We start from the raw sequence: 71,723 nt of genomic DNA on the forward strand, positions 1-71,723 counted from the left end.
AGAAAAGAAACAGCTGTTTCCCCAGTGCTGGGCCAGCAAGGCAGGGGGATTAATTTAAGCCTCAAAAATGCAGGTAGCCCTGTTAAAGCAGTCTGAGCTTTCTTACACACTTGTAACAAAGGTCACCCCAAAGAACTGACTGATTCCAGGCCTCATGCACAGTTGTTATGAGCAGTTACAGAATGCAAGAAAACAGGAGAAAGAAAGGAATCGTGCTTCTGTGTTTTCCTCGATTTAGCTGATATTTAAATTTTCCGACCAGCTACCAGTGAGCCACAACTGAACATGCTTCACACAACAGAATCAAGGTTAAAACTGTTCAATACCCCCCCACTGAAGGCACAGCACTGTGTGTACTTCATCACTCCCTAAGCATTACCTGGCAGTTAGACAGCAAAACAGAGAACCCCTTAGAAGGCTGCTGCAAAGAGAAATGTAATAAAGGTGTTTCTATACCTATGCCTGAGATATCACAGCTGGTGCTGGGCTTGTGTTGCAGTGAAGGACCTGGCATTAGGAAGAGCATTTCAACTAAAGGGGAGTTTAGTTTCAGGGCAGACTGTCCAAAAAGATTTTGGGATCTCCACCACAGGCTGATTTGAAGAAGTAAGAAAAACAAAACTCAGATATGATTTAAGTACAGCTGATCCTGCCTGGGACTGAAGGATGAACAGCATTTCTTGAGGTCCTAGTCTTTCCACTCTTACACCAGGCTTAAACATTAAAATGCTAGAGTATACATTACAACATAACATTTTTGACATAGTAATTATTTTCATCATCATTCAGCCAGAACTGTCATGCTAAACGTTGTGGTTTCCTCACATTAACCCAACCAGAATGAATCAATGTTTTATTATGGTATTTAAAAACAATTTATAACATTTCATTGCCCTCTGCAGTACCTTTTTTGCCAGCAGAACATTGCCATTGCCAACATTACACTGTGTCAGTCCTTGCCAAGCAAGAACTGATTACCCAAGCCAGGTTTTCATCCAAGAACAAGGACCACCTTGTCACTAACAGACACCAGAAAAACTGTACTCCTTCACCCCAAATGCAGCTGTCAGTTTACAAACCCAGCCAGTTCTTTGTTCTTTTTCCCAGAGTATTTCATTCTTGCCACATTGTCAGACTGTTCTTTCAGAGCTGTTATGCAGCATAATACTCACCTAGGACCACATGCAAGCCCTCTTGAGAAATAAAAAACCCCATATTCTTTCACCTGAAACTTCTGTGAATATGTTCCTCTGTGATTTGTCATTGTTGGCTCTGCTCAGCTAAGGCTGACTCCTCACTGTTTGCTTCCAGAAGGACTTTGAATCACGATTTCCATGAGGTAGGGATACTTACACAGCTGCTGACAATTTATTCATGCAACATGATCCAGGTCCAGAGAGCAGCTGAAATCCACAGCAAGCTGTAATGAATTTGTCACCCTGTGTAACTAGGTATTCTATATTCAGCATTGGTTTTTTACAACAGACACATCAAATTCACCTTTGCAGGAAAAAACCATCAGCAATCTATTCTCCATTGCAGAATCTGGTGTGTAATAATACATATTGGGTTTGGAGCAGGAAGCTCCAGAAGAGAGGAGAATTCTCAGTGGAATTTTAAAAGGAGATGACAGAAGGGTAAACTTTAAGATACCTTCTGTATGTTCCCCCTGTCAAGTTTCCTTTCAGCATTAGAAAGCAGCAACCTTGCCACATTGATAAACAGGGGTAACCAGATTTTTTCATATGGATATGTACACAGAAACGTTCCCTACCTCATATACCTAGACTGTCTTTAAAATGTACAACTATGACCAAAGGCAAAAATCCTCAGCTAAACTGCTAACTATCCCCAGGCTTACTGGGGCATTCCATACCAGCCACAAGTTTGTTCTCAGTGTGTCCCTTCCATAAAAGTTGGACAAATTTTGTAGTGTACTGGCAGAAGAATGCTATTTATTTCTAGATGACCAAATAATTAGCTTGGAACTATTTCATAGCATTCTTTGTATGAATGTGGTTACAAGAGCTGTTAAGTAAATAAAAAGACAACAGAACTTGAAATAACTATAATTTATGATAATGTGCATTGCTGGTCTTCCTTAGGGTTTGCTGAAGAATAACTTCAAGAATCGCTTCTTCCCTTCCCTTAGCCTGGGTCTCATTAGTCATGTTCCAAGGCAACAGGTTTCCATGACAGCAAACATTAAGTCTGCAGCACAGCCTGTTATTTCTGCTATAAACGCTTTCACTACTATACTTCAGCCTAGACTAGCTATCTTCATGAAAAAAAATCCCTGAACAATCCTAATAGACATTTAAACCAACAGCAGCATTTTATTTGTACTATGATCTTGCTAAGGAACACGCAGGCTATCGAATTCAGTAGGAATGTCGTCAAATTCCCCAGAATGATGCTTTTACCTGGTCTGAGCTCACAAGTTCTTGGCAGCCGTCTAAAACAAAAATATAATGATGTAAGATGATGATGCAGACTTCATGCTCAGAAAGGCATCAGATAAAGTTAATGAAAATCGCACCATAGGGATTAACTGCAGAATTGAGACCTTTTGAGAGCAACATCCCCCTCACCTGGAGCTAACAAAGATTTTCAAACGCATTTTCAGTGGAGTAGATCATGGACAGGCATGGATAGGAGTTTTCTCTCTCTGTGAAATGTACTGAGCCTTGTTATTTTGAGGGGACTGTTGATTGAACATCTCTGGGTATCTTTGAAAGCCTCACTCACACTGTTAAAACACTTCTAATGTTACCTTATAAAGCAATCCCTCCCGACCCCTGATGTACTGTTACTGCATGCTGTGTTACTCCAACACAGCACAGTGCTAAGCAGAGGATAAGAAATGTGTTATCTATTGAAAGGACTGTAAAATAAATGAAAAAATAGTAATTCACCCTTCCGTAAGTACAGCGTTACTCTGTTAAACATAAATTCAGACACAGAACCACACCTAAACTTAACAGTAAGTTTCCCACCTGGATTTCTAAAAGCACAGTTGTTTTGGATTTTTTTTGTAGGAGCAGCTAGGGGAAGGTGTTGAAGATTCACTTTCAGTGGGTTTTTGTTAAACAAAAGCTTTTAGGGGTAACCTAAATGTCCATTTTCCTACAGTTATTTGTAAGAGTTGGCACCTTTTAATGAACCACAACACTCAGAAATGCATAATGTAAAAAGAAACAGAAATTATAAGAATTCATTAATCCTGTGAGATCCTGCCACTCTTACCTCTCACTCATGATTATTTGTCATACTTTTATAGTATTCCTTTTGACATTATTATACTTATTTTTATCCCAGTCTAATGTCTGTCTCTTTTTAATTGCTATGATACGTTCAAAGATGTCACAACTAATGAGCTGCAAATAATGGCATGACAGAGAACCAGCCCTGTCAGAACTGGTAAGCAGTAGGATCACTGTAAGATCCTCCAGGCAGAGATGCTAGTAAGAAAATCAAGAAGCTTTCTGTTAGATGCAGCTGGCAAAAGCAAGGAAGGGAATCTAGGCTAGCAAAATGACCATGATTAACGGTCATTTTAGTAAATGCAGTTCTGCAAACTAGAACATATGGTGCTTGAGACTTGTCAGCACGGTGAGAGTTGAGATTGGGAAAACTGTTAAGGAACCTGCTTTCTAATACTTTCTTTGATAATAAATTCATAAATTAATCTCAGAAAACATTAAGCATTTCCTAGAATAGGCAGATTGGAAAGACAAACATCAACAGTTAACAAATGAAAAGTGCAACACTTCAGAGAGGTTTGTGCATATATGCAATATGTATCTCCTGTTTTAAGAAAAATCAAAGAAATAAGATATTGAGAGACATAAGTCTTCTGATGAGCTATACTCCACAGTGCACTAATCTATGTAGAGTCCTGTTGATGGTAGTGGAGTTCCACAAAGATGGAGGCACAGGCATTTTGAAACAGCGACCTAAAGGCAACCCGACAGTAACTGGGTTTCATTTGGGCTTGGAGAAAGAGTCGGGTTGAACTGAAAGGTATTATAACACCACTCAGGTGAGTGACCCCTTTCTCAGTGAAGGCTGTAAAAATTATAAATACAAGTTTTATGTCTCAAACCAACGTGTTCTTAAGTATGCAATACACACAGACTGACACTTGCAAAAGTCAGGTTAAGTAATGCTCATCTGCCTACTCTGAGCAGCCCATCTTATAGGCAAAGCAACAGCAATCTGTAGATGTTTCTTAGAGAGCAAAAACAATTTAGCAGTTCTTTAGAGTGCTTAACACACACCTTCCATCCAACTCTGTAGCACAAAGGCAGTTGGGCACACCATATTCCAATGACCCTTTGCACTAGGGCAAAGAAACCATACTAACTCCTTCACACTTCTCAAGTTGACACTGGATACATCTGTTTGGCAATGCTATTTATTTCAGATGCTGTATTTATATGGCTGGCATAAGCACCCCTAGCTAATGTATTATTCTTTCCATAAGGAATTATTCTTCATTTGAAATGAGAAAGAAGTCCTACAGCTCTTCTTAGAATGACTGAAAAAACAGGCTTATGATACCCTTATTCATACCAAGAAACCTTTTTGGAACTCCTGTTTTGATATACTCTAGAATTCAAGCAACATGACAGTTACAAGAGTCAGAGAATCACAGCATGGCTCCAAAAAAAGAGTAAAAGCAAATGAAACTACTGATGATTTCACTGAATAGAAGTCACTTGTAAAAGTAAAGAGCGGAAAGAGCCTCTTTGCACATTCTGAAGTGGCTTCTTAATCAATTAAACACTCTACTTTAAAAAACTTCATTTCAAACCATGAGAAAATAATATACAACTCATACAATTTCATTAATTTACTATTAAATTGAATGTCTTCAGAGCTATTAAAAGCCCTTCAGCAATTTCACTATTTTTCCAATGCTTAAAGTATGCCTTTGACATCAATACAGAGAAAACAGATGGATAAAGTAATTATAAAAAGAGCAGCATGACGCTATGAACCAGCTTGTCACAGTTTTACTAACAGACTAGATAACACAAGCAGAAAAGTGGGTTGACAATTAGCAAAGTTGTCATGTTGTGTCAAAGTGCTCCCACCCTCCAAAAAAAAAAACCAAACCCAAATCCCTCCCCAGGAAGATACAAACAGACTGGGAAAGAAGGAGAAATGAAAAAAACACTAGGCATGCAGGCATTTAAAGATTAGAAAAATCCCTGAAGGAAAATACTGGCCATACATTCCAAAAATCAAAGAAAATATACGTTGAAGGGAAATGCGAATGAATGTTCAGATCATTCTGGCATATTTGTCTGATAACTTACCTAATTTTTTGTATACGATAATGTCATGATTTGACAGACACGAAACATCTAGCTATGAGTTATGGGCTAAGATAAAGAGAATTTCTCTGAGCTCTGAATTCTGTTAGAAGAGTAAATAATCTAAGGAAGCCAGTTCAATCAGTTTATAGAGTCCAAATTGCTCTGACAAGAAAGACAGGCAAGCTAACACACCTTGCTCCCCACACACAGCTACAATGTTTTATGACACACAGTAAGATGCACAGGCCCAGCTGATTCTTCTCCTTTCTTCTATTTCACCCTTTTCCCCTTTGTGCAGCTTGCAAAGTTATAAAGGTTAAATTGTCCCATTTTCACAAAAATAGGCCATGTTCAACTACCAGGAAGCTGATCATTCCAGTAAGTCTGTGAATTTGGGACTGGAAAACTCTACTGGGAAAGGCAGTCACTGGTGGATACCAGAAGATATACAAGATGATCTTCACCCCAAAATCCTAAAGATTAATTTCCTCTCCTTAGGATATCTCCTGCTCTCAAGCTGCACACTTCCTTGTAGCTTTTATCCAGGTCCAGGAGATCTAGGAAGGGCATAGGAAAATGAGGAGAAAGACAGAAACAGGCCATCCCTATGCAGCAGCAAAAAAGATTCATTAAACCTGGGAGAAGTCTACCTTGAGTCAGAACAGTCTTCCAGATTAAACGGAGGTGTGGAGCAGTCTTATCAGCAGACCAGAGGGGAAAATAGGAGGAAGATAGTAAAAGAAAGGGGCTGGTCCAAGAGGAGCATATTTCTTCCTATACTAGATAGGTTAATCTTTTCAAGAAAACAACCTTGTGAAATCAGGGCCCACAAAAATTTGGCTTTTAGAAAAAAGATTATTATTAGAGCAGAATAATCATTACATTCAAAATAATGGACATTTGTACAAAAGTAGAGTCATACGGTCAGCAGTGGACCAAAACTAGTAAAAAATACCTCTTCAAAGTACTGTTAGAGTAACATTTTATGATGACAAAACCCGTAGCTAAAAGACATGGTACAAAACAAGTGTTTAGTCCAGCAAGAAGAGAAACTTGATCAAGGGTAATAACAACTCTGAGAAACTCATATGCAGAGTAATGCGAGTACAGAATTGTTAAACCCTGTGCTACATTAGCTGACCTTCATCTTCACCATTATACAAACAAACCCCTTTAGTTATTGTTTTTTGGTATCTCTCTGAGGATCTGGCACATTGGGAAGCAATTTCAGGAAGCGCATTTTACAGGTGCATACAGCAGTTCTCTCTCCAGGTAGTTTTAACATTAAAATGCAGGCTTGTTCATGTACTCTTCCACTGTCTGGAAGAAAAAATAAAAAGAGAGAAACAACTGATGCATTACGGAGTGGTACAGTGATATTCAAACAAACCCTCTTGTCCTCTTTGAAGACCCTTGTAGGTACACATGGAATTAGATCGCATTAATTAAAATGTAGAAATAATTCTGCTTTAAAAACCTTTAACAGCATTTTAGAATCTGATCTTCAAATCACGACATACCCCTGTTGTGGCTAAACTCATCATATCTAGCTGGTCTTTTTACATAGCTGGCTTAGTTTCATGCGCAAATGCCAGACAACTGTGAAAAACTGTTCGACTTGCACAGTGTGTCCCTAACTAGTTCTACCAGTGTGCTGTTTCCTTCAGTATTACAATGGATCCTTCACCACCTAGAAAAAAAATGAAGTAAATCCATCACATTCAACTGCTTTTGCCATTCCTGGCTCAGTGGTACAAGTTACAGGACAGAATTCCTGCAGGGCTCTGAATAAAGGTTACATATCTGTGCCCTCCAGAAAAACTACACAGGTGTTTATGAATGAATGTGGAGTTCGCCATCACATACTCTTTCCAATTTTAAATGTTAATAGTAGGTCATCTGTTTCTAATGCATTAGTGAAAGAGGGTTTTTTCTGTATTTATATATATACATGTATACATAAAATTTTAGATCATGTTCTTATATTATATAAATATCTTAGATATGTCTTAAACTATTTCTTAACATAATATCCAAGAAACTCTAGCATGTGACTGCTACCTTAACTGCACTGTTGTACCTGTGGAAACTGAACATAAGACACATTTCGATAATTAAGTACCAGAAGTGCTTAGCTGTATTTTAAGCTCCTGTCCTGCAAGAAACATGTAGGAAGATGAGGTGTTTACCTCTTGTCTTCTTCTGCCTTACCTCCTGCAACATGTCAGAGTCTTCTATGGCTTTCACTGCAGACCTCTTTGAAGTTTCTTGTACTTCTCCACCAATTATAAACTCATCAAGAATAAAATAAGCTTTTTCAAAATTAAAGATAATATCCAGCTCGCACACCTGCCAGAAGAAAAGGACACCCCACATTTAAATAACACCTACAGCATTATAAGCACTACTGGGCCAAATTTGTGAAGATGATCAAATGCATTCAATATATGCACTCTTGTGGCAGGTAGCAGGGTGAAGAAAGATACTGCATATTATGTAATATCGCAACTTCTGCACATACTCTGTTCACATATATAGCCTAAACTTACAACCTGTTTTATCTAATACACTACATTCATACTGGTTCTCAGATAACAAAGCTGACTTCCTAGCCTACTAACTTTACAATAGTCTTATACAGCACTTGTATTATGAGTTACATACATTCGTGCAGTTTCACTGAGCAAGACAAATTCCTTGTCCTAGTGACCTTACAGTCACCAACTGCTTTTTAGTTTTGAGGCAGTACAAACATGAGTCATGGCACAGTGATTTAAATAAGACATTAATTAAGATGGGGGTAATAATTTCAAAAATATTCATAGAAAAGATGGGTCTCTCGCAGTCTTTAAACACTTACTGAAAGACTTATTTGGACCTTCTTCAGGTCTTTTTTTCAAAAAAACACTACCATCTTTTTCCTCTTTATATTATATTATTATTCTTAATTATTACACAATATTATGAAACAAACAAAACCAGTGTATCTGAAGATAATCAGGAGAGAGAATTAAATTACTGTCACCCAGGGTTTTCCTAAGTAGTTTTCCTCAAGCTTTCCCCTCAAATTCTATTCCAAGACAGACATACAAAGCATCAAGATTAATTGGGGGGCGGTGGGAAGAAAGGATGGAAAAATAATCTTATGATATTTTCGGCACTATTCTATAAAATACTAAAAAAAATAATTTCACTCTGGATTGAGAGAGTCTACAGGGTAAGTAGTGCAAATGAAAACATGAAGCAAAACAGCTTCAGATAACTGATTATCAAATAGCCAGGAACGTGGTTCATGGAAGAAAGTGAAACCTACATTTCCAAAGTATCTGTCCAGAAGCTCTACATATCGATGGACGACCTCTAGTGTCAGGAGTTCGTTATCCTGGTCGTCTATTGCACAACAGAAATACAAACTAGCATACCTAGGGAAACAAAGGCAAAAACATAAGAGTGACCAGCTGGATCCTCAGTGCTCTGCTTGTCTCTTATAAATTATGCAAATGACAGTTAATGTCTATCTGGTCTCTAAAATAATTTTTTTTTTCATTCTTACAGTGTCCCAGAGAACACTTAAAAGATAGGTAATTTAAACAAATCATTAATTTAGTTAGAAAAACAAACTCTACCCTTGGCAAAGTGGGATACCTCCAACACTGGTCTTAAAACAGTAAATCAGTAGTACTTTAAGGTCTCACTCACCTGCTGCAATAACACTACAGTAAGTGGGGTTAAGTAAACTATAGAATGAGTTACCGCTCTTTATTAAAAAAAATAAAGGCAAAAATAAAGGTGGAAGGAGTTACAACTCAGCAAGCCTACTGGTTATCAAATGACAGTGTTTTACATAGGTCCAGAAAGCATGAAACTGCTTGGGACCAAACAGTCTTCATAACTAACTTTCAGCAAAACTTCGTGTTTAAATCAACCCAAGATGGGTGTAATGATCTACCTCAATTCTCTGGTGCTGTAGCTAGAGGCCCAACATGTCACATCTAGTCAGATGTTTACATCCATCCCTTCACAGCACGGAACTCAATTTTTGCTATATGGGAGATGCTGCTTAATTTGTACAGTATGCTCTACCTTAAGGCTACTTTTGTTTGCCACAACTTTACAAGAATTAACAGGCAGTTAATGCTAAGCATAGTGTAATTGGGGACCAGTGATTTGTTTAGAAAAGGAAATGGGAATGAAAACTTTCCAGAGCAACAAATATTTCAAAGACAAAATTCGACAAAATGTTGAACATGCCCCAGAACAGTTCCTGCAACCTCCTGAAGAGCCTGATAAAGCCCAGCACACATCTCAGCAGGCTACCTTGGGGAATTAGAAGGAGCAGTGAAGCCTAAAGCTTTCTAACAGAATTTCAGCCACTAATACTTATTAGGTTACTCCCATTTTTCTCATTTGACAGACTGCAAAAGTATTTTTCACCCATAATTTACCCTGCCAATTTATCCAGGGACACTGTGCTGTTATACACAGTCAGACTGCGGATGTGGCAATCCTACTAGCTTAGTCTAGCACTTAGGGTTTTGTTTGCTATTTTTCTTACAGTGAGCCTTTATTTTTCCTCTTCTAGCACGTGTTACTTATATGAATAGTAATTACATGTTCTAATAAAATTACTCACACCTTTTGTAAACAAGCTTGAGGTCTTTCCAGTCAACAAAACTACTTGTTTTTTGATTGCGAGATAAAATAATCTGAACAATTTCTCGAATGATCTTTTTCTTCTCTTTATCAGGTAGCGTCGTATACCATTTCTGAAGCCTTAATTTCCCCTGCCGACTGAACAGCAGTATAAAGTGTATCTAAAGTAAACAAAACAACATGGTTAACACCAGAGAAAAGCATTCCCCTGCCTGATGCTGGAAATCCGTGAGCTGTTAGGGAAGGCATCTCCAGCCCTGGTATGACGTTTGGATGCAGCATCAGTGAGGTATGGGGGAAGATGAGCACGGGAGCAGAGATCCCTTCCCCCTCTTGTTTCATCCCCTGGCAGCTCTCCCCTCCCTGTGGGACTTCCCCCTGTGCAACCCCTTTGCATCCTTCCCCACCCATCCTCCTTTACCTTCTGCAAACAGCAGACTTGCTTCCTATTCTGCCACTTCCCTGAGGAACAGGAGGAGCATCACCACTTTGCAGTGGTGAGAAGAGGGCCCCAGCCCCTCCTTCAGCAAGGTTAAGACACCTTAGTGAAGGTAATAAAGACTTACATACAACAGGGCTAGGGAGATCAAGGATGCAGTGTGGCACAAATATGAATACCTAGATAGCAATCATAACCATTAACAATTCTGATGTTGCAGTATTTTCAGGTCACAAACAAAGCAGAATGTTCCTTATAAGGGGCTATGAGGAGCAGAGAAACCAACTACTTTGGAAAGGGAGCTTGACTAGTTTTACTAAAGAAATCACCAGATTTTAAAACACAGATAACCTTGATGACAAAGGACAGACCTCAGTGACCAAGGATACTATGTTACATAAAGCACAATACCTACACTCTTTTAAAATTTCAATTTTAAAGCCGGTCATAATTTTACATAGGTTGACCTGTGATTTTTTCATCATTATTATTATTATTTATTACTGAAATACAGAAGTACCAGCTTCTAAATGCCAGTAGGCCTTAGAGAAAAGTATTAATTCACATATATACAAATACTTTTATTAGCAGATTAAAATAACTGACCATATTAAGTCTTTAAGCAGTACAGCAAGTCATCTACCCACAGCACAGAAATGGTTTTAAGAATGCAGGAAATCTATATGAGGATGACATCTCAGTGGGATGTCTTCTGCTAAATGGAAAAAATCCCCAAACCTAGCAGACATAGAGATGCTTCCAGTGGCGGAAGACACTGTGAAGTGCCCTGTTCTTGACAGACATCGCCACTGCTTTTCTCACCAGTGCCAACGCTCAGAGGCCAGGCAGAAGGATGTCTAACCATAGTCACAGCCACGTGTATGATGACAGGCACCCTGTCACTTGCCCATGCAGAGATAAGGCTTCCCCTGACGCTGGGAGGACCAGACAGAAGCACAGGAGCCTCATTTCCCTCACTTGCTCCAATCCTTGCAAACTCCCAACAGAAGAGCTGTCAGGTCCCTTGCCACACCCCGTTCCCATTAGCCTAGCCTTATCCTTCCCTATAGCTTCTCAATCTACAGCCTAGTTCCTTCTCCTTCTTGCTTTCCATTCCAGCTTATTGCTGTACCTTTACTTCCCCATCATGCCATCTCCACAGTCAGGATGAAAGTTAATGTTCACAATTACTATCAAGATCACAATGCAGATTTCTTTGAAGACAAAATTATTCTACAAAACCTCTGGTGAAGTCCAAGCAGAGAAGTGCACCAGGGAAGCTTCTATGTTAAAAAAAAAAAAAAAGCCACTAAATTTTAAACAAAACATTCATTCATCATTCAGAACCATTCTCTAGCTATTAAGTCACATAGCTGTTGAGTAATCCAGAGATAAGAGTTCTGACTATATTGAGAAAGACTTCAAATGTGGGATCATTTTAGGAAAAGGTGGACTGTTTTATTCATATGTGCCTGTGGCAGGATCTACTGCTGGAAATAATGGCTTTTGCCATCATTAGTCTAATGTGCTTGATAAAATTAAAGGATTTTGTAGCTGCCTTGTGCTGAGTTCTGTAATACTCTCCAGATGAGCTTGCTAAATAAAAACAATTATGCTGCTGGCAGTATACATGGACTGATTATAGTGAAGATCAAAGCACCATGTTCTTGCTTTTCTATGTTCATATTACCAACCAGGTTTTGACATGGTAATATTCCAGCTGTCAGGGTTACTCCTCAGCAGGTGAGGGGACAGTACTGCCTGGCCATAAACTTGTCCACTGAGACGAGCTGGATGAATGCAAGACTATTTTGCTTGCTGCACAGCACATAAACTCCAAAGCCTTTGTAAAGATGAGTGCACTTCAAAAAGCAAAGCGTAGAGCTTCTGAAGGTAAGAGCTGCAGGTCAGCGGGTGTCCATTTAAAAGCAATCAGGCACAGGTAGCAGCTATCTGATAAACAAATTTCTAAAAATACGATGAATCAGATAGGAGAGGATGATCAGATTCGATTGAGAAGCAGGGAATTAGTCAATGAATCTCTATCAAAAGCTGACAGCATGTTCAGCATAACAAGATCATGCTGGAGACATCCTCTGGAATATATTTGCCTGCAGTGCTTCAATAGGGAAAGATAATGAAAGAGTATTCTGGTTTAGGTTTAGCTGTTGGACCCAATAGACCTTAAATCTGAGTGCCATGGATCTCCAGGAGGGCAACCTCTAAAAGGTTAAACACCAGCAACCCAGGGAATTACTGTGAATATTACCACTATTTTCTGCTGATTAGTTTACTTCAGGATGTTATGCTTCACCCATAGGGAAGTGTGCTGCTCTCCATTTAAAAGCTTTGAAAACTGCACTGTTTCTTATAAAGATGTAGTTGATGTTTCAACACCACTTTCATGAGCTGAGGCAACATTCTTTGCAGTCAGAAAATATCCATTAATGCTCTTAAACACATCAAGGCTCATACACAATCTTCAAAAATCTTATCTTTTGGGTCTTCCATCCCACGCTGTTTCATATATAGAATGTAACTCCATACCTCATAAGGAAATTTTACTATTATAGAAATAAATACAGCTAGAAAATAGATAAGAGCCTTTACTGTAGTCTATTTCTAATTTTACAGTCTGCAGCAAAACAGTGTACCCTCAAGCCTAGGTATGTATGACTGGCCAGCTGAGAGCTCCCAGAACAAAATAACATGTCAGAAAGTTGCAGGAATTTAGAAAATACTGCAGGGTTTTCTTTTTCTCTTTTGACTCTTCTTCCTTTTTCTAATTTCTAAAGTCCAATCTGGTGAACTCTCTAGGAGGTAAATACTACTACAGATTCATTAAGTTAAATGGCTTAATTCTTGTACACGTAAGCATCCAATTGCTACAGACCTTGCCTTGTTCAGTTGAGCTTTGCTCTGCCCAGCTACACTGACATGATACAACACATTCCTCGGTCTCATAGTTCTGTTCATACAGCTCACTAGAAAGATTTTGATGCATCAATAAACATGGAAATGTTGAAGTACTGCACAAACACAAACCTAGCAGCTCATCTGTTCCTTGCTCCTTAACTGTGAAAACATAGCTGCTTTCCTATAGTGCTAATGGCAAGACAGATGTTGATTAAGGAATTTTGGGTTGGTTTTCAGCAGCCAAACTACAAACAGAGGTAGATTATCCTGCATCTTCATAAATTCTAATTCCAGAGGAAAACAAAGGCAAATTACGTGCTTCAAGAAAAATACCACTGGAACAGGGTGCTTGATTCCCTTCTCCTACCATTCTGGGGTGCTGGCTCTGACTAACAATCACCAGACCCAAAGGCAACACCAGAGGGAATTTTTAGGTCCAAGCCTGAGTGGGTCGGGATGAGGAGTACAGTTCCCATGAGAGCACTGGCTGCCTTCACATGTGGAATCTGTAGGAGACAAGCTTTGGTCTGGGAGCCGAGTGTAATTTTATTAGCTTGTTTTACTGAATCATACCCAACCACCTCAAGCACTGTGCAAAATGATCTCCATAAACGTCAGTAAGTAGCCTAAATGACTGCATTTTATATTTGTAGGCCATTATTTTCTAGTTGGAAAAATAGTTGTGTTTTTTAAATCAAGCATTTAAACCAGATTTCTAAACCTGAACTCTATCCCTTCTCATGCATCTCTGAATCAACTGCAGCTGTAAGTTACATAACTGGACAGAAAGTTACAGGGCCTTCTGTTTTATTGAGATCTACAAAACTGTACCAGGATAACAAACAACACCCTTAACAACAAAAAATGTTAGATTTTGATATGAAATAATTTAACAATAAATAGAACAGACATCGAAAATGCAAAATACTGAAGGTTTACATGTTCACAAACAGTAAATGTTAAGAGAAATACATAAAACTAATGCACACTGATTTTTTTCCACCTTCCTTGGGAGACCTTTCCGTCCTTTTGCTAATGGGCTGTCATGATCTGATAAGCAGCTCACCCAAGCTTGTCTCCTGAACTGTTCCCTGCCAAGACTGAAGGTCCCCTTTGGTGCAGCCTTCCCCAGTGTTTGGCCATTTCACACTCCAGACTGATCAAACACTTCACAGCTGGCTCACTGGTTTCAAACTCAGAGCATTTGTTGTTTTTACAAAGTTTTGAAAACCTAACATAATCTGTACTGCAATGTTTACTATGACTGCCTAAAGGACTCCAGACTATATTCTGTTACATACAGAACAAACCACCTGTATGGATATCAAATAAAGATGACAATACAGGCAGACAAAGTGGCTTTCCTGACTCCCAGGGTCATTTCTCCAATTTACTGTCCAATGACATAAACATGTATAAGATGACACATTTCTTCCTGCGAGGTGAACTCTAGAGGTCAATGCTCTAATTCACTCCACTGTGAGAAGAATGTGCACTAGAAATGCTTCTCCTCCTCCTGTAATTCAACCTGTGTCAAGTTTGCCAACTTGTTTCAAACCTGTTCTGTGACAATCTGGCTGCTCCAGTCCCTCGGTGGGAGAGGACAGGGAAACGGGAGGACTCCAAGGAGCCTAAGGGGAGGGAATGAAGAAGAGGAGATGGCGGCTGGAAGGCTACAAAAAGCAAGCATCCTTCTCTTTCCTGGGTGCTTGGTTTGGGCAAGGATTTGCTCAGCTAAGCAGCTGAGCCACTCCAGCAGCACTGGGTTACTGCTTCAGCTGTAACCTTCGCAAATCCGGTTAAGAGCCCTCCCAAAACAAAGTCACCTTTATAAAACAGAAAGATTCCTGAAATTAACCGGTTAACTAAAATTTGTAATTTAGGAACTACTATCCTAAACCAGACAGCTTGGCAGAACTCAGAAACTCTTAACTTTTCCTTAAAAACTTTCCATTTAAGCCTACTGCTGCCAGTAGCACAACAGGCAATATATGGCATGCTAATAAAGAAAAACTCATGGACCACATAAAAAGGGAAGTGGGATGAAAAAAGCCACACCTTGGCTGTTGAGATGGCAACAGCTGCTGACAGGAGCCTGGGGAAAACCAGACTGACTGGCTGTACCTGGTGGAGAGGAAGCGACTTTTTATCATAAAGTTCTCTTTTACTTATTCTGACTCCCTTGAAGTCGGTCTTGGTCTTCTGACACTGTTTTAGTCTAGTTGAATCAATATTCTGCTTATCTTTCACAATCTTTCATTCTTTCCTCTGATATGAAAGAATGTATTTCTGTACATAGCTGTCCAGAATTTTTTTATTAGTATTTATTTTTACATCACATCTGAAAATGAACAAAACCTACTTTCATTAAATTGTTTCTTTTAAAAAGCATGAGCATCCAAATTATTTCAGCCATTAGCCGATTTTTTTTTTCCTCCAAAACATTTTAAGAATAAAAAATTATTTTTACTATTTGCTTTGTTTAGTGTTTTTTTTGGAGGGAGAGAAGTAAATACTGAAATTTTTACAAAGCAAATGAACAGCTATACTGTGAGCACACAGATGATTTGGGATGCCAGGCATTTAGGATGAAATGAGAAAGACATACTGAATGGACAACTACTGACCTAACGTATTAATAATCTAGCCAGATCAAAAAGAGACAGATTAATAACACAAGTATATGTATTTTGGCATTCTGCTGCTGCACGAAGTCCCCATCTGGCTACTGACCTTTAATACATACACTCTGGGGTTTTAGGGACTTTTAAACCAGTAAGTAAAATCCAAACCAGGCTACTTTATTAAAAATATTAATTTCCTTACTTGTATATTCTGTTACTACAACTTTTATTCACAGCAGAGCAGAAGCTGACATATGTCTGTTAAATACAGTAGAATCCCATCTTTAAGATTTAAAATACATATTTAGTCTGTATGATAAAAGCAAATAAGAAAACAGAAAGTAAGTGAAAAAACAGCAACACAATAATACTGAAGTAGTGTATTGCTGCCCAACTGGCACAAATTCTTTCACGCTTAATCTCTATTAGGAACATTTCTGAACAATTTCCCCTAAACAATACATCCAAAGTCCATGCAATAAAAGCTGTGCCAGATCATTACAGGCACACGTGACTATAGTTACACATTGATTTTATGCTTTTCATGATGCAGAAGTCACCCTTATCTTATTACTGAAGATTTTAAATAGACAAGCATACTAGCATTTAAAGGATATTTACACCGTACAGTATTGATCCAGCCAACAACCTTCTTGATAGCCTCACCTGAATTAAATAAAACTATGATCAAAACAGTATAGCTGAGCTCACGTTCTGAACCAAAACCATCTCGAAGCTCCTCACTTTTGATCTCTACCTAAGAATCAAAAAATAAAGCTCAAGGAAGTCATAGTGCCCCACAAGCTCACTCCAGCCCTGCTCCTGCTTATCACTGCTTCCAGCAGGTTTAGTCCTCCTGACCTTGGCTCATTTCTCTTAAACCAGCAGCATTCCTTCAACGTCCTCCCTCAGTACAGGCATCCTTGTGCCTCCTCCTCACAGGCAGCTGCAGGTTCCACCAACAGTGAAGCTGGGTTTCCAGCACCTCTCCGGAGAGGAGACTGCACAGCTTTCCAAGATAGCTCCTAAGATGCAGATGCAGGCAATGACATCCAGTTTTTACAGAGGATAATTATTCTCAGTTTTCTTAAATCAGTACTTTTTAATTCCTCCAATTTCTAGGCGATAAGCAAGAAGAGATCCAGGGGTCTGTTTAAAACCTGCCTCAAACTCTGTAATTTGAGGGCAGGTCTGTGACTGCACTACAGCCATGTGAACCAGAGAGACAGCACTCACATCTTCAGTCTCAGCTCTGGGGACAGAAAGCGGCACAAATTGAAGACATTCAGAACAACTATTAACTAGGTAATCACATCCCTTCTGCCTCCTGGGCTGGGCTCTCAGAGGTATTTTTATTTGATAATACATATTTGGGAGGCAGTGGAAATCTTCATTAGGTTACTATAAGGAAGAGACCAGGAGAGGGGCTAAACACGCTGCCAAGAGATACCTCTAATTCATTATAGTCCCAATGTACTTTACAGTCACAAGAAGCCATTTTCCCAGACTGTTCCTTGAAAATCTAGCTCAATGGACTCTGGCAAAAGGAGCAGCCTCTTTTATTCTCCTTTCGTTTGTCTTATCAGGTATTTGCAAAGCCCTACCACTGCAGTGCCCTCCCCTTGCCTCTGACCTTTCAAGAAGCAAAGTTAAAAAGCTTTGCTCTGGAACAGGGCAGGCACACCAGAAGGTGAGGAGTTTCCCCAGCTCCTCAGCCAGCTGACAGTGCTTCAGCCCAGGACATCTGTGCCCCATGGAGCAGAACACTGCAGGTCTGCAGCAGCCTCTCACCCATTCCTCCAGCTCCCAACAGTCACTCACAGAAAACCTGAGCTCTGGAAGGACCAAAGATACACGTGAGTTAGGATCACAGTTCTGAATGACTCTGAAAGAGCACGGGAGCAATTTTTTGGAAACACCAAAGAATTTCATTTAGGCATTTTTCAATAGAGATATTCTTAATTTTCCTCTTTAAAATGGCATTTTTTCAATAAGGTAAAAAAAATGACATGGATTTCATAACTTAAACATAAAAGAAGCAACCATTATTTACAGAAGGATGGGCTAGAGCACAGGATTTCACAAAATGCTTTATGTCGGCCCAAAACTTAGCCTCCAGAATGACAAAGTGGACCAAAAATTAATTCTGCTATTCATCTGGGTCTTGTCATGAGACTTGGAAGGAAAGGAAATGCCCGTGGTGTTGGTCATTCCCCATCGCTGTCTCCTGAATTGTGAGAGTTTCATGCAGCCATTCCCATGGCTTTTCTAGAGCTTAGAGCAGACAGGCAGACACTCACCCAACACTTCACTTCACTCGTTCTCCTTCCAGCATGCAGCCAAAGGAACAACATGGTAGACTTCTGCATTTTCCTCAAGCAAAAATTATTCCATTTTCTCATTCCTTTGTGGTTTGTGTCTATCACCAACCTCAGGGGACCAAGCAGAGGACGATGACCACACAGGAGGAGTCCCTGCACTGGTTAACAAGCCATCGAGAACTGCAAGTGTCTGAGCAAAACTACCTTCAAGCTCCAATGCAAGCAGCAAGGCAACAACAGGCATTTACTAGCTGGTGAAGAGGGATTTCAATGCCCTCTCTTCTCAGGTCTGAACAGAGGATAACAGATGGACATCCTACACAAATTCAGCATATTAGAGAAGACTGGTTCATAGAATACCTGGGATTATGTCTGTGATATTAATTCAGAACAGACTAGGCCAGAAAGACATGTCTGGTCAAAAAGGCATGTCATGTCAAGCTTGCCTTCAAACACAGAAATGTAAATTTTATTTTCCTATCCTACCCCAGTGACTCTGCACGCCATATTCCTACTCACAAATGAAATACCATTTATGCATTACTGAATCTTGCACCTCTCTGAACTGCAACATCTGCAAAAATGCAAAGGCCATGGGTGGCCACTCAAGAAAGCATACACCCAAAGCAGCGAAGTAAATGCAGATGACAGCCTGTAGGAATAGAACAGTAGGGAAATGAATGGGCAGGGATGGTGATTAGTAGCTGTGCACATGTGATACAGAAATAATTCTTTTTACAGGAGCAGTACAGCTTTTAATTTAGGCATCACTGGAAAGATTACAATTGTCTCACATACATACCTGATGTATATGATGAAGCATAAATCTTCTAAGTACTTTGGGGAATAGCAGCTCTACACCTGCTCTCCCTGACTCATCAGTTTCCTCAGTACTTTCATCACTTTGTCCCTTTGCTTCTGATACCTTCCGAACGCAGAACATCTATGGGATGGTTTATAAAGCATGGATTTTGAAGTAATTCAAGTAAAGATACAGAATACATGGTCCACATGCTTGGCAGCATTTTCTTGCCTCCTCAAAGCCCTGGCTTCCCATTACCCCTCCAGCCCTCTTCCTGCATTTGCCTACCCCAGATGCCATGGCTTTCTCCAAAGCCCTGCAGACACTCAACATCCTAGTAACTCCGGCCTCTGAGACATGCCTACAGTTTCCTTATTTATGAGTAAAAATATTAAAACATGACTTAAAGAACCAGCAGATGGTCTACCATAACATTTCTTTTGCTTTCCAGAAATAAGCTTATTACCCAGAGACAGTAAAGTGTGCACTGCAATTGCTGCATAGCCAGCCAGGCCAAAGCAGTCTCTAGTGCAACTGTGACAGCCTGTAATGATAGCAAGTACTAGAGACAGAACATTCAAAACTGGAAGAGGACCACATCAACAGTCAGAGATTACAGACTTCCTGAGAAGAATCCTAAAACACATTTTTCTTAGGAAATCCCACAAAATAGTATTCAAGAGTTCAACTGAATGTCAGGGAGTAACTGAATACCAGATTATGGAACACCCCCTGAGCAGTACTCTGATCTGAGCAGCTTCCAGAAGGGGAGAATATAAGTAACAGGGCATGCGTAAAATCATTCTGGTAGTCCTGTCTCCAGGAATAACAGGTTTAAGGATTCAGGGCCAGAAACTGGATCCAAACAACCCACCTGTGGAGCCATCCTCTATGAACTGCCTAACTACTAGGATACCCACAGCACCCTTGGCAGTGGATTAAAACATTCATCTACACTGTGTGAAAGTAGGCTCTTTTGTTTTCTTTACATTTAGTGTATAAAAGTTTCACAGGATGTAACCTGACCCTTCTTGTAGCAACCATTCTTTATAGCATTCATGATTTCATGCATTTCTATCACTTCCCCTGAAGTCATCTCATTCCAAGCTGAAAAGTCTATCTACTCAGGATCTTCTTAAAGGAAGCCATTTCATTACCATTATCTACTCCCACAGTAATAGTTCACTACAAGATAAATAAACAAAGAAATACCACATGGACTTTTTTTTTTCTTCCCATGTAGAAGCTGTCTCAAACAATAAGAATCATTTATTTTTAATTCTCTCTCCTTCCCTCATTTATTCTAATCTGCCACCCTTCTTGTCTTTCAGAGGTAAATGTCTAGAGGCAAAGTTCATTGTCTTTGCCAGGCCAATACACAACTGTATCACAGAGTGGAAAAAAACAGGTATTCTTCAAACTGTAGATAGTAAATTCTGTGCAGCACTGAAAACATTTTTGGCAGATCTGTGTCTATTTTAACAATAAAGGGCATTAAAACTGTTCGTGAGGTCAATATTCAGAATAGCTGAGAGTTCCTTTCCAAACACCAGACAAGCTGCAGTCACTTCAACTAATATTGCCACCCAAGCTTCTAGATCAGTGGCTGGTATCAAATGTCTTGCTAAGTGGAAACAGTGCTTGCCAACTCCTTTTCTATTCACGCCAAGTACATTTTTAGCTCCTCTGTGCTCAGTGGGATTCTTTTGATTTTTCTCCAAGGTTTCAGATCATGCCCACAAGTACTAATTTTTCCCATTGTACTGATGAGCAGCACAGATAGGAGGGAAGCTGACCCTTTGCTATGCAGGCACCAATTCTGCACTCAAAGCTACACATGCAGAGCTGTGTGCTGTCATGAACGTAATACTGATAATACCGAGGTGACAGTAGGATCAAGGTGTTGCAACACTTATAGCTGAAACACTAAGCAACGCCTGTCCTTGGGAAAACTAGTAATTTTCTCTTCTCTCTCCCTGCTATTTGACTTTGTTGAAACAGCAATCCTTCAGGATTCATGTTTCTTTGCTGCACCCATATATGTCAGGGAGCACAATTTAGCCTCTTTTCTAGAGTTTTGGAGGTTTTTTTAACATGTCACAAAGTAGCAGCCAGGCAGAAAAGCTGTCTTTCTCAACGGGATGTGAAGTTAGCTTTGCTAAACACTCTTCCCTGAAACTTCATTGGAAATCTGCAACAGAGCAAACAATTGAAACAACTGTTTTGCTAAGACACCTCAAGTACCTTCCATTCAGACCTCAAAACAGAAAAAAAGGTGGCGAGCACAACTATGTCATTCCAAACCGGAGGAACCGATCTACGGAGGAATCTCTCTACAGAGAGTTTAAAAGACCTGTTGAAAAAGTTCTTCACTCGTGAGCCTGAATAAGGCTTATTCTTGGTTTGTAACCCAGTAACCCTTATTTCTTGACACGTAACCCAGTGTAACAACCCCTTCACAGAGACTGGATGACAGAGGAATTTTAAGCCAAAAGAGTACCCTGACAAAAGCATCCTTTCATCAGCACTGGTTCTATAACAGGAGAATAAGGTAAGGCTGACAGCACTAGTTAATATCCTAATGCCAGTTTGTACTGACCTCAGAAAAGAAAAAAAAAATTAATTGTAAGAATGTACACTCACCTTATAAAATTCTAACGATCAATGCAGCAGTCTCCAAATTGTCAATAAGCAGCACTATTATATGCAACGCTCCCCTGGGACCACTGTGAGTGCTTTGAAAACGAGCATTTGTGAAGTGTGTGCATCAGGGAGGGTTTTGAGATCAGCTTCCCCGAAATCAGCTCCCATATTTACTGACCTTCAAGGGCAAAATAGGAACTCCAGTTGTTTACACAAGCTTTACCCGAGGGAAGTGGATACATAGGGCTGTTTCGGGGTGTAACCAGAAATGCTGTATCTATATGGGGACTTAAGGTGTGGAGATTGCATTGCAATCTGTAAATTCATTACTGTGCATACTCTATTTGCAAATGTAATGACAGGTACACCTTTCTAAATACACTGGACTAACACATATTTAGCATTCTGGCAAAACCACTGAGAAGAAACAACATAGCTCTGCCTTTGAGGATAGAGACGAACTTGGCCTCTGATGAAGGAGTTGGCTTACTTCTGTTCAGCTGCTCTGCCAGTAACTGATATTACAGATGCACACAATAGGCAAACTGTGTGAGACGGCAGCTCCGGGCATGCTCACAGAACCTGCCCCAAGTCTGAATTATCAAGCAGTGAGATGGTTTCTCAATTAAGAGGCATCACTGACCATCTTACTGCTTGAGAGCCCGCAGTCCTCCTTGGGGAAAATCTAGCCATTATTCTGAGGGTATTGGTCATGGTGCTTAACAAACGAGAGTAACTACAGCAACCCACCCAGCAAACCACGGCCAAGCACAGCACTGGAGAACCCAAGGGCTCCCTCCCAGGATCCTGCCTGTCAACCCTTTAACCTGAAGGGCTGCTGCCCCCTTCCAAGCTAAAACAAGCCACTCTCTACCCAGGCATAAAGCCGGGTCACACACGTAGACTCGTTGCCAATAGACAACATACAAGGAACAGAACCAGACCCACATACTCTCACAGACGGATTACTTGATGACAAAGCTAAGTACCTACAACCCCCACAAGACCAGGCAGCTGAGCAGAGGCACCTGAGCTGGAGGCAAGGCTGCTGCCCTAGCTCTCCACTTACCCGTGGTGAAAAGCTCTTCCTAATGCTCCCGTCACAAGAAAACCCACTGCCCAGCACTGCCCCGCTCTGACCCCAGAGACAGCCAAAAGACACAGATCCGTAAGAAACCACATTCGATCCTTCTCCAGGTACTGGAGCCGACTTGAACCTCAGCTCCTCAAGTTACAGGAAGACTTTATAAAACCTCTAACAGCTTTGTTTTCCTGGTTGGCTACGAAAGGCTGTCAGCATGACCCGGGCTCACCCCAAGGGTCAGAAAACAGAAAGGAAAAGAGTATGACTTTCATTTCCTCAAAACAGGTGCAGATCTTTTTCAAACCCTCTTGGAGACGGCATTTCTGATTCTCGGAGCAGCCGGCACAGCCCTAACAGGCTGACATAGAGCTTCCAAAGTACATTTTACCTCTATTTAAAGCCAACTCGGACTATCCCAGCAGCATGGCTTTTCAAAAAAATCCAAGTTTCTTTTTCTCAAACACAAAGGAGCTGCTGGCGCACCATTTCTGGACCTGCCCTTTCCCCGGGCACGCCAGGGCAGGGGTATTCCGACGGCGGAGCGGCTCCAGGTCTGAGCCCACCTCCGCGGGGACTTTGCTTTTCCAGGCAGCGCGCAAACATTTGTTTGCCTCGGGCTCTTGGGAAAGCAGCGTCCAGGCCGGCCCCGCGGGGGCATCTCCCCCGGCCGAGCCCCGGGCGGCGGAACCCGCTCCCCGCGGGTCTAAGGGGAACGGGGAAGCTGCGCTCCGCCGTGCTGCCGCCGGCCCCGGCGAGGGGGGCTCCGCGGCACCGGCGGGGCAGGGGGCGGCTGCTCCCGCCCTGCCCCGGCAAAGTCCGGCGGCCCCAGCCCACTTACCATGGTGCGGCGGCGGCGGCGGCAGGCTGGGCGCCGGCCCGGCCCGGCTGGCTGCCGGCCGCCTCCCTCCCGCCCTCCTTCCCCTCCCCGCCCCCGCCAGGTGAGGCCGCGGCCGCATCGCGCCTTCCCACAATGCCCCGACAGGGAACTCCGCGGGCGCCTCCTCCCCGCCGGGCCGGGGCTGCGGGCGGCCCAGCGGCCAGCGCGGGGTGCGAGCGGGGCCTGTGGGAGGGAGCGGGCCGCCCGCACTCCCCGCCGGCGCGGTGGGCAGAGGCGGCTCCGGGCCCTCCGCGGCCTGGCGGTGAGGGGCCGCCCGCGGCCGCCCCGTCCGCGCCCTTGCGGCGGGGAGGCCGAGCGCGGGCGAAGGGGCCGGCGCCTGGCAGAGGGACGGGCCGGTGCAGCTGCGTGTGGGGGCGGCAGCGCGGCCTGCCCGGGGCCGGCGGCCTGCCCGGGGCCCGGCTCCCCCACCGCCTGCCCGGCTCTGGGAAGCCGGAGGGGGCTGCTGAGACCCTGTCGGCACAGGGGATCACCCCAGCTGTGGCCCTGTGCACACCTTAACCGCTCAGTGGGCGCCTTTCGCCCCAGTGAAACCTGAGTTGAGCAAAAACGCCGTCGTGTCCTCCACTGGTTCTAGCTACTCCCGTTCCAGGCATTCATACCCTAAAGACACACTGGTAGAGCTACAGGCATGATTGTTCTGCAGCCCATCACCATCAAAATGAAACTCAGATAGTTTAAATACCTTAAATGGCTGGGCTTTGCTAACCTGTGCTCTTCGACAGAGCAGGATGAGAGAGCAAGACATGAGCAGCTCTGCCGGTAGATCAGCAAATCCCTGTAACCTCTGGCAGGGATTTGCTGATAAGCAGCTGGTGCCAAAAGAATGTGCAACATCCACAGACTCAGCACTTGAGACAAAAGCTCTAAATCCAGGCCTAAGGCTTCTCAAGCTCTTACCAGGAGTCTGATCCAGATGCAAACTAGCACATGAGCATAAAACCAGAAGACTCAGGACATCTAAGTCCCATGTTTGCAGTCTAAAGGAGAGACGTTCCCCAGCGCACAGCTGGTATCTAGCCCCGAGCAGCATCTCTGGGCAGAGCTGTGTCCTGCTCTTGCATGCAGTGCTAGATGCAGCTGAAGGATGAGTGAGAAAGGGAAATCCGAAGGAGCTCAGGGGCTCCAGGGGACACTGGTGGCAGTGGCTGACACAGGTGGAATCCCTCTTCAGCCTCTGGCTTCATCAAAGGGGAAGAGGTCCCTCCATCAAAAGCAATTGTGCGTGCTTGGCTGAGAGGGCAACAGGGCTGAAATCCACTCTCTGTTGGAAACACTTGTTTGCCAGAGCAGACAGCATGTGCAGAGGTGTCCTCCTTACACTCACTCATTTAACAGTGTGCAGGTAATTTCCACAATTTCCTAAGCGTGCATGACCCTACTCCTCTCTGCCCCCATTAAGCTTCGATTTGATCTATACAGACATGCTGTTCATAGAGCCCTTCGCTGCTGCTTGCTCAGTTCTGGTTTCTGTACATTCCAACCCCGTCCCACCAAGCTGCTGCACTGTGATGCTGCCAGCTGCTGAGTACTCTGGTTTCACTTCTGGAGGGCGCAACATAAGAAGAGCCCCAGCTGCCTCCAGATCTCACTGGTACTTCATCTGATCGCTTGCCTCTGGCTTCTGTGACTTCCTGAGTACACATCCTGGGCCCATACAGCAGCACTCCCTGCAGGCCACACGAACATGCTCGCCCTTTACTGCACAGCTGTGGTGCAGCACCCACCAGGCTGCCAGACAGCACTGGCCTCGCTGGTATTGCTGGGGCACCATCTTGCCTTTAGTGAGCTAAATAAGTGCTTATTGCTATCAGCATCTGTTAAAGTAGACCAAAACCTCTTGCTAGATTCTCTGAAAGATAGCTGGGATGAGTAAAGAAGCCACAGGAAGTGCCACAGTACCCACGCTGCATTCCCCAGGAGGTGAACATCTGACTTCCCCACAACCACAGTCATGCTCCTGTCCCTTGCAGCCCACAGCTCTACCTACTGTGGCCTGCGCAGAACAGAGAGCTGGCTCTGCACTTAAACCCCAAAAGTTCCTCACTGTTGCTGAATGGGGAGTGTCTGCAGATACCACTGCAGCACTGGGAAAGCCACATCTCTGTGAACCCTTGAAATTGGATTTGCTTTATATGCAAGAATGTGGACACCACAGTGCAGTTGTACTTCAGATGTGGGGCATTAACACTTTCATCTCAGAAATTAATTCAGAATTAAGGGATGAACATTCCCCTCAGTTTCACAGAAACAACTCTGTTCAGCAGCCTACATTTTACCAAGCTATGTAATTTACTTGTGATGGACAATAATATTTTTTTGCTTAACAACTGTTTCCCAATAATTGTACTTTTCTATGAAAAGACCTTACCCAATTAGGACCATGAACTCGAGAACTAGCCTGCTGCTTTTGTGTTTTTGCAAGTACATCAGAAAAAAAAGCAGCAGCAGACACAGCATGCATACAGTGCACATTAACAGCAGTGACCAACGTCAACCCATTACGGCCAATCTTGCAGGTCAGCAGAGAGAAGAATTTTCCTGCCCTGCAGAAACTAGGCTGCAGATTTAGGATCATGCCTAAATTAGATGTTTTCCAGCACAGAAAGCCAGGCTGTATTTAATGACTGGCTAACCAGAAGTGGTAAGGAGCTGGAATTCTCCCCTCCCTGCCTCTCTGCCACTAGCACTGTGTGCCTGCATAATGTTACGATAAAGAAGATAGCTCAAACTTCCCACGTAGCAACTACTGATGGTTATCAGTGTCACACAGCCATGGGAGCAAGGGGAGAGGCAGCTGTGGCACAAAGTTGTGCCAGGTGAACTGGTGGGGTGATCTTATGCCAGAAAAATGCCACACTATGGACCCTTCGGGTCCTTCCCTTAGGCTCAGTTAATTTATCTGAACACAAAAGCTTGCAAAGTAATGCAAATTTATTTCTCTAACTCAAAGTGGGCTGCAAAAGGCTTTAAGACCCTTCTCTTTTGGCTTGTCTCTGCCTGGAGGAAAATGCTGGTATTCCTTTCTTGAGTGCCCTTTGAAAAGGCTTTTAAGTGAAGCAAGCAGCTTTTTACTGCTACTGCAGCCTCTTTGCTTCTATTCCACTTTTCTAAGCAGCCTATCACATTCAGAAGCGGAAAACGTTCACACTGAGAGTTACAGTGGCTTCAGTGAGCCTTGTTTGCCTACAGCTGCTAGTAAGAGCTTCTCTTAACTCCTAGGTATAAGTTTTGGTAAGTTTGGACATTATTTGAAAAGAAGTCATTACTCCTAAACCTGCACAAGCTTTGTCTTAGGACCTCCTAATCTGTAAACTTTATGGACTGCAGAAGCTAATCCTAGACCATAGAAGTAAAGCTATACTTTCACTAATGATTTACAATTGATTTGGAAGTTATTTTCACATACATTTCCAGGGAAACAAACAAATCCTGACAGCTCCAATTAAGAGACACAAACCGCTGTCTAAAGAACAGCGGGGAGAGAACAAAATACAACATGCTCACTTCCTTCTAAAAAACTGCAAAAAATTTCCTTCTGAAAAAATCCCCACCTTTTTACTGCAGAGAGAAGCTTTTTACTGACATTACCACAACAAATGAAGCAGAACACTGGCTATTTACACGGATGCTAGCCAGCACACACCTTGGTGTCGTGTTTCAGCACCTAAAATGAGCTGCTGCCAGGCACGGAGAGCCACGGACTGCTTCGCGTAAGTAGCCCTGTGCGAACCAAGAAGTTCAGGCTGATGCACACTCTGCTTGATGATTTTACAGACCTGCTGTGCAGGTTTTTTTCCACTTGATCCTAGGTCCGTGGCGGAAATAGAAACTTTAAAAGCCCAATCTAAATTCAGCTACAGGAGGTAGCTTTTAATTGCACTTTGGATCAATAGAGAAGCAATCTAACACTTGCTCTTGGTTACTAGGCAGGGGTTTGTACTTTTCCAGTTTTCCCCTGCTTTTCATATGTTCCCTTTTCCTTATTTGCTCACACAATCTGGACTCTTCACAATTCACACAATCTGGACTCTCCAAAATTTAAGTGCAGAACAAAGCACTCACAGCACTAGAGAACATATCGAATTATATATCTGTGCCACAGATTTTGGTACCTTATCAGCAGCAATAGCATGTTCAGTAAGTAGTCCCAACATTTAAGCAGTTTAAAGAACCAGAAAAGTGTTAAAAATAGCAATCTCAAATCCTTATAGCCTGTACTGATGATAGGTGTACACAAGTACTTAAAGGGTATCAAGTAGCATTTTATTTCATTTGCCAGCTGTATAAAATTAATGTCTGTCTACGTTTTGGTCTGCTCTTAAAGCTCCGTCCAGAATTGTCTTTCTATCAGGAGAAAATGTGTTATTGTAGCCCTCTTGTGTTCAGTTGGATTAACAGCTATTATAGGTCTGTAGTGTCCTTCCTTACCACCCCTTAAATCAAGGCTCTGCATGCTTTAACCACACTGCCATTCAATTCTTTGCCCTCTCCACCTTCCCTCAGTTTCATTTTTCTCCTCTTTCCATCCTCTTTGTAAAGTCTAAGCATATTCAGACCATGGTTCTGAAACAGCAGAGTGCTCTGTTGGTATATTCACACCATAAAACAAGAGAACTGTTTTGGAGTAGGAGGACTGAAACATCCCTCATTGCCTGTAAGCACTCTAATATTCCTAGCATTTCTTCTCCATAAAAGGACTGTAATGAACACAGTTTACAGCCTTGTTTCCCTCTTTTAGATTATACCTATGAGATCAAGTTTTAAACTGAGTATCCCACAGACACCATTTAGACTCGTGCAACATTTCCCTACCCTTACAGAAATCACTCTGACATTCTCCAAAACCTGTAAGGACTATTGACAGTCTTTCCCTACCAATTACCAAGATTAAAAACTCTGGGGTCCACCACTTAGCTGGGACACTGCACAGTCAGGGTTGTAAGAAGTAGTGGCTTTTACAGTATTCCTTTTCCAACCTGCAAAGGCTGTAGCCAACAGAAGAGCAAGTTATGGCTGCACTGCTTAATGGGATGGAGTCCTGTAACTCAGGATGAGGTAAGGGGTTGTTTCCTAAAAGACACTCACCTTCCACGTTTGCTGCCTCAGTCATCCTTAATTCAGCCACTACAAGACCAGCTCACTTTTACAGACAAGGAGGCTCAAGGCAAGCAGTTCAACTGTGCTTCAAGAGCTGCTAGCACCTGTCTCAAGTAGCCAAACTCCAACATGGACATGCTGCTGCAGAGGAAACCTGGAGAAGGAGCTATAAACTAAGAGAAAAAGAAGAAGAAATGAATGAGAACAGAGAAAAGACAAAAGGAGAGTACTAGAACAGAAAAATAGCTATGGCTTAGCAGCAACATCAAGGAATATTAGCAAGCAGTACCCACTTGATCAGCAACACAGGTGTGTGCTTCAGTTCATGAAAACTTAAGAGTTTTGACAAATACATGCATATAGATTTTGAGAGCAGCTGAAACCATGAGGAAAACAGGCTTCAGAAAGAAATCTCAATATAGATAGTAAGTCATGGTTATCTTCATTTGAAAGACACCTATAGTAAGCAAAGCTAGGAGCAAGTTAAACCCTATTCTGTCTTTCCCTATAAACAAGGTAAAGGGGAGAAAAACATGCACCTCCATAACATTTGTTACTGCAAGCCAGTTTCCTGAAGAACAGGGCAATATAAAGCATTTCAGAGGAAAAATGGAGAGACTACGTATAAAAATACAGATGGGAAATCCTACAGTCAACCTGTATTTCTACATAAATTTATCTTGGTTTTGAGCTGGATAAATGCTAAGAGATACCGAAGCCTCTGGGTGTCTCATGGAACGCACAATTCCAAGCAGACCAGGGCCTTTGTCAACAAACTTGACAGGACTTGAGTTATATATAATTCAGTTATAGCAGCTACATGTAAGGCAACCCATCTTTGTGACAAAAAGCAATTTAGAAAGGAATGTACTAAATATTCTGCAGACAAGCCAGTCAATCCCTCTCAAATTAGTATAACACAAGAGTAAGTCAAAGCATATGGTTCAACTTCTCTGTGTGAGCACAGCTTATGTAGTAAAACTGGGAAGAAACCCTGGGTACACAAGTGAATTGGAAGGCAATTAGGACAACTCTGAGCTGCCTGTATGTTGGGGGGGAAAAGGCTATAGAAGCAGAAAACAAAGTTTCTAATGACCCCATATATTTCAGTTTATTATTTGATAAAATATCTTATATTTAATTTTATGAAAAATTGTATATTACTGATCCTATTTTGATACTTTCTTCCATTGCTGAAGTGATAAAACCAGTAACACTGTCTTTGAATCTGTTCAACTATTATCTTTTACATATTAATACAGTTTAGTAGACCACACGCAGCTACCTAGAGACCATGCCCTTACTTCCTCCAAAGGGGCAAAATCTGCTGCATCATTTGGTAGCAGTCACTTAAGAGATCATTGAGAATGCTTGCCTTATACCCATCAGAGCAGCAGAGAAAGCCTTCAAAGGCCATACTGCAACTCACTGAAAGATGGTGAGTTGATGACAAATTTAAATGTTAAGCTGGAAGAAATTCATTGTTTTCTGTAGAGTTTGATCATGGTATTTCACTGTTAGCCAGGTCATTCAGCACTGAGGACTTCATCTACAGAGACAAAAAGCCTTAAGAGAGTTTTCCTTTTGAAGTATGTAGTAGTAAATCTGATCAACATAAAAATCTGTCCCTTTCCTGCATCTAGTGTATTCTAAATCTCTCCAATGAGTAAAGTCAACACCACACCAAAACCCCATTGCCAAGATTTGCCACACAGCTTATCTGAAATTTAAATGAAGTTTGTAACATAAGGAATGTGAAAAGTTATCAACTATATATTCTATTTAGAAAACCAATACATGTATCTTAGCGCTTTCACTACAAGGACACCATTTGCAGCTCTCAAACATTCTCAAATTTAACTAATCTAGAGCTCATATGCCTTATTTAAAACATTCTGGAAGATGGTCTACACAGATGTCTAAACAGGCTTTTCCAACTACAGATCAGTAACAGCTTCACTGCTTACAGTCAGTTTTTCTTGGAACTAGAAAACAGGGTATTTTGCTGTGGAAAAGGTGAGAAGTTTAAACTGATCAAAATGAGATGTGTCTTGTTGAAAAAAGCCCTAAAATTACAGTATATGACATAGGCTACTTGGCCACCCTTCAGAGGTGGGAAGAGTTTGTGAAACCCTTTCAGATTCCTTCTCTTGCTCCTGAATACCCTAGGGAGCAGTGAGCTACACCACATGTTAACAGACCAACATTCAGCCATTCCAAGCGTTAGAAAGTCAGCCAGTGCCGTATTTGAGCCTGTGAAGGCTGTGAGGGATAAGGATGCTTCCCAGCTTGTCCCCATCCTTTCTCTGTGAGAAAGTATCATGAGACAAGTATAACCACCTCCTGTGGCTGCAGTTTGTGTCCTCTGTATATATCATATTGTAGACTCTGCTTATCCCATCCAGTATGAATTAGTATTTCTCTAATAAACTCAGCCAAGTCCAAGGGATCTCAGGGAAGGGGTTGATGCTCTGATACTCTATACTGTAAGAACCTTTGCAGACCTCTGAAGGGAAACCAGATGAACCAGAGGAGAGATCTATACAAGCTGGCAAGCAATACACAGGATAGGGTTATACATCCCTAGGCTGGGATCATGGAGCAGTTGTTTGTCTCTCACGCCACTGCTTCATCATGGGCCTTTAACCCCACTGCTGCAGCTGATTCATCTCCAACAGAACACACCTGACAAGCTCTCCCTCCAACCTAGAACTTGGACATGGCCCATGTAAAAAAGGAGCCAGAGCATACAAAGGGGGTTGTGCATTCACAAAATGGAAGAAAAGATGGATCATCCAAATAGACTAAGTGAATATCAAGAAATATTTTATTGTACATGTAATCAAAGTTTAAAAAACAGACAAGAAGGAGCAAGGGACAGATTTATCTACCATCTCTTAACTATGCAGGGTACAGAAATAGAACTAGTAAAGAATTAGCACATATTAGTACCCTTTTCTCCCCTTCCCTGCCCCAATGAAGGAGGTTATACAAGCAAGATTAGTAATGCTTCAAATCAAGCCTTCTCAGTAACTGCACACTGGAGCTGACATAGTTGAAGTATGTTCATTTTCATGAGAGAGTATGTGCCTTCAAAACAGTTGTTTATGAACAAAGCACTATCTCTTTAGTGGTTTGTAAGCATTACTCATTCAACACCAAGAGTATATTTAAATGACTAATGATTTAGCAGCCATAATTATCTTGTTATATCTGAACTGACACTATCTTTAAGTATATCAATTATAGAAAATAGATTCCTTAGGTTTAACAATATGTAGTAGAGAATATATTATATAGTGGCAAAACCATAATGTAAAGAAGCAGAGGAAATAGTCACAGGGAAGGGGGGAGCTGCATGCTGAGCAGGGGGCACACTGACTAATCAGAACTAAAAAAAAGTGAAGCTCAGGAGTGCTAGCTGCAAAAGAGTTACATATCAGTATCATTGGTGTAAGTTTCAGAACGTCTGGTTTGAAAAATATGCTATTCATCCTACATCTACATCAATCTCCCATCTTAACTCATGACCCTACCACAGTTGGATCTTGAACAGTTCTGGCAGTGAAACTCATGTTCTGCCTTACATGCACAAAGGAGAAAGTTTCCATTCTCTTCCTATCTGGCTCTGGAAGAAGTCTGAAAGTAAACGCAGAGCATTATCAGGGCTTACTCACCCCTCCAACAACTCGGTTTCCTTCCTAATTCACAAGGGTGAAGGCCTTCAGAGAAGAAAGCTGCAACTTTTTTCTAGTACAAGCTGATATTCTCTCAATAGCTTATAAATAAGCCTTCACAAAAACGTAAGCTATACGGCATGTAGCAAGGGATGAATGCAACCAGTGCAACAAGTGCTAAATCCCAAACTGAAGGCAAGACAAGTTTTGGGATTCCCACAAAAGAAGGCTTTGTTTATTCTTCAGTGGCCCAATAAGCCTAGCAACTTGAAAGACACTTTGCAAAACTTCCAGAAAAGGCCCATGGAAAGGTAGACAAAGCCAGATCCAAAATTACAGTAACTAACATATTCTGGATTCTAATGTCCTTTGGAGACTATCAGCTTTTTGGCTTAAAATGCAAGTGAATCATGACATATTAATGATACCATGATCTTCATCTATTTCAGCCTACAGCATGGTCCAGTGCAGATTATTAGTGTCAAGTTAACATACCTAGGACTTGAATTCACTAACACTCATAGCACCACTTGATTGTTGCTGTAAATAAAGACAGGCCAACCCTTAAGTCCTCTGCCAGAAAGAACCTTTGACAGTTGTGCAACACCACCAGGCCAGCTGACCTAGCCACATTTTTTTGCCCTCACCACACATGCTTCTGTTTTCAGAAAAATCTTAGCTCCAAGCTTAAACTCTGTGACATATCACCTACTTTTGAAGTTTCGAAGTAAGTTCTCCTTTACAGTGTTCAAATGTAGGAAATTCACACAACTGACAGACCAATTTATTAACAATATCTCACTAGTTATTTCCTGTACATGCCAACTGCACAGTTGTAAAAGCCTCCCAGCTCTTCTTCATAGTTCTCAGCTTTGTAACAGGAAAGGATCAATATAGATTTTCAGAATTAACGGACCTAGGTGCAGGGAAAAAAGCAGCTGTTCTGTACCTCAGTAATTATTGCTCACTTCAGCAGAGACAGATTCCCTACCATTAAAGAAACATCAGCCTTTCCACAGGAAAAAGTCTCTAAAATTTAGCTGGCCATTTTTTCTTAGCCATTACATTTAACAAGGCAGATTTGCTTAGCTTCCCATTCCAACAGCATTACAGAGTTGTCAAAGTATATGGCTCATACCTATGGCCTGTCTTTAAAGTAGAGTAGCTGGGCTGCACATTTTCATAAGAACTACAGAAGTTTATTAGCTGTGCTAAAACACTAAAGAACCTAGAATTGTTTGAAGACTCACCAGCTACCTAAACACAACAGTTGTCCCACACAAGTTATTCCACTGTTAACTGAACTTGAAGACAAACACTACAAGAAAGCCAATAAAGGAAATCTTGTGTGATAAAAGGTTCTATTACTATCTCATCTGAAAGAAGCTACCTGCCACTTTGAAGTATCTCCTCCTTCCATAGGAATAACCAACATACCTTTTGGAGGCAGTTTAGACAGTGACTGCTCAAAAGTATTTCTACAGAACTGCTTTTTGGAAGAGAGAATAAGTTATTTTACTATTTGCACAAGTTGAATTTACTACACTCGTTTTACTCCAATAATGTTTTAGCTACAAGGTATCTGTACAAGATATATCAGCAGAGATAGCACATTGTTAACACTACATATGTAAACCGAGAAACAACAGGTCCTTTCATCAAGGTGTCATATTGCAGGTAAGCCATTTTACGTTAGTCCAAGAGCTGTGAAACTGCACTTCCGCACCGAGGAGATTCCTGGTGAGCCCAACAGAAAAGCCGTGCTCTACAAAGGTGACTGTCCATCCTGGAACAGCAGCAGGAGAAGAATCAAGGAACCAGTGTTTGCGGTAGTATTCTTAAGAAGGATTCCATTCATTCGGTGCATATTGCTGTACATAAGGTGCATAAACCTGTCAGGTATGAGATCAGCGTGAAGAGAAGCCAGTTGCAAGGCTGCAACCAACTACTGGCGTCATGTCCCAGATCTGGAAGAAAATATTGTGGAGAATTAACAGCATTATAATAAAGACCTAAGAAACAGTTCTCTAAGAGGCATAGAAGCAAACAAAGACCTCCCTGGACACAAGGTAACAAATCCTGTTTAAACTATACTTGAAGAAAATGTCATAAAGAGTTAAACCAGCCTTACAAACCGAAAGCCAAACTAAGGGCTCAAGAGAGTCTTCTAGCAGTTCTCTGTAAGTCCATTTTAAAAAGTGCTATGCAATTTGTTATAAACATGCTTACAGGGATGGACCGGAACAGTCTCAGTTCTGACATGCATGGTGGATGTACAGCTTAAGCACAGCAAGATTCTACATCAGTCTGACTTCCACATCACTGACTCCCTAACCAGGGCTTTTAGGGGCAATGCTCCAAGAAGCCAGGGAGCTCAGAGTAAAGGAAGCCAGCACTTTTTACATCACATCCATATCTTTAAGGCTGCTGGCAGATTCCCCTACTGGTGAGGCCTACTTTGTTTGTCCAGAGGACACCAACAGTAACCAGTTCTGACTCCACACAGTGGAGTCACAGGCCATCTCCTTGTTCAGGTGCAGGAAGAACAGTCTGCGACAAATACAATTCTTGCTGCCCACAGCAGTTAGCTTTGTAGCAACAGTTGTCAGAAAGAAAAAAAAAAAAAATACAAACATTAGGTCTCCATTAAATATCTCTAATGCAGGAAAGAGGTACATGAATACCTTCACAATCCGGTCACTCCCACAAGTCACCATTAGCCCTCTGGAGATGTCCATGGACATGTGTGAAATGTTGTGTTTTCCTTCATGAAAGGTTGCCAAGGAAGTACGGCTGCACAAGAACAATTCAAATGAAAGCCAGCCATCAGATGAAACTTGATGGCACTACTACAGCAGTGCAAAACAAACTTACAAGAAAATTAAGTTGCTCGAGCACTACTAAATCAGTCCTGAGAACTAAAGTGCCATATTAAAGGGGACAGAATTCAATTCTCAAGTCATGCTAAGGCATTGCCTGTGTAGTTATACAGGTGTGACATTTCCTGGCCTTCCGCAGCCTGACTGTTAATAATACTAGAACAGAGACACTGCATTAGTAAATAATTCTACTCTCGGTTAGAAGTCAAGCTCAGCTACATTTTTTCCTCCCGGCTATAATGAGTCAACTAGGGCACAGCACCTTCCTTTTTCAAAAAAACACAAACAAACAACCCCACCACCACAAAAAAAAAAGCACAAACACCCCCAAAATTGGCATCTCATTACTGTGGTCCTCTGGCACTCCAGGTGTCCAAGGAGGTGACAGGACAGTGAACAGCAAAGTGCTGTTCATATCAAGATAAAGAGAGGGTTCCTTCAGTGCTAAGAAGAGCTTAACAAGACAGCAAATGATGTTTAACCCAATTTGCTTGCACAAGCAAAATAAGGTTGAACTGTGAAGAATACTCCCACAGAAATAGTTTTCAGTAAGTGTACATGAACTAATGCATATACAACCTGGCAGCTGTGACGCGTTGTCAGGCACCCATTTAGCAATTTTAGGTGCAATCAATACCCTTTACCTAAATAGAAATCTTGAGACAAATATATTTCAACTCTAGATCTGGGCTCATGGAAAAGAAGAAATAAAGTGGATAAAAAGATTGCAATACCACATCTGATCCAAATCAGCTTACAAAGCCAACTGAGGGATCATTACTATTGCAAGTGCTTTGAGTGCCCAAGCAAAAGGTGGCCTATCAGCAGAGTGTCAGCTTGGCATGTTTTTGTAGCATTGTGTATGGATGTGGAGCAAGCACAAGTGTTTCTGCACCTCTGGAGTATTACTTTAATTTTTCACTCCTTAATACTCACTCTTCATCCTTGATTGACTCAAAACAGGAATCACAGACACGGACCTGGAACTCAAATCCCATGATTGGGTAACTTGACCGCTTGGTACTGCACTTGCCACACACCGCTTGCCCACATTTTCTGCAATGATGCTTCATGGAGGAAGAAGAAAACAAACAAAATCACAATATTGTGCCACATGACCACCTTACCAAGTGCTTACTGAACCACAACACCAAAGCTTCTGTTTTGCAATCTGTTAGGAAGTCTTCTGCTACTTCAACCAAAGAACAAGGACTTTTGAGGTCCGAACAGTACTCTTGGCCATTAAGGGGCCTCCATATTCTCCCTACCCATCCTCTTCTCCCTTTGCAAGCTCCTTCTAGGAGCAGGGGAAAAAAAAGGATAAGCAAGCAACCAAGGAAATAACAGTCTAAGAAAGTCAGAAGCAGACAAGTCTTGGTGCCTGTCCAGCCCCTCCAAAAAGAAAGCTATCTGGAAAGCTTTCACATTCTAGCCCAGTAAGAGCAGGGCTGTCACCACTTCACTGAACCAAGCACCCTACAACATGTCAGGCTGCAATCTGCTCAGTTATGGGGCACTGTGTGCCACTTAACACAATACCTGAGGATTAGCCATCTACAGCTCCAGTGCATAGAAAAATTCAAAGAAATCCAACAGAGCACTCCCAGCACAACCTGCTTTGCCCCAGCACTTTCCACAGAATATGGAAATTTCTTAGCACTGCCTAGAAGCTGTGACTTCTCAATAAAACCTCACTTCAAACCAGCAAAAATACCAACAGTTTAAAAGGTCTAACAGCTTTAGTGGTTTTCTGTTTGCATTTTGCTTAAGTGCTGGAGTACAGCTAAGCACTCAAACCAGTGGTCTCACCTGTCTCAACCCTAACGTCTTTGTGTCCCACATTTGCTTTATATTCCAGAAGAAAGGTTGTTCACACTTCTGACAGGAATCACTTTCTAGCCATTGAGGAGCCTACAGAAGAGCAAGAGATGCAAGCAATCAGAATTATTTTTCCTCATACCACAAGTTTGTTTTAAGAACCCAAAGTTTTACTTGGAAAGATGCCCTGTTTCATCTCTGGATATTACAACAGTAGATTGCCTAGGGTATAGTACATAGGAAGTTCAGAACAAAAAACCCTAAACCCAAGATTACAGTTATTTGTCACCTACACACCTCCTACGCTTTTAAAGCCCACAGCAGTATGTTATATTATTGCCTTAATAAGAAAATGAATTCAAACATCTAAGTTATTAAACTTGCTGCAGGTATTCACTGCTCTGGTTGCCTAAATGATTTTTAAGGGCTAGTGCAATCCAAGCTGTAAAAGCTATGGGGCAGTTATTCCCTCTAAGAGGGGGCATCCAGAAGTAAATTCTGGAAGTATCTTTTCTGCTTCCCAGGACTGCGGTTTGAAATAATTAAGAACTCATCTGCATTTTCCATTCTGCCTGCATCTTCATTAGGCATCCTTTCTCCCACCCACATATTTGTTCTGCCATAAATGGACTAGGACAAATTAAAATAGAGCTTTTATACATTTCAACACTCTCAGATACTCTGAGCATCCTTGTAAGGGACAGAAACAGAGGCACAATATTTTTAGTATGTAGGCTTGAATTAGAACATGTATATTCTATACAACTTTATACACCTGATGGGGAAGTCTCCCTGAAATGTGACAGGATGAAAGCTGGAAAAAAGGAAGCTTTTCTCCTTAATTCAATTATATTCTTTGTTGATAGTACTAAAATGATAGTACTGTCAGTTACACCACCATCTCACCATGAATATTTATCAATACCAAATGTCCAGTTCCTATATCTTCAACTTTATTGCACCCCCTTCCTTCCCCCATGCTAGTGCAAAATATTGTTACTGCCAACAAGTCCCGCATGGGGCATGGAGGAAGAGAGTAGAGCAAATGAGTTGCCTCTTCACCAAGTGACATGTTTTCTTTGGGTTACTTACAATAGCAGTTTTCACCTAATTGCATTTTTGAGAACACAATGAAAAACAGGATATCTTCCTGTTCTTTTCATCTTAATTTCAGGCATTAAATAGGAGTTAAAAACCTGCCAACACTACCAACACTGTTACCCACAGACAGTTAGAAGTGCCCAACATCAATAGTACAGCTGTCAGTGGAGTTACCATTACCTCTAATCAAAAGTCTGTCTTCTAGTCTTATGTGCATTAGTGTGTATTTGAAGATACCCTATAACATGACTTTGCCATTTAATAATTCAGACAGTATATTCATCATTCTTCAAACATTCGGTTTCTTTGCTTCTGGACTGGGCTCGATTATTTTTTTCCAAAAAGTTCTAAAATATTACAGCTCTTCTAAGTTAACCGTATTATTTCAGTTGTATTAAAGCTATTATTTAGAAAATCCCTTAATTTTTGCGCGTAGATCCAGAAAAGAAACAGCCACATCTTGTTTTCCCAGTTGTATTAGAAGTCAGTTCCTTGCAACTATAAAGTTTCGTAATATTACAGAAGTTTTGAAGAGAGAGCATCCTGCTGAAAAATCTTAGGAGCATCACATACAGCATTTAGTGTGTTTAAGGTGACAGTTCAATGCATGTCAAGAAAACAGTTCTTGCTTGACACTTGCCTTTAAAGAAAAACAACAGGGCAAGGAAGGCTAAGCCTTTATGGGGCAACCAAAACTACCTCCTATAATTATGGTTTAATCAAAGACAGTAGTAATATACATCTTTTCAGTTCCTATGATGGATATGAACTGATGCAGAAAGAAAATGCATGGCTGGCTCAGCTGCTGTCTGCTGAGGTCTTTATAAAAAAACGTTGCTTGGGGACTGAATCTCTATATTCTGAACTGCATCTCAAAAACAGCAGCTCACTTCTTCACGTGCTTTGACATGAGTTAATAACTTATTTCAAGACTGGTGAAGCACAGTCCACTGGTGTCTTTGCTGCAAAAGCCTGCCTGCTTTAGAGTGTTCCAGCAGCAAGGGCTGTAGCCATTTCAGTGAACATGTTGTCCCATTGAGAGAAGACTCTAAGCAATCGCAAGCCTGTCCTGCACTTCTGTCCTGGGAATCCATCTACTACAATGCAGTATGGACAGCCACTAGAACAGAACAATATTTTAGTAATATCACTCAGCCTTAAAGTTTCAGGCAACATGAGGAAACCAGCCTGCAGAACTGACTAAGCCAAGCCACAGCAGCCTCAAAAAAACCCCAAAACCAAGTCTTTGACTTAGGACATGATCTTACCTCTTCACGGCTGATATCCATGTTCCAAACAGCAATTCCCCCATCAGCTGAACAAGATACCAGCTGCCGTGTCAGCTGGATGTAACAGATAGCCTGCACCTTGTCACTGCAAAAAAAACCCAGACACTATTTACCCATACGTGTTTAAACAAAGCTGTTTCCCAGCAAACCCCGATTTATCATTATAAAGCTACCTAGGAAGCCATAACTGATTTCCAAACACTTTGCTAACTCTAAGCAGAGCTATGAAGACAACTGAACAGATGCTGTCACCTAAGCACTACCCTAGCATCAGGATGTGTTTTTATAGGCTTGACCAGAATACCAGAAGTACAGTTCCTTGTTAACATTTACTAGCTGTAAGCATTAACAGTTCGCTGAGTGTCAACTGGCTCAGAGTGTGCGTGCAAATACTCTTCTGTGTTGGCAAGTAGAGCCAGTTATCAAAACAGAGACAACTGGAAATATAAAGAGAAATATTTGTTTCAAGATACAGCTGTGAAGCAGACAGGGCTTCCACTTTTGCTAACAAATCACAACAAATAAGTCTGTAGCTGCAAAGCAAAGCATGCATTCACCAATAAGTTTAATCCTAAACAAAGTCATGGCAAAATAAAAGTCTACCCTAAGAAACTAACAAAAGATCACAACAGTATTAGACTGCTTTGCAACATCTAAGTTGAATTTAGAAAGTCATTCTGCTTCTCAGAAGAACTTACTTTCCCATTCAGTATGAAGTTTGATGCTAAGTGTGATGTTTGAAGAGAAACTAACAGTGTTAAAAGTCTTCACCAGGACACATGATGCAGCAGTAACAGCAGTATAAAGTCCTCCAGTCACTGACTTCAGTTACTTTTTTGTAACCAGTACTCTATTATTAGTTCTTTAGCCATAAAACTAAATCCTCAAGATTTAACAACAGTTATAGGGCTAAGGCTATCAGTCTTGATCAAAGGTGGATGGAGTCATCTATGGAATTAGACAAGAGGAGAATGCACTATACAAATAAATCTTTAAACATAAACAAGATCTCTACTACCACTGCATTTCTAAACAGAATATATCTTTAGTGGTGAACTGCCTGTCAGACTGAATTAAGGCCCTAGATTTTAAAATGGCAGCTAGTGTTGTGTCTCTCAAAAAAAAAAAAAAAAAGAGTTGATTAAATACAGACAGCTACTTAATCCACAGAACAGTGGAGATGTGACATGCTTTTCTGAAGTTGAGGGACCAGCCCTGTAATTTAGCCAATTAGTTTATCACCTCACTGATAGGAAGAGACAGAGAACAGGAACATATTGAAGCTTATTCTACATGGGTACACAAACATACATTAGGTTTCTAGTCCCACCCTCACAGGCAACTAACTCAGTGAAGTATTTACAATACAGAAGCATGCAACTTTTACATAAAGTCCAAGCAAGATGATTTAGGATTTTTACCCACCTCTTTCTATAACCTACTTTCATATTATGTTCTTATTACCCAAGGTTTAGAAGTATCAAACATACAACAAAATTTTATCAGTAATGCTTTCCTAGTGCTGATTATCCTTCTTCTCCCTCAAAGTTCTCAGAGTTCTGCAAAAAGTTGTTTTCCACATTACTCAAAGATTCAAATATCTTGCCATGCTATTTAGTTTTCCTAGGACTTTGTGTTCATTACAGAACATGTAGGAAAAATAAGACACCATTACATACTGATGTCCCTGGAGCAGCAGTGTTCGCCCCTTCCTTCCACCAATATCCCACATGATAATGCTGTGATCAGAGGCACCTGAGAAGAGCAGTCGTTGAACAGGATCCCACCACAGGGAAGTAATACTTCCTAGGAAAGAACATTCAGCAGTTAGATCTAAGGGAGCCACTCCCTAACACAATGATGCTCTTCTGGGTCATTAAAGTGAAACCTGAGGTACTCCCTTACTACAGTAACAGACATTGAACCCTTAAGGCAAAGGACAGCATGCAACAGCAAAATATGGTCCTGCTAGAGAGGCAAAGAGCAAAACATCAGAAAAAAAAAAAATCAACAGAACAAAACATCCCTAAGAAGAAAGTTAGATACAAAGCATAAGCCAAAAAGTTCAAGTTACTGGCCTTCTGCCCCTTGTATTTAGGTAGTTGGTTTTAAGAGTCAGCAGGCTGCTATGTGATCTTTGGAAGATGAAAAGTACTAGAACTTGTCAAGCAGAGAGTAGTATTTACAATAAAGTGGTTGGTCAGTGTTTGCAAGACAACATGCAGCGTTCACAAGTAAACCAACTCCCTTACAAAACAATTTACAACCTTAAAATAGTTTGAATAAGGAACTAAGTGACAGTTTCACTGCTGTTAGCATTATCTGGCCACTACATACTAAATTGCACAACTAGATTTCAGAAGGCCCAACCTGGCTGTGTACCTCATTAGTCACACATAGAAAGAAATGAGTCATCTGGCAGTATGCATGGCAGTGTAGACAGCAGACTAAAGTAATTTTGTCACTCATGACACCTATAGTTTTTAAGTTGCAGGAACATTCTATTCCCTTACAGACACATCCCTCACTTTAAAGCATCCTTCCATTGCTCAGTTGTCATCAAAAGCCTTGTTAGTCTGAAATCAAGATGAATGGTAATTATAGTACAATTCAGTCCTCTTCAGCTCTCTGGAACAAGAGATTTTTCTTGCCTCCTTTATGGCTACACTGTTATCAGACTGACCCATTTGAGAATACTTGTCTCAGAGAACAGTGAGCATCCGCACCATAAAAGGCAGTCTGAATATATATTATCACAGCATTACTCAGAGTAGGCTGTTACATATGGAGAATTCTGGAAGATGACTGTTGAAGGACAAGCTCTAAAACCATTTAAACTGCAAAGCAAACACTGCAAAGTCACAGTAAGGCAAGAACTAGGAAGGAAACAAAGTTGAAGTCAGACTTCTGAAGTCTGGCAAACAGCTGCACTCAGAGAAGAACTAGGTGTCATCCAAGTTTAAAGTTACCGAGCCTTAAGAATATTACAGAAATACCGTGGAGGTAAAAAGGTTACATCATCTCTTTTGTTTTAAGGAAAAAAAAAAGATGAAGTAGCTACTATTACACTTCAAATTTAATCACTTTTTATACTAGATCAATTCTTGTTTTGAGAATCACAGTCCCCTTGGGAACTTATATACAAGCCAAAGATGCCTGTGAATATTCAGCACTGCTGAAGCTGGTGCTTGGAAGACTACCGCAACTCGATAGAATACACACTATACATAGTGCCACGTTGAGATGTACTGCTCTCAGACTAACAATAATATGTATCAAGAAGTTGCATTTGAACACAGACTAGTGCTAAAGCATACAGAGGTAAAGGAGGCTCTATGGCCAGGAGAATTATTTGGCTCTTAACTGAATCTCAAATTCTGCTTGAAATCTGAAGAGACATTTATCATGTGAAAATCTCAACTTGCCTCCCACATTCGGAACCAGCTTTATAATTTTAGTCATCTGTAAGTCAGGAGCCTACCCAGCTTTAGCTAAGCCTACTCTATGCTTACAGCTACTAAACAAGTCAGCCTGTTCCAGCAGGTCAGAGACTCATGACCCAGTAATTCACCCCTACCCAAATGCACACTAGTCAGCTGATTTGAAAGCTGCCAGTACCACATGGGAAGAGGCATTAAGTCTTGTTTATTTCTCTCAGCATATTATTAAATTACACAGTCTTCTGTGGCTTGCATTCTTGCCTTACTCATTACAGCAGACAGCGGCTCCATATCATGTTACATACTATTTGGTTCTTCATCTGACATAAGGACTTGCTATACTACACAGGATAAGACATCTGTCTTTGACTAGACAGTTTTGATTCTAAAAGGCTCTCTAGATTTCTTGCACATAGCTTAGTTTCAGCTAAACATAGGAAACTGAATGAGTCTCATGAAGACTGATCAGAACAGCAAAATCTGCATTGGGAAGAATTAAGTGGCTTTTTAGAATCTAGACTGGACATTGCTAAAGCTGTTTTGTGTAGTATTATAGTACTACAAGGTCTTCAGAAAAAAAAGTAACATCCACATCCTTTCTTTTCAATGTTAAGGAGACTAAAGTTTTTAAAGGTGGCCATCTAGTGGCTAACTTGTGTTTAATCGAATGCATATGTTTACCTTAATTTTTCATCTGTAATAAAAATACCTGTCAGTATTGATAATGCTAAGATTTCCCCATAGTGAGAACGTGTCTGTTCTTTAAGAGATAGCCATATGTACAGCTTTGAACAGCTTTTGATAACTACTACCCTGCACTAGTTGTTTATCCAATATCTATCCTTAAGAGGTAGATATACAGCTGAATGTCTCATCCCAATTTACAAAGAGGTATTATAATATGGATCAAGTGGAATTAAGAGGAAAAGTTACTTTACCTTCATGGCCTTTGAGTGTTGTGATAACTGAGCATGTATTCTGCTCAAGCTTCAGGAGAGTGATCTGCCCAGAATAATCACCAACAAATGCGTGCTGAGTTTCATGATCATATCTGAACATCAGTCAAGGAGAAGCCTCATTTGCTCTGGATAGATAGCACAGCTGTCAGCTATGGAGTCTAAACAAACTGGAAAAGAACACTTTAATGTCAGATAAATATTTACATAACTACTTCTAAAGAGGTTTAACTATTACAGACTCCAACCCTTTTTGTCCCTTTCTTCTCATATTTCCCTACATATGCAAGTAAGATGGTATGGGAAATAAGTGAGAAAAGTTTTAGAAAGCTACTGGAGAAGCCATGAGATAATCTGTCCCCTAGTTTAAAGCAAGCCAAGTAGATTTAGACCATTTCTAGCAGATATTTGCAGAACACACTAATGATCTTCAAGAGATACCAGAACTCCTCAGACTACTTGCTGCAGTGCAGAGCTACCAGAAGGAGCACCTCACTGGACAACAGGTGGCATTCAGTCTTACCTAGTATCTGCTCCTATAAACTCTTAGTTTTCTAGGATGTTATACGAGTTGATGCCCCCAGGATGGGAAACTAAGCTACAAGGATGCTGAACCTCTACAGGTAGTTCACCTTACAGTGGAAGTATACTCCCACAGTTAGGCGAGACCATTTAATTTCTTATTCTGTCCTCTGCATTTTGAAGTGTACTGAAGCAGGTCCTTGACCACAGTATTGAAGACTGAACTGTATTTCAGAAAGGGTTCTGTCATTTAACACCAACATAAAAGCCACACCACATCCTAACATGGGATCTATTATACATCATCACAGTTTTCCAATAATCAGGTTTTGTCACTATGTAACTACTGTCTTCAGAAACTAAAGCATAGTAAACTGGATGGAACTAGATCATTTGCCACCTTTAGAAGACTTGCTATTCAGGATATAAGCAAGAGCTATGAAAAACCCATACAGCTGACACCACATCATCCAGGAGTTGTGTATAAATTCACCTGTCCTCCCGGAGCCACACAAAAACACAAGCAGCAGCTAGCAAAGAAGCCTATCCTACACAACAGAAAAGACTAACTGAACGAGTCAGTGTACCAAAAAACCCACCACAAGTGAAAAAGCAGAAGTTTTGCCATCTGATGACATTCTGAAATCTCTTAAGCCTTCAGAATCTTGAGATAAAAAATTAGCTTTCAACAAATCCACTAAGTCCCTGAACATGTGAACCTTTCTTCATCTTGGAAGTTCAGGCTACCATTATTCCCACTAATCCAGTAAAGAACAGACACTCTGCTGTGTTTTTCAGAAGCTTATACATATGATTATTAACAAATAACTCCTAAGGAACCTCCTGACAGGGAGACCAACCACCTAGTACACAGACCAGAAAGCTAGTTCTTCCATACACAAGTCCAAAGGCAGGATCAGTTACAATGCATTTTCATATGCCATGGTCTTCAGTGGAGGTTTATTAACTTGGTAGAAAAGGTCATATTCTTTTCTCCATTTTCATACTAAACTGTTCCCTTATTTGCAAGTGTTCGATACAGAACCCACAGATTTCAAACAGTGAGGCTCAGAGGCACCAGACTCTTCTGCGAGCTAGTCTCCTAACACACACACACACACCACACCCCCCAACCAGTATTAACCCAGTTCTGTGCTGTATTCAGCTGAGGTGAGCTGTACATAAAATGTTTTGAGGGACACAACCCCCCTGGAACTCTAAAACAAGGACAGCAAAAAAGAGCAACAATACAAACCTGTCAGCTCTTCAGTCAGTAAGGCAGGGTCTGCATAGATGGGAGATCTCAAAAGGCTAGACATGCTGCTGGCAACCAAGCAGTTAGCATTCCTCCTAGTTTCTTAGCACCGCACAGATATACAGCAATTCAAGAGAGGTCTTTATTTTTTCAAGAGATGCAGTTGACCTCTTTCACCTTTTGAATCATGCCACTTCCACATTACTGCCATTAATCCTCATACACCAACCAGTATCTAGATGTGGCTGGACAGTAATTGTAAACTGCCACCATTAAGAAGTACTAAAAAATAGCTTTCAAATTTAAAGTATTTAACTCATGCTCAGAAGTTTTGATATATGAACTACATTTTAAGCTACTGGGTTTGTAAATCTTTTCCATAGGATAAAGAATGCCCTGAAGTACTTACAGCTGAATAGACAACTGCAGTTCTTAAGATACAAATGCTACAGTTAAATGCCATTTGCAGAAAAGCAAATCGCACACAAACAAATTACTACTAGTAATCAATAAAGTTTCAGTGTACCCCATAGCTTAAAGATAGAAAAGATTAACATGAGCAAAGGTAGAAAAATTAAAGCAGTCCAAAGGGCTTTCATGATGTTTCATGCCCTAAAAGGACTCAAATGCACACCGGCATCCATTGAAACAAAGTGACTTGTCTAGGAATTATACAAGACAGGCTATAGATAGTTACTGATCACTTCCACAAGATACTACAGACAAACATCTCAAAATCAGGAACTAGTACATACTACAATTTCTGTAACTCAGGGTCTCTACTGCCTAACAACAGCTAACAGAAATAAAGGTATTAAACACCTAATCAGTGTAAGGGTTTGCAGACTTGCATGGCAACTCACACTAGCTTTTTACATGAAAAGGGGGAACAAACTAAGCTGAATGAACAAAGTACTCTTCCAGTTTCAGGGTAGCAATCGTTTTTCAAAGGATACTGTAGACATGAAGCCCAAGAGGTGAAATAATGTCTCCCCAGCATACTCCCGCTCCTGGTACACATCCAGCTGATACACTTGTCATGACCAGTGCTGATAACCCACTCTGATGTCAAGCAGAAAGTAATAGCAGACACTCGATTCTGATGAGCTACGGGAAGAAAAAGATTCTGGGTAATTTTTCCTAAAAATCTAAGTGATGTGTCCTTATGTTCTAATTCAGACACACACAGGTTGAAAATGATATCCAAGCAATGCCCCAGGGAGATGTTTTTACTATCATGGACTTGCCTCCAGGTTGAATTAAAAGGTTAGCATTGTTCAGTTTGGTATTTGCCATCCGAATAGCTTAAGTGAACCAAATATGTCAGCTAATTTAAGTTTTTCTCCCACTGAGAGAAAAGAGAGTTCATCCCAGATACTCAAGATGCTCTGGTTAAGGAGCAGGCAAACCCTTAGTTTCCTCTAGTTAGGCCAGGACTTCTGGGGAGTAATGTAACACCTCTAAAAACCTTAATTGCTTTAAGTGCCTATTTTCCTGACCCCAGGGGACCTATGCTCATATTTATGCTTTTAAGCACCTGAAAGTCTATCTAGTCCACAGCATTCAAACTGCTACCTGTGATAGCAACCAAATCCCACACAGCTTTGTTTAGAATACTGTCACTAAGCAAGGTATAACATGAACATTAGAAAGAAGCCCCCTCTGTCCTCCAAGATGCAAATACTTCCTTTGACTGAGTTGTCAAGTCATCTTCCCTTGGATAAAGGGAGGTTTTGTTGCTTTAAGAACAAGGTCTTTTTCTCCTAAACAAGAATGTTGCTTCTATCAGTGTCAGGGAGTCATAAGACAAACTGCACTTTGTTTCGCTACATCATCTGCAGTCTAAGAGTCTCCTTCAGGCCTTCCATATTAATATTTCAACCAATTGAGTTCTGTATTTCTTTTAATGATGTGCAGACAAATGTTGAATTTAGCATCTCCATAAATATTAGAACAATTCCTATTCCCCATGTACCTGAAAAGTACATCCCTATTGCTCTGCTAAGATGACAGACAGGGCAAGGACTCTTACCTTCAGTTAGAAGTAACTAAGCCCAGTGATTACAAAAAGTAAGAATGGAAATTGCAAATACCAAAATGCACCTTTAGAAAGCTCTTACCCTAACATTCATGCAGTATAACTACTCCACTTGAAGAGCAAAATCTGAGCTCACTAGTTCTGGCTCATTACACTCGCAGACCAATGATGTGCTGAACTTAATGACTGCAATTCAGACTCAGCTGACTGACGATTACTCAATAACAATATCTTATGACAGTTATCCCCAGCTAAGTGTCAACTAGAAGGTCAGTCAGATTTAAAGTATATTTGGACTTGATTAATCTGTGATGATGTCCAGTTTCCTAAGCATTTTAGATGCCTCCCCTTCACACAAATGTTAGTGTACACTGGTTAACAGTTTACCTGGATAGGTCTTCACAAAGTTCATCTTATTAAAGTCCTCTGAAATATGAAACTCCTAAAAGTAAAGTGGAACTGTTAGAAAAGATACCACAGTGACATATGCAATATTGATATCCAAAAAAAAAAGCAGTAATCTCACTGGCCAAAATTTGCATAGCAGCAGTGTATCTCACTAAAAACTCACAGTTTCTCAGGCTGGAGCATAGCATACCAACATACCAATTGTAAATTAAAGTTGTTAGTGAGCTACATTTTCAACGCTAAGCATCCTTTCAGAACCAAGATTGCTGAAAGGAGATTATAGGAAGAGGTATGATCTAATTTGACCCCAGCAGGAACAAACAAAACTGTATCTTGTAATATTTAGGATTTAAGTATCTGAGGCTTTATAATGGACAAATTTAAGAGAAAGTATTCTCTATTTGATCCATTAGGCTTACTGAAATTTTAAAAGTCTCAACTTACAATTTCAAGTGGTTATCACTAGAATCACTACTCTATGTAGTTCTGTGTAGGCTATTCACAGTAGTTATCAGTAGAATCACTATGACATTCATGCAGTACCCTGGCTCCTTACAGAAGAGTTATTATTTTGACCTTATTTTCACAGAGAAAGGAAGCCATTAAAGCATCTGAGAGTCACAAGTCACCCCTCCTTTGCCAAGAAAGAGGGGGAAAAACACAGACCCACTTTTTGTTCTGCCATATGTATCTGCTCTCCAGGAGAGGGAGAGCAATTACAGCAAGAGTATAGAAATACAGAAGGAAGACTTCCAGAAAAAAGAAAATCAACCCTGCCTCTTGTAATTTTAGAGCTAGCGTTGAAATTTCCATATCATAAAGAGATCTGCAGCAAGAAAATTCACAGACTTGTGCATGGTGAGATACAGGCAGATCCATACTTCTAGACAGATGCAAGCTAGCTGCAGTTCACAACCCGTTAGTGCACCACTGTGGCACTCTGCCCAGCTTCAGGTACTCCTCAAAATAATTCCCTGAAGAAGTGTAATTGTCTGGGTCAGCTGCTACACTAATGGCTCAATGACTTCTTGAGGCTATCTGGCTCACATTTAGCTAGAAGAACCCTTGTTTATTTGCAGTCCTCCCATGTACATCTCAGGTGAACTGCCAAGAAGTTCACCCATTTAGCAGTAGCTGCATTCCAAAAAGAAGGCAAAGAAAACAGGTTATCGGCTGCCAGCAACACCTAGTGCTCACAGGTGCAATTATCACCTAGATTCTGAAGAAAAATCCCAGCAACTTACCATGATAGCCCCATTATCCTGGCCCACAAATATTCGTCTGCTGTCATGATGATAAGCCATGGCTGAACATGGTGCTGTCAAAAAAAAGCAAGCACGCTACAATTACTGAAATAGCAGTATTAGGATAAACATGACTTATTAAAACCAATTCTTTCACTCAGGACAAAAAGCTGTTTAAGTAGCTTGATAGAAATTAGCCTGCACATAAAATGTTCCTTGGTAGGACAGTTAAATTCCCAAATGTGAAGCTGAGGAAAGGTACATTACTACAATAACTCAGATATACCACTAGGAACCATATACAAACATGATTTCCTCCCACAAGGTGCAACACAGTAAGAGGAATTTTACCCAGGCTGTAAGCCTAGCTAGCAGCAACAGCATGTGCAGCTGGTTAGACTTAAGAACTTGAGCTCACTAAAATTATCTTAAATGGAGCCCTGAGTTGTATCCAGGAACAATATTCCATTCTTTACATTTGAGGACTGTATCATTAGAGAGAATAAACTGCTAGACAAATATGTAATTGCACATCAACTTCATACAGAACCACGTCTCAACATATGCAACTTTAAAAAGACTCATATTTTTGAGGTAACATACTATCTCTTTTAGCAGAAAACCTCTGAAGACCTACTTCCCTTTTTGAAATTAGGTTAAAAATAAATGTGAAAAGCAATGACAACAAAGTTACAGCAGTGTCCTAAAGAAAACTTTCCAAAAAAATTTCAGTGAAGAACGTCCTCATTAAACTTGCAGATTACAAGGATGAGAAGGATATAGTGTTCTAAACTAGTACCTTCTCCAAGACCTTCAAATTGTGGCCTTGAAGGTGTTTTTATAAATTTAAAGCCAGACAGGACAGTGTGGAATATTACAGTGGTCATATTGCGTAAGGACAAGTCCATCCCTTGGAATTACCTACAGGCACACTTCATTTTGTATAAACCTTTTTAGAGTACAATCTGAATAGTGTATTTATGAAATTGATAGATGTAGTAGCTTCTGTAATTTAGACCAACTGTTGGGAAAAAGAGGATTACAGTTGGCATTTCTAATCTAGATCGTAGGCTACTCAGCTTGCAGTTGAAAAAAAACAGAACATAAAGGAGTCCAATTCTTTGGTCTTCATTTAACATTTGTATTCAAATTACTACAGAAATCGTAATTCCGAAGACTATCCTTTGTTTCTACAATGTTTTGTCATTGTATTCCCTCTTTATATATGGGATGTGTTTAGGTGGCAACTCTACATTAAAAAAGTTACAGCAAAGCACCCAGGCTGAGTGGTTTCAAACCCAAAAAAGCACACTGACATTCAATATCTACTCCACACTAAAGCTGCTACTCAGTATTGCTTTCACAGTTATCTAAATGCTGAAAAAAGAAAAAGAAAAAAATACGCACACCTTGGAAAGCAAAGAATATTCTTATGTCTGAACTTTCAGCTAGTGGTTTGAAAAGCTCACTTAGGAGACAAGTTACTTGCCAGCATTTGAGACATCTACAGCTGCAGATGCATAGAGATTTACCTGTTGAAGGATCTGGTTCTGACAGAATACTGCCTTAGATCTCATCCACTATGCAGCTAGTTTCAAATTAAAGTCTGAGCTAGAGTTGCTGCAAAGTTCCCAAATTTACAATCACTGAGTGAATCCAGCACTTGGCAAAACAGCACAGGTACAAAACCCATGCTATGTTTGGCCATCACTTACCTTCTCCAACATTGTACTTACATGACATGGTGTGATAGATGCTGGGCCAGTATTGTCCACTGTCTCTCTTCAGCCATACTCGTATTGTTCTGTGTCATGGGAGTAGAGGAAGAAGACAGTTGTAAGTGCATCATCCTTTGCATCTGACCCAGCTCATTGACTATATATCAGCTCCAATCCTCTCAGCTTCTGTGCTACTCAAACATAATAGAGGAACAACCTCTAAATAATCGTACTCTGACATAACAAGAATAAGAATACTAAGAATAGCCACCCTTGGATTCTGATGTTTTCTTCAAAACTATTTATACGTTGAGTTTTAGTAAGTATGAAATGGAAATACTATTTCAGCTCCCCTCAGAAATTGCTACATCCCTTTAATTCCTTCTCCTTGACTCTGGCTGATTTAAGTCAAATTCAAGTTGCAGGAACTTTCCAGCTTTGGCAGAGCAAACCACAATTTATTTTATAGCAGATTAAGTGTTCGATGTGTTTGAAAAAAAATAACTGTAAATCATTCTGTTATGGAAGTCTGAAGTTTTGAATTTTTACAGCTTCCCTGTACAACTCATCTTCAGCAAGCCAGATACTGAGTATTAGTAACAAGCACCTGACCCTCCAGACCAAACACATTACTGACATCTCCATCCCCAAATATTGATGTATGGATCCACAGGGGACATCATATCTAGTTCAGTATTATTTCCTCTTAGCCATGCTTCTACTCCCTCATGTACAAACACAAAGGATAAAAAACATTAGCAGCACTGCTACTTCACACTGCTCCTCTGGCCTAAATGCGAACAGGATTGATTAGCCAGTCAAATGGGAATTGAAAGTTGTTGACCAGACACTGGGACAGAATGCTAAGGCTATTTATAAAACAGTTTTTAGTAATCAGGCCTTGGAAGGAAAGGAAAAACAGTCTTGAGAACATTTAGCATGATACCACTCTCATGACCGCCAAATCGTTGGGAGTAGGGACATAAGAGAATCAGCAAGGAGTGGAAAGTTACTGTCAATTAAAAACATTCCCACATCAGACACATTTGAAGGGAATCTACATCAAGAAGTTAAGAGCAGACATGCAGTCAGTGTTAAGGTTATTTTAGGACTACTTGAAATTTCCTCTCCAAACCATTGTTCGCCTTCTTGTTGCTGTTTGAATCCAACTTCCTCATTCCTAAATGGAAACCGAAATGATCAGTAAATATGTGTACCAGGACACACTGTCAAGAGACTTAATTAAGACGAGCTGTTCTATTTACTTTTAACTAAAAAAAGTCCTGGTATTTAGATGGTTTTAGAAAAAAAAAAACTAGGGGATAGATTTGCAAAACATCATACAGTACTGCCAGTAAAAGTTTAACAAAAAGAGGACAGGAGAGGACTGGTATCTTGCATCAAGACTAGAACTTTTCAGGTTGAAGACAAAGGTAGCATTCCAATTTTATAACATTGAAGCGCTTTTCTTTAAAAGATCACCCAAAAATAAAGCAGACAATGCTCACCCTTAATGTACTACTTTCCTTTTCTAAAACTTGAAATCAGTACAACTGAGTACACACTGCCTCAAAACAATGACTTTCAGCTTTTGAATCAAGTTCAGTGGCAAATGCACATTATTCCAGGGCATTAAATATTTTGCATTAAGACTGTCTCTTAAAAGCTATCACTTCCCCTTTACAATAATCAACACCCTGCCCCACAGTCAGAAAGTTAACACTTCAGAAAAGCAGCTGTAATTTCTTGGTAACATGAGGAAATGAAGAAAACAATGCTTCCAAGTCATTCTTCTGATGCAAATGCCAGTAGTAGCACAGGTTAGCACCTATATATTTTTAACGGCTTTTTAATCCGTTTTTTAAAACAGCTCCATCATATCTAACTTCTAAACATCTCAAATGGTAGCTTTCCACCACTAATTCAAGTCTTTCATGGATAGCCAAAATAATGGAATTATTTTTGATATAAAAAGACTAGGAGGTATTGTAGTGCTATCATGCCTTGCTGATTTTCCCAAAGTAGATTTGTTTCCTTTCAGTATTCTGATCGATTATACTAAACTAGGAATTAATGTAAAAGCAGCAAGGAATTGCTGCTTCTAAGCAAATTATTTCCTGGAAGCATAATTTGTGCACTGATCATCAACAATACAATCCTTCACTAAAGTTGAGAATATAAGCAAATAGCTGCAAGAGTTAGCAAAGTTAACTTCTGAAAGCTTCTTATTTTGGTTTAAGATTTAGACTTCACTAGCCTCATGCTTGCAAAAATAAGCTGTCAGACAGCTGTATATCTAATTATACAAAGATCTGACCGAGCAAAATCTGAAGAGATTGTTTCACAGTAGTCAGCAAATAACCTGTGCCAAAATCCCACTTCTCAGTTCCCTCTCCTACAGACCTGTTGTGGTGCATCTCTGTTTGCTAGACAAATTAATTTGTGAAATATCAGTTCTAGCTTAAAGGACTAGAGAAGTCCTCCAGTAATGCTGCTTCCACAGTTGTCTCCTAAAATGAAACTGTTTTATTACGAGAACCACCATATCAACCCTTGAGTCTTAGCACTCTTCTCAAAACCTGGTCTTTATTTAATGAAGAAGCCTGTGCTCAGTACCTGAGAAGAGCTGGCTACCACTCCACTTTCCTTAAGCATTCCCTATTAAGGGCCTAGAAAGACACAGGTTTGTTCTGACAGCAGTCTCAGCAAGGATGTAAAAATACTGAAACTCATTAAGGAGCACCCAGAGACAGATACACACTTTTTAAATCACTGTAGACTCAGATATTTGAAAGTGGCAGGAAGAAGTAAAACAAGACTGAAAAAGACCTCCAAACACATTTGAGTATTGAACCAGAAGTTGCCTTCAGCTGGAAAGCACGCACATTTATAGAAGAGTAATTCAAAGAGGGTGTTTTATTTGGGTTTTTTTACATACTATAAAGAAACACATACACGAAAGCCATGGTTAAGCAATACTGTGTGGCCTTACCAGTTTCCAAGGATTTTTATTGTTCTCAAATTGCTGTTTCTTTTACACAGTAAGCACCTAACAGTACCGAAGAAAAAATACGGGGTTTGAGAGCAAAGAAGATCCTTCAGTGTTTCAACAGTATTTGTGCTCATGCCACATAAGCTGCCCTCTAAAACCCAAATGCATGTATGTCAGGGAGAAAGAAGTGATGAAAGATTAGCAGGCAAATCCAAACTTGCTACAATACCAGCACTGCAGCAAGTACTATGGAGCTACACTAGTCCTGTTCCAAGAACTGCATCGTGCCAACACCTTCAAACCACTAACTTTCCTATCTGAAATCAATCACTAACAATTGTTTTCCTAGCAAGATCAGAAGATGGCATTTTTCTGGTAGCCAAAATAAACCAGAAGTATTTAGACTGCTACTGACTGTGTTCCCAAAACAGCAGTAGGGATCTGGTTTAATCACAGTGCAGTGCAAGCTCAAGGACACAGATTGCAGTTGATGCTTTTAATCAAATTTCTGCTCACCAAAACATTAGTTTTGACCAGTATTTGAGTTCCATAACTGAAAAAAACCCTAACACCTCAACTTAAGCAGCAGTTGCAATGCAGTAGTAGCTGCTGATGGTCACATTCAGATGTGCTAGTGACCCTAGAGATCCTGTTAGCCTGTGGTAAATAGAATACCTTCATCTTGCATTTAGAGTCTTGTACACTAGTTTATCATCCCTCAGGAACCCCAGCTACAGATGGGAAACACTCATCTTGCCTTAGTTATTAGTCTACTGAGAACAAGGACAATAAGGCTAAGTCCAGAGATTTGCCTGTACCACAGATCTGTGCAGCCCACCCTGGCCTATCTCTGCTCTGAGAAAACACGAGCCAGCCTTGAGCAGACAAATCTAACTCACAACTGGTACCTGATCTGGCTGCCCAAGCTGAGGGACACACTGCAACAATTCCAAATACTGTCTTGGAGCCAGGGTCAGGCAAGATGCTCAGAGGGACACAGAGTTAATCAGCCTTTCTAGATAAGTTTTGAGAAAGCTTCACAGATGGCAATTACCCTGCTGAAAAATCAGCTTGGGAAAAATAACTATTTAACTCCTGCAGGTATTCTTTCTTGCTTTTTTGGTTTCAAAACTTAAGAAAACCCACTAGATTTTTACTGGTATGCACGGATATACCATTGGCATCTTTTGTACCCTAAAAAAAAGAAACCAAACATTACTTCTCATTCCTTGAAATATAATTTAAAATAGAAAGAATTCCAACTCCTCTCACAAGAGGATAAGCTACAACATTCCTGGAGAATGTTTGTGCACCAATATTTTCCTCACTTAACTTGTAAACACATTCCTCTGACTGGTTATTATGAAATACTTGACAGCCTTAGCAGTATTAAGATGTAATAAAAAATACTCTGGCCCTACTCTTTTGGTGTACACAGCAGCTCTTTAGCTTCTTGGACTCTGTACTTTGCTTGCTGCTAGCAGCATAATCAGTTATGCAGTATTAACACCTACACCCTGTTTTTAGTGAACAAACAGGAGAGCAGTAAGTTTGATAACATATTAAACTGTAGGTGAAAGATACACGAGTGAGTAGGCTTTGATGTACTGTAGGAAGCATCCCAGATTAGAGGTAATACAGTGCAACAATTTCTGAAAGTTTAAAAGATCTAATTAAACTCCCAGAGTAAGGCAGGCTACACAAATTTTGCTTTGAATCCAAAGCTTCTCTTAGAAATTTACACACACCAAAGGTGGGTAACAGCCTCCACTCTCCTTGCACAGGTCTGTATCTGACATCAAAACTTGCCCAGATAAAGATGCAGCTGCATCCTTGGCTTTTCTCAAAACAGTCTACGCATGCAGATTCCTACCCTTCAGCATTAGACCTTTAAGTTTAAAGCCTGCCTTTGTGTGCTACAGGCAAGCCTCTGCAAGCCTGTACCATGAAATTACGTTCAGGTTTAACTCAGATGTGAACTCAAAAATTGCTGATCTTCCCTTCTCTCCTTCAGGAAGTGCATCAAAACAAATTGAACACAATTTAAGATTCAGCCCACACTGTCACCCAAAAAGCCAACTTCATCCTGCACAATACTAAGATACCAGAACAACCGCATCTAAGAGTGCAATAAAAAGGAAGCTTCTCAGTCTCATCCAAAACTTGTTATCCAACACATACTACAGATAGTCATTTCTACAGGAAAGGAAGAGACCAACCAAGTCAATCTTTCGATCAAAGCCAGAAAACGTACATAACACATCCAAGTGTCACTGCTTGCTGCAAGCTATGTACAATTACTGCTGTGGTTCAACAAGAAGCAGTACATACTACTGCTTTAAAGGGTCAAGATTTAAATCCTACTGCTTTTACATAGGCAAAATTTTTCCTATACAGATTTTGTTGCTTTAATGCCAGCTAATGAAAAACTAGTATCTGGTAAACTTCACTTAAGCAAGGACGAGTTTACATCCTTTGCACTTGATCTGTTGCCCTCTCCCCCAACTCCTGAATGCCCTGGCTAACAGGAAGCTTATAAGGTTAGCATGTGCTGTCACTAGCTGGTCAGTTTGCTCTTTTTGACTTCAAAATAAATGCCAGAAAACCTAGTTTATCAGTTCAGGTAACATCATAGCTCTGCTGACTTTTAGTAATCGTACTCCACTGTTTCTCACAAGGTCAAGCTTTTCAAATGAGAATTCATGCAAAATTAGTACAAATTCAGTTTTAAAATGTTATAACAGTAAAATTATCCCCCGCTCCTTCCCCTACATCTCAAAGAATGCACTTTCATACTTTAACATGCTTTGAAACACTGCTGCAGTTTCTGGGCAGGAAGTCTTACAAACGATGCTACTCTTCTCGTTTAAATGTCACTTTCCACATAGCACAGGGGAAATTCCAGCTCTCGACACTACACTGCACAACCCGTATTCCTCTCCTAGCCGACAACCCCCCGTGCTACCTGCTTCCTCATTTCCACTTTTGTTTCATCTGAATAACGCCTTAATGACATTATCAGGTTTTGTCACAGATATTTCACATATTATGTGAGCCAGTACTGAGGACGAGGATTAAACTCCAAAAACATCTTCCCTTCCAACCAGAAACCACTGTCCTCAGCAGCTCATCACCACTGCTCCCCTCAGATCTGCTAACTCACTCCCTGAACTGTTTCAGACAGAAGGAAGCAGAGACCTTCAGACTGAGCCATCAGAACGGGCTTGGTTTGACTGAAGCAGCTCGGGGAGCTCCAACTCTCCTGACAGAGACGAGAAGCAGTAACGTACCTACAAGTGATTTAGCCAGCTAAAGGCAGGGGAAAACATATTCCCCCATTTTTCGTTCAGCCCACGGCCAATGCAGAGCCCCTTTACACACACAGACGAGTTGTGCTTTTCCATCTCCTTCGCAGAGGCTGGAAAGCACGCATAAAGTACAACAGCTTTTTCCCATCAGCAGGGGAACGCTGTCAGCTCCGCGCTCCCACGCCCCGCTCCCACCCGCAGCCGGGCGGGCTGAGCCGCTGCCTCCCTCCTCCAGCGGGAAGCCGGCTAATGTTATTTTCCTCCCTGGGACTCCAGCTTCGGTTATTTCCTTATGGCTCCAGGCAAAGAGTCATGGCCGCACGCCTCCTGGCAAAGTTACAGTGTAAAAACCGATTTCCCCCCGCACCCCGCCCCGGCGCTACGCTTCCCCAACTCCCGCCTTCCGCTGGGACCGCGCCGCCCGGTTCCGGGGGCTCCGGGAGCGGGGGGCTGAGCCCCAGCCCCACACGGAGAGCCGAGGGAGGGGAAGGGAGGGGAAGGGAGGGGACCCGACCCTCCGCCGAGGGGCCGCCCGGGCCTGCCCTGCCCGCCCGCTCCCGCCGCCCCGGCCTAGCCCCCCGCCGAGCCCCCCTGGGGAAGCGGGCCCCGAGGGGACGCGCCGCCCCGTGAGGCGCCGCGGCCGGCGGCCTCCGCTCACCTGTCCTCGCTGGCCGTGATGACCCCGTCCTCCTTGGGGATGAGGAGCGCGGCGCTCACCACGTCCTGGTGCCCCTCGACCTTGCTGAGCAGGACGGGCCGGCTGCTCTGCGGCCGCGAGTGGATCTCGGCCGCCATGTTGCCGCGGGCCCGGCCCGGCGCCCATCAGCTGACGGCGCGGGGACAGCCCGGCGGCGCCCTCACGCTGCGTGGAGCGGCGCCGCCCCGCCGGGCCGAGCTGCCCCGTGGAGCGGCGCAACCGCAGCCGCGCGCCGCGTCGCTCCGGCGCAGGGCGGGCCGGGGCGCGGCGTATTCTCTGGAATAGCAGGGCCGGCGGGCCGTATGTCGTGGAAGAGCGGGAAAAGCACACCTGGCTCGGGGCGGCCGGCGGGGCCCCTGGCAGCCTGCCCGGCCTGGGGAAGCGTCACCTGCACAGGGCTGTGGCTTCCCAAGGAGGGGAAGGTGCCTTGGGCTCAAACACGCATGCCCGTGGTTTGGGCTGTGGGGCTGGCTCTGCCTTCCCCTCCACAAACCGCAGAGCTCTGGCTTAGGAAAAGCGCTGCTGTTAGAGCATTGCCGGGATCCTGGGGACCCGAGGAGCCCCCCCCGCCGCTCACCGCCCCTGCCCAGCCCGCCTGGGGCCACGACAAGGCAGCAAAGAAAAGGATATTCCCCCTGGATCAATTAATGGAGGGATATGGACTGAGGAAGGATGTGGAGTCACAGGAAATATATTAGCTAGTTTCTTTATGCCTTTTAAACTAGAAGCAGCTGTAAGCCTTTATCCTTCAAGTTCTTAAGCAACTGGATTGTGCATGTGAATACTGTCCACGTAGTTAGCTAACCAACAGCAGAATTCCTCCCCTCAGCCACACTTCCAAGGCACTGGTGGTGCTCACACATTTGAGTCTAATCTTGAACCAGAACTCCTGATTGTCAGGTTACTAGAGCTAGTCAGGACCCTTCTCTGTGAGCAGAGACGTAGTTTCTAATCCCAGATCTAGCAAATATGTGAAAATTAGAACAACAGTGTGTCTGGACATAACCAACACACACACTGAGCTTACATGAAAATCCTAACTCAGCTAGGTGAAGCTATTTCTGCTCAGGACATTCCAGACAGAACTGTGCCCAGAGAGATGAGTTACAAGATTAGGCGAGAGCAAACCTCCTGGAGCAGAGTAGTGGCAACCATGCCATTTGATAAGCTTTCACACACTGTGCCACACACCTGCAGCCAGGGAGGCCAAATGAAGCTTCCCCAGGCTCCTGGAGAACAGCAAACAGCCATTATCCTTCCCCTGACCTGCCCCAAGAGAGGGATTTTATCTGCCTTACTGGGTTAGACAGCAAAGGAAACTGATTCAGGAAGAGTGGGTCCAGCTTAAAGTTTTTAAAATATTTTTGCTTAAATATACTTTGCCTTCAGTTTTTCCCTGTTTCCTAATCTATCCTCTATTTCTAGAGTCCACCACCTTCTACTCTTCTTACCTCCTGAATCCTGCCCACACCCCACTCATTCAGCTCATGCCTGTGTCATGGTGCTTTTCTTTCTCTGGTGTTCCTCTTGCAGTCCAGTTCCTAAGCTTATAACCGGCTTTTTCTCTCCATCTCCTATCCTTCCTCCTTTTTCCAGCACCCTGTTTGCACTACCACCACCACAATCAAACCACGCAGCGAGTCAACCCAGCCCTACACTACCTCACATCTCCCATAAGGAGGCCTCATGTCTCCCATGGTTCTGAAGAGGCTCAGCTGTAAGATGAAGTGGCAAGATAAGTCTCCATAAAAAGAGACTGACTACATTCACTTCTTCCAGGGTTGTGCAAGCCTTCACCCAGGCTTCACAGGGAGTGCTTACAGGAGTACAGGTGGAAGAAACAGGTCTTTCCAAAACAGACAACTCTCTGCAGAGCTTACTCCAACAGCCCAGCCCAGAGCCTCTGAGGGATGCAGGTGCCTGAATCCCCTTTGAATCTAGGGGACTTAACCATCTGTCTCCTTTTGAGGCTCTCAGTCTCCACATCCATAGACCTTACATTTGCTGTACCCTACAGGGAGCTTCAGGGTCTCTCCTGGTGCTTTACTGCTTGATACCCACACCAGAGCTGCGGTCCAGCAGACAGCAGAGCTGCTCACTCAGCCCACCGCACTCGGATGCTGGCTGCATACATATATTCTTGTGCAGGAACACCCGTAACCCTTTACCAGTTCCTCATGCCAGGACCACCTTTACCAAAAGCTCCACACATAAGCTTAATAGTTTATTGAGTAATGTGCTGGTCTATAACACCCTGAGAATCTGGCCTGAATCCCATTTGTAAGGGGGGATTTGGTGCATGTCAGTCTGACTTGGTCACCAAGGACAAGAATATTATTCCAAGTCTGGTCAAAAAAAAAAAAAAAAAACAGCCCAGTACAGACAACAGGCAATGACCACATAGGTGAAATACATGATGCAGCTGGATCTAAAAATCCTTCAAACAGTATTTCAGCCCTGATGGTGTTTGCTGTGCAAGATTTCCCTCCACTTGCAAACAGCAATACAGTGCTTAGCCCAGCAGACATACCTACCACCAGAACTAATAATTCTCTCATACTTTGGCAGCCACCAAAAGGCACCTTGCTGCCCAATGCTCTTTTTTAGCTCAGACCTGTACATACCTATTCCTCTGCTTTTTAAACCTGACCTGCTTAGCTCATGCCAATTGTCAGAAGTGATATTCTAGCTCTGCCCAAAGAAGAGGGGAAGGCGGTGCTCTCCCTATACAAAGACTTCATAGCAGGGACTCCGTATGAACGTGGAGCTATAGGATGGCATATCCAGGGAAGCATTTTCAAGAACTATCTGAAGACTTTATTTGATGACTAGTGGTTATGAGCTTTTTTTAATCTTCCTTTTTTTAACCTTCCTTTCTTATCATTTTCTCTGGCTTCATCATCTGGTACTCATCATCCTGCTGATCTTGACTTGGGATTGTGGTGGAAATGCATTTTGGCTCAGAGCTCCATCCTTCTACCAGCTCTTCCATCTCTTTCACAGGAGCAGGAGATATGAAAATACCTTGTGCTTTCCACCTCCAGAATCACATCCTACTGGATCCTCTTTGCTAAACCTTCCTTTCCCTAGCTTGATTCCTACTGCCTCCTATACAATCACAAAATACAGCACTCGTTTCTTCTCTCCCTCCTGGGTCCCACAAATCTCTCCTGCCATAGCAGGCCATGATGGTCAGTCTAGTCTTAAGGCATATTGTTCCAGCTAAGTATTAACACCACAGCCTCATGGCACCTTGCACTGAGGCAAGGAATCCAGCAAAAGCTGTTCTTTTGTCAGTAAAAGCTACTCCATGAGCAGACCACATTCGTATTGTTCCTTGTGCCAGGCCTTGCTCCTCCTCCTCCTGCTTCTCCAGAAGAACATGGCACATTTCATCTCCTTTGCCTTTCGCAGGAGCACACCTTACCCTGGCAGTTCTTTGCCAGTATACCCTCCATACCCTCTGTTGCAAGGAAGAGAAGACTTTACTCTCCAGCCCACTTCAACAGGCAAAGAGCCCTCAGCCAGGTTACCGCTCCCCGACCTTCCTGGTTAAACCAGGCATAATTAGCACAGCGCCAGGTATCCCTGAAGATGAGATGGGAAGGAACCCCCCAAAATTGACTGCCCACTCTCCCCCCTGTGCCCCATCGCACCGAAGTCCTGCAGGGGACCAACACAGGTGGCACAGCAGTGCCAGGGGCCAGAAGCCCGGGAAGGGCAATGCTGCCCAGCACTTCAGTGCGCCGGACCGGCCGGGAGAGCGAGCAGGCAGGGGCTTTCCCGGGGCGATGCCGGCCACTGGCACCCTGCGGCAAGGCTTCTGGCTCAGGCTGCCTGCCTTGGGATGGTGGAGCCCTGGCCTGAGCTCGTGGAGAGGAGGAAAAGGCCTTTCCCAAACAGCCGGAGAGCCACCTCCTCGCCCGGGCGGCGCAGGAGCTGAAGGAATAGCTCGGACTCCACCGGCCCCCTCCCCGGCAGGCTCAGCAAGAGAGCCCGGAGGTGCTGCTCGGGCTCCGCGAGGGTCGGTAACTCTGGTTTAAAGAGCCTTTTACTAGAAAGGCGAGTGGCGGGTGTGCGTTCAAGCCGTGGCCGCGAGAGGGAACTGCGGCCCCGCCGTGGCAGCGGGGCTCGCGGGGACACTCGCTCCTCACCGCGCAGCTCCCGCCGACGCGGGGGACGGGGCACAGGGAAGCTCCCGCGGAGGTGCCGGCAAGGCAGGACATTGACCCGGTCAGCCCCTCTACTCGACCCTGGTTCTTAGAGGGCTCCTTAAAAAGCTCCCAACAGAAAAAATGTAACAGAAAAACCAGCAAAACTATGCCAACTCCATCGTTTCCCCTCAGAACTGTTTTATAGTACAAAGGAGCACTGAGGGTGGCACTGCTTCTCAGAGGGACACATGCAGCCCCTGGTCCAGCAGAAGCCCCATGATGCCTGCAGACGACAGCAGCCGGCCAGGGCAAGGGGCATTCTGCAAGAAGGGCCAGAGGTGACACCGCACTCTGCTTCCCACGGGCACGCACCCACCAGCAACGCCAACAGCAGCACTGTCCTCACCTCAACCGTTTTGGGAACATGCAAGAGCCCAGGCTGGTCAGAAACTGCAAAAAATACAGCACTGCCTTCCCCACTCTCCAGCACCTGTTTGGTTCCCAAACCAGACAGCAAAAATCAGTCTGGAAGTGAACCAAGGACACATACCCAGCCCTTTGGTCTAGGGCAGGGTGGCTCACAGCCAGTATAATTAACTAATGCCCACAGGCTCCAGATGGAAAAGCATCTGATTCACTCCCCCTATTTCACAAACACTCTTCAGGAGCTGGTACACTTAATTACAGGGAACTCAGTGAATTAGGAGCCCAAATCCAAAATTCAAGAGAGATGCCATGGGTTTAATAGCCGGTAAAGGGCTCACGGAAGGTAATCTTCTCTCAGGACTAATCATGCATTGGAACTGTCAGCACGTCAATGCACATACATGTTATATACATCCCAGATAGGGTCCAATCTTCCAGACTCTTAAGTTAGCCCCACCACAGCCTTGAAAGCAAAAATGGCATCCCTGAGAACTTCAGTGTGATGTGAAGGACAGAGAGGACTGAAGGCAGCACAGCACTGAGATGGCTGTGTTACTGTGAGCTAGCAGCATCTACCCAACATGACTCCATGTCCCTGCAGCACACAAAAAGCATTAGTCAAAAGATCACAGAAAACTGTCATCTAGTAAGTGAACAGTGCCCACCTAGCCATAGCAGTAAGCCTAGCAAACAGAGCAAGGAGATCTGCAGTCTGTCATCAGCTTCAGCACCAGTATCCTGGGGAGGAAGGCAGACTACATCACCCTCTCTCCAAGGATTCTACCTTCAGGTTCCCCTGCTGCCTTTGGTAGGGGCTTGCCTCCTCCTGGGTGCCACATGCAGCACACCCAGCCTCCTGGCACCACAGTAATCATAGAAATCGTTAGACAGGTTTCAGGCACTACAGGCAGTAATTGTAATGAACATTACTAATAAATACAGTTTAAATTGATGGGGCTAAGCTAAAGGGCTTTCTCTTTCTTTGAAGCATATATAGGCAAAGTTTTCAGTACATTGCTTACAAAGAATTTTTCTTCTTCTTTATTAACCTGCTCTGCTGCTGGGAGGCAACACAACCATGTTTTTAAAGGAGAGGCTGCTGTCAGAAGAGGGTTGGCGGTAGAGAACTCAGTGTGATGCCAAGGGATGAACAGCAGTTATCCCTTTACATGGGTGGAGGATCTGGCCCCTCCATACCCTTCCCATTCTGTCCAGCAAACAAGATTTGAAAACTACTATGAAGTATTAATGAAATGTGGAAGTTGTAGAAGAAAAGCAGCCTTTTTAGAGCTCTCTAAAGTTATAAACCCAAAGTTGAGACACAGTTGAGCAGATTAATAGCCTGCTATTTTTCCTGTCAATTACTTCATGAATAACCACTTTCTTAATTACAAGTCTGGCTCAGGAAATGTAAGGTGAATTTTACTGAACTCTTCCTCCCTACTTAGTCTCTAGGCTAAAGCAATTGCAACCACAAGCATCTTCCACAATCATTACTAGCCCAGGGTTTCAGTCTCACATTACTGAAGAACTAAGTCTTTCTGGGCTTTCTACCTCAGAGAAGTTTACAAAGGATGTATTATCTCCACTTTTAAAGATAGAGAAACTGAGGCATACTTAAGGAAAGCAGTCAGTTACAGAAGGAGAACGAGATCGTCTGAGCTGCAGTTCTGCATAGTTACACTCCTGCTTGAAATTACTGATCAACCTTTAAGCTATGAGCTTTACATATTCAGTCTCACTCTGTTCCTTCTTGAGGACGATTCCCCCCAGTCATCTTCCTGCTCTCAAGCAGGCTGCCTGCATTGCAGGACTCAGGCCCAAAACTACCTTGGCTTTTCCATAGAGTGAAGAAAGTTCAACTGCAAAGCTGTTGGGAGTAAGGGAGGAATAGATTGAAGCAGACCCACACAGCACAAGTGTTCACCTTAGGCTTGATATTCATGGAGACAAAGATTTAAAAAGATTAATAGACAACCTCTGCAGATTGCAGGCAGATTCCCCAAAGCCTTTCAAGAGCAGCTAACAGACTGCCACAGTAAGGGTTAATAAGACTACAGCAAGCAGAGGCCTAACACTAAAACATCATGCTGAACTCTAGTTGCTCTGCCGAGCTGAACTGGAAATTTGATATGAATCAACTCCCAAGACTGAAGAGCCCAGACAGTGTTTTTACAGCATTACTAAAAAGGAAGCTTTTAGAAACTAACCTAACCCTCTCCTTCCCAGGGTCTTATTTCACTTCCCTCCATCCTGATCTCATTTACTCAGTTTATAGGCAAATACCATCAGCATCTTAGTTCAAACCTGCTTTTGTTAAACTTTTCTTTCCCAGCACCGAGAAGAAAAATTACTGCTTAGGAGTGTCAAAAGTGGCAGAGCTGAAAACCCCTTTTTCTGAGTGGTGATGTATTTCACCTATGCACTGCAGAACCTTGAAGCTCCAAAGTATCTGCTACATGTGACATTCCCCATCAGTTTGCTCAGAGCTCAGCCTGGGCAGGTAGACCCAGCCCCATCAGGCTGAATAAGCCCATTCACATTTGCCAAGCCACGTTCTTCGTTGTCCCGCTTTGGCCTGGTTGGGGGAAAAAAGAAAATAACCACAGTTACTCTTTGTTCAGCACTAAGCAATCATCTTATTTTGCAAGTTATTTGAGGACTAACATAAGAGACCAACAGTTGTTTACACAGAAACTGTGCTAAGGCAAACCCAGTAATTTGTCACTGCTTTTTTTTCCTTGCCCAAATCTAATCCCAAACCTGCTTGCTGGAGAACACACACACTGCTGCTGTGTGCAAGCCCTACAGGAGTTCAGTTTGAGTGCCAATGCCTTAATATTGGAGTTCTTACCACAAACATCAAATAGAAGCAACTGGAAAATTAATTCTCATTGTAACTTGCTCTTGATATCAAGAGCAATACTGTTTCTCTGAAATACAATCCCACACTGCTCCAGAGCCCCAAGTAGTCACTTCTTACATATATCACGCCCTATGAAGTCCAGCTCAGGTCCTAGCTCTATTGTTTCTGCAAGGCAACATTTCTCTATTTTTGTAGGAGGAAATCATATTCAAGCTAGGTGCAAGTCAAACCAATGCAAGTGTCACTGTAACTGTACAAAACTCAGTAACAATTCTGTTATTACTTTTGCTCCTTACCTCCATGAGATGCAATGAGTTGAAGACAAGACTGGCTAGGCTAGCCAGGAAAGCTTTCCTACTCAGCACCAGAATCTTTTAGTTATTTAAATCCACAGCACTAGAACCTTTAGTTACATTAGTCACACACTTCAAGTTCTTTGGGGGTTTTTTGTTTGTAGATTTTTCTGCCTGCATGGCTCACTTTCTCTTCAATGAGACAGGAAGAGAACCAGATCACACTAATTCCTCCATTCACCTCTTTGGATCAGAGTGCAGGAGAGAGCCCTCAGCATGCAGCCACACCAGAAAGGATACAGCACGAACAGTTCTCACAGCTGATAAGGATTTGGTGGTAGGCAGCTAATACATCCCATAAAAGACAGCTAGCCAAACATTCTTCTTGATGTTTGCAGTAATCAACTCAAGCAGGAAAAGAAAGGCCAGGAGTCAGAGCCAGACATTCTTCCTATAGAGCTGTTTTGTTACTCCCCTCACCCTTACACTAAGTTAGTACTCGTGCATTATCTGTGGCAGTATGTTATGAGATCTCATCCTGGCTTTTGTACAGGGGTACTGGCCATCCATGACACATTCAGGTATTTTCTGCTAGAAGAATTTTCACTTCATCGTGTATTCTCACCAGACAGAGAGGCTCAATGCTCATTCATCCTCCAGTTTGTGGATACATGCAACAGCCATCTACTTACACCAGGGCTAAGTCTCTCTAACACTGCAGGAATTTCTCCCCACGGACCATCATCAGCCAGCCTCCTCTCACTGCAAGTGTGCCCTTAAGAGAAGCAGTTAGTATCAAAGATTTACCTTCCCCATCCAAATCCCTTGGTTGCCACAGGAGCAGTGCAACATGCTGTAAACAAAGAACCATCTGTAAACAAGCCAAAGGGATTTACTGTTTGTCTTTTGAAGTTTTGCACTTAAGAGTCCTGCAAGGGGCTGAAGACAAGCAAATGTGCATATAACCAACACCATAAGGAGCAGGAGGAAAGGCCCCAAAGGTGCATTGAGATGTCTTCACATGACAGTTTTAGCAGTAATTCAGGCATAGCAAATACAAAGAGTTTGCCCTGAACCTATCGATAATTCATCCACATCAGAATAACCTCAGCAGAAGAGGTAATCAGCACCAGGCAGTAAACAAAAACCCCACACAACAAAATCTCAAGACCACCCTTCTTGCACCTCCCTTAGAAAAGAGTCTCAAACAAGTACTTCACAGGGCTCTGGACCCAAACATCCATCAACATATCCATCATCCACAACTCTGACTGTTCATAATGCATTTTATTTTTCCTTTGTACAAAAACAAATATAAAATTTAAATCCAATAGAAAGTGTATACTAGCAATGACAAGTTTACATTACAATAAGACAGGACAATGTGATGTGTATCTAACACCACATTAGTTTTAAAACTCAGTGATACATGCACTATATAAAATAAAAATTGCTAGAACTTTTAATCTATTTCTACCAAGAATACCCAGGTACCAAGATACTCAAGAACCAAAAGCAATCTTGATAGGTGTTATCTACAAAATTAGACCTTTTCCACACACAAGAAGAAACCAACATTAATAGAAATGTTTATCATTCTTTGTTAAAACCCTCTCACAAAAGTCATACACAAAATTCTTAGTAGATACAGAAAAAGCTCAGAAGTTTGTTAGCATAGGTAACCATTCAGTAGTTTAGAGAATCTTTTAGACATTTTGAAGAGATACTGTAGTTTTCAATCTGCTTTTTTTTCTCCACAAAGCCAGAACTATATTGACTCCTGTTTCAAAACCTAGTCAGTGGTTAAAACTAGCTCTTGAGTGAAGTCAAAGAGTAGTGTACAAAATATTTAACAGGACAGGGATGTGTCACATGAGTCTGTTTATTTCTTGTAGAAGTCTTTCCCACATTCAAGGTTTGTTTATTTGTCCCATAAACAAGATTGTACCTAAGGGATGAAATGAAAACAAGGATTACCATAGTCTGTAAATACAGTTAAAACTTTTCCATGAAAGAACAAAGTCCACAGAGCACAGATGAACCACCTTGTTAGTGTCTTGTCTAGCCTCCCCCAAGCTCATGAGCCCAGGGAAACATATGCTTAGATAGGTGGCCAGCTCATTTCTAGACACACACAGTTCTGTTGATGCTCTGTGGAGCACTGGAATGGGGACTGCTGCCAGGAGCTTACTCTTCCCCTGATGCTCACAGCTGCATCTTGTTCCCTAGTAACTACTATATCTATCATCCACATGTCACTGCAAGAAGCAGGTGAGTTATTCAAAGTAACTGGAGCAGCTCTGCTCTAGACAAGTCAACCCATACTGCAAGGAAACCACAATCATGTTTTAACACTCACTTCAGGTCACAGCAGGCTGGAGCAACACTCTAGATCCCTGAAGCCCGTATTCTAGCCTTTGCCCTAGCACTATTTTAGTGTCCATCAGAAAGCTGTGTCCTATTCACCAATTCATTATTGGTAACAGAATTATTCCTTCTCCACTCAGGGGCACTATGAGTATTAAAGACTGCTCTTTTCGACCCATGAACCTGCCATGCTTGTTCCTGTTAACTTGACAGCCAATACTCATTTTTCATATTTTGAGTTGTATTCCAAATAAAATAATCTAATAATATTAGAGGCATAAATACACTTAGAGGGTTTTGGGGTTTTTAAAGCAATAGTTATTTATTAGCTCCAGACTTCTTTTGTCTCTATTCCATAACCAATATTCAACTTCGAAGTAAAAAAAAGTACATACAAATGCTGCTTACCGGTAGGATTGTGCCGGATGAAAAATACAAATGGCCTGTCTACTATGAACCAAGGAGGGGATGACCTGGCTATTAAAATTGCAGCTTGCAAGAAAGATAAGGCTTAAAGTTAGACAAAGCAAGTATCACAACACATTAAATACTCTATCAAAGTGAAGTTTCCTAGTGTATACTAGAAGCTTGTACAGGTAGAGATAAATGCCTAAAACCTCCCAACCTGGACATTCAAAGTCACCCATGTCACATGCTATTCTTATAGGAACCATTATTAAAGAGACAACACAAAACCCACAGAAAGCTCAAAGTCTTGGGTTGTCACCCAAAGTATGTAGTAGCTTATTCAACTTTGCCACCTGGATAGCCAGGAATATTACACTGGTGGCCAAAGTGTTAGCTATTAGAAGACACTTATCTAGAAGTAAGCCTGTTTATATTTTAGAGTATAACAATGGTCTGATCAATACTGGCAAGTTGGGATTTTCCTGAGAAATTACATAAAATCCATCAACTGATCTGACCTTAAGTCAAGAGCAAGTTCCCACAATGGTCTCAAAGTAGGCTATCTTTGCTTAGTGTTATAGCCTTCTAATATAGTTTTCCCCAAGTCTGACAGTTATCAGTACAGTTCCTTACTTGTTGCTGCAGAAGCTTTGGTTCCATCTTCACTAACTTCAATTTTTGTCTTCTGCAGAACATGAGATACATGAAGACCTTCTGTTCCTGAAAAACCCAAGAAGAACAACATTTTCAGTCCTGAAGTACCTTGTAGCTAGCAGCTATGCTAGCATGGCTAAGAACAAAGGCTGCTACATTCCTGCTGAAATCCTGAAGTCACAGCAAAGAACACTGGTGGTAATATTTTTGAATACAGTCACTACGTTAGTAATTACAAGAAATAGGGAATACCCTATCTTACTCTTCCATCTTCCCCGTTTACTAGGTCTTCTTATTTGATGGTTTAAGTTAGAAGTGTTTGCTTGCATTTTTAGTTTTAATTAAACAAGTGACAAAAAAATGCTATCTGAATTTAATTTACACTCTCCATTTATCTCAGTGTCAGGGGGGAAAAAAAAGCACTTAGCAAGGCACCTGCTTTCAGTGAAACACAGGAATTTGTTTTCAGATTAAGCCAGCACAAGGCAGGCTTTTTTGTTAGATCTCTCTGTAGAAGCTAATCAAGAGTTTAATGGAAGCACAGAACAGAAATAAGATGATGTTTAAGAGCCACAAGTTCAAAAATGTCTACACCTCATTTTCATATACTAATATTTACAGCTCTGGTTTGGTCCAGTCCCTTGAACTGGGAATTTAATCCTTGATCTTTCCTACAGCTCAAGTCATTAAACACATACTTCAGCGAAAACAGTTAAATACTGCAGTTGCAGGATTTGTTACAGTCAAGATATGGTACCATTAGAAGTCCTGTCATAGATTTTAGACAATGCTTGAGACCCTCAGGTTGTAATATCACATCTTAAGAACCTGAGCAACGTGATTTACTGCAAGACAAGGTGGGGGAAAAGCCACTGCAGCATTCAATAGAAGCAAGCAGCCATGCTTGGCTGACTACAAAATAGAACTTAGCTCCAATGTCATGGTAACATTTATCCAAGGCAAAAAGACAACTGTATTGGCAAAACAGCACTTCATTCAGTGCCAGAAACTATGAATGAGGACCATCATGGACTCAAAAAATAACTTACTTGTTATTTTTGCAAAGTTTGCCTTTGACTGGTCAAACATATCTGTAATACCAAGTGCTTTCAGAGGGTCCTTTAAGTCTGTTTCTGCTACTGCTGTAAACCTAGTTGGAACAAGAAAAAAAAAAAGAGAATGCATCAGTATTGTGCAGGAGTTGCCTTAAGCACTCCTCCTGTACCAGAGGAGATATACGTGTATGACCCCTGAAACAGACCCCAGATGAGAAATAGTATTGTATTAGTACTTACTTGGGTAAAATAACCTGCACCCTTTTTGCTACCATAGTTGTCATCCAGCTTCCTATTGTTTTTGTGCTGATGTGAGGAATGATAGCGGAGAGCGGTGTTGTGCTTTCAGTAGGCAGAGCAATCAACATGCTTATCATTTCACCGTGGTATGGCAACTCAATGATATTATACCACAGCTCATTTGGAGTACTTGTAGTGCCTAAAAACATAAGCAAAGCTAATGAGCCATAATTCTTACAGCCTTAAATCTCTATTCTACCTTTAGAGACCTACTGCTGTAGGAGTCTGCTAGGAAAGCTTTGACCACATGCTAAAACTGATTCTAAAAAGGTCACAGACTGCCTGTCTTCCTGCTAGGCAACCCTTCAAAAGTGGCCTACGCTCTGTACAGATGCTAGTTTGACAAAAAGCACAGACAGGATGACACCGTAAAGCAAATACTCATTTGAGCTTGATATGCATACTGTTTCCCAGACAAACCTCATCTGTCCAGAGTGGCAAGCCAGCTATGTTAGAAGTCACCAGGTCTGTGAATCAGCTAAATATCTACTTCAGATCTCAGCTGTACCAGCACCAGAGCCCTGAGAAACAAAAGGCAAGAAAAAGCAGCAGACTATCTTTCCAAACTGAAAAGATTTGTAGACAAGCTCTTTTTCCTTCAAGAGTTATTGGAAGAGCTCCTGTTTGAAGTAGTCTGCTGCATTTACTTAATTTTCTTGCTTAATAAGGATCTCATTAGGAAGCAGTCTTAAGTCCTTCAAGGAGCAGAGAGCAGCCACTTTGAGGCAGTGCAGGAGGGCAATTAGACAAGGAGTGTAATAGCAATGCCTGCATGAGTTACAGCAAGTGCTAGGAAGGCTGGCTGTCTTCAAGCAACCCTCTCCTCCAAGTTCCCTTTGGTTCCTGCAGGATTTTTGGCATGTGACTGGAAAGTAAATGCTTTTTATAGCAGTTTCAAGTGAAAACTTGTCAGTTTAACTACAGATGGAGTTTCTGGGAAAGTTTTTGGATAGCAATAAGATCTTATTAGCCTTCCCCTTTCTTCATGTACATCTGCACTTGTCAGCCCAAGCTGAAAATTGACATCTTCCTTAGAAATTTAATCTTGTTGCCAGGG

At 41.9% G+C, this 71,723-nt stretch overlaps 3 protein-coding genes across 7 annotated transcripts in view; all 3 read right to left on the reverse strand.

Annotated features, from left to right (window-relative positions):
- Positions 1 to 6,168: 6,168 nt before the first annotated feature.
- Positions 6,169 to 23,710, reverse strand: AP1S3 (adaptor related protein complex 1 subunit sigma 3). 3 transcript variants are annotated; one of them, XM_074912152.1, is made up of 5 exons: positions 23,645 to 23,710; positions 9,960 to 10,138; positions 8,638 to 8,746; positions 7,536 to 7,673; positions 6,169 to 6,644 (listed from the first exon to the last, which is right to left on the reverse strand). In XM_074912152.1, the coding sequence occupies exons 1-5, from the start codon at positions 23,645 to 23,647 to the stop codon at positions 6,609 to 6,611; spliced, it is 465 nt and encodes a 154-aa protein (XP_074768253.1). In that variant the 5' UTR covers positions 23,648 to 23,710; the 3' UTR covers positions 6,169 to 6,608. The 3 variants fall into 3 exon arrangements, with proteins under 3 accessions (XP_074768253.1, XP_074768252.1, XP_074768250.1); XM_074912151.1 differs by lacking the exon at positions 23,645 to 23,710 and adding an exon at positions 19,080 to 19,103; XM_074912149.1 differs by lacking the exon at positions 23,645 to 23,710 and adding an exon at positions 12,170 to 12,247.
- Positions 23,711 to 31,610: 7,900 nt separating this feature from the next.
- Positions 31,611 to 58,369, reverse strand: WDFY1 (WD repeat and FYVE domain containing 1). Its single transcript, XM_074912259.1, has 12 exons — positions 58,105 to 58,369; positions 51,165 to 51,232; positions 49,429 to 49,502; positions 48,164 to 48,218; positions 46,695 to 46,845; positions 43,944 to 44,056; positions 41,245 to 41,371; positions 39,545 to 39,650; positions 37,167 to 37,268; positions 36,294 to 36,424; positions 35,163 to 35,271; positions 31,611 to 34,445 (listed from the first exon to the last, which is right to left on the reverse strand). Exons 1-12 carry the CDS (start codon positions 58,239 to 58,241, stop codon positions 34,386 to 34,388), a joined length of 1,233 nt encoding a protein of 410 aa, XP_074768360.1. The 5' UTR covers positions 58,242 to 58,369; the 3' UTR covers positions 31,611 to 34,385.
- An 8,781-nt stretch (positions 58,370 to 67,150) lies between these two features.
- SERPINE2 (serpin family E member 2) overlaps positions 67,151 to 71,723 on the reverse strand; it is a 19,416-nt gene continuing 14,843 nt past the window's right edge. For all 3 annotated transcript variants that reach the window (XM_074912509.1, XM_074912510.1, XM_074912511.1), the window contains 5 exons: positions 70,607 to 70,805; positions 70,361 to 70,461; positions 69,291 to 69,377; positions 68,658 to 68,741; positions 67,151 to 67,830 (listed from right to left, as the gene is read on the reverse strand). In XM_074912509.1, coding sequence (XP_074768610.1) covers positions 67,793 to 67,830; positions 68,658 to 68,741; positions 69,291 to 69,377; positions 70,361 to 70,461; positions 70,607 to 70,805 — 509 coding nt within the window. In that variant the 3' untranslated portion in view covers positions 67,151 to 67,792. The remainder of the gene's footprint in view (positions 67,831 to 68,657; positions 68,742 to 69,290; positions 69,378 to 70,360; positions 70,462 to 70,606; positions 70,806 to 71,723) is intronic.

Source organism: Athene noctua, chromosome 8 (genome assembly GCF_965140245.1).
Source record: "Athene noctua chromosome 8, bAthNoc1.hap1.1, whole genome shotgun sequence".
Taxonomy (NCBI): Eukaryota; Metazoa; Chordata; class Aves; order Strigiformes; family Strigidae; genus Athene; species Athene noctua.

Coding starts and splice junctions, on each gene's coding strand:
- AP1S3 (XM_074912149.1), bottom strand. CDS start 12,247: ATGTGCTGTGCAGCAAGCAAAATAGTCTTGCATTCATCCAGCTCGTCT. Junction 8,747..9,959: donor CTCAAGCTTGTTTACAAAAG/GTGTGAGTAATT, acceptor TTGTTTCCCTAG/GTATGCTAGTTTGTATTTCT. Junction 7,674..8,637: donor TGGACAGATACTTTGGAAAT/GTAGGTTTCACT, acceptor TTCTTCTGGCAG/GTGTGCGAGCTGGATATTAT.
- WDFY1 (XM_074912259.1), bottom strand. CDS start 58,241: ATGGCGGCCGAGATCCACTCGCGGCCGCAGAGCAGCCGGCCCGTCCTG. Junction 48,219..49,428: donor AGGATAATGGGGCTATCATG/GTAAGTTGCTGG, acceptor CTTTACTTTTAG/GAGTTTCATATTTCAGAGGA. Junction 39,651..41,244: donor CTGCTGCTCCAGGGACATCA/GTATGTAATGGT, acceptor TTTTTTTTGCAG/TGACAAGGTGCAGGCTATCT.